The sequence below is a fragment of the Phascolarctos cinereus genome, unplaced genomic scaffold, assembly GCF_003287225.1.
Source record: "Phascolarctos cinereus isolate Bilbo 61053 unplaced genomic scaffold, phaCin_HiC Scaffold_8;HRSCAF=390, whole genome shotgun sequence".
Lineage (NCBI taxonomy): Eukaryota > Metazoa > Chordata > Mammalia > Diprotodontia > Phascolarctidae > Phascolarctos > Phascolarctos cinereus.
This window is the reverse complement of record NW_027556291.1, coordinates 72,891,904-72,963,992: the sequence shown is the minus strand read 5'-3', so window position 1 is coordinate 72,963,992 and position 72,089 is coordinate 72,891,904. Positions and strand designations below refer to the sequence as shown.

The 72,089-nt window shown below is 47.2% G+C and overlaps 1 protein-coding gene and 1 pseudogene across 1 annotated transcript; both read right to left on the bottom strand.

The window, feature by feature from the left end:
• Window positions 1-29,776: 29,776 nt before the first annotated feature.
• On the bottom strand, window positions 29,777-65,998 carry CLIC2 (chloride intracellular channel 2). The gene is made up of 6 exons (XM_020975641.2): window positions 65,728-65,998; window positions 46,388-46,497; window positions 40,034-40,159; window positions 37,043-37,149; window positions 33,187-33,368; window positions 29,777-33,021 (listed from the first exon to the last, which is right to left on the bottom strand). Exons 1-6 carry the CDS (start codon window positions 65,782-65,784, stop codon window positions 32,860-32,862), a joined length of 744 nt encoding a protein of 247 aa, XP_020831300.1. The 5' UTR covers window positions 65,785-65,998; the 3' UTR covers window positions 29,777-32,859.
• On the bottom strand, window positions 50,997-54,684 carry LOC110200353 (polyadenylate-binding protein 1 pseudogene; annotated as a pseudogene).
• Window positions 65,999-72,089: the final 6,091 nt, after the last annotated feature.

Below are 72,089 nucleotides of genomic sequence, written 5' to 3'. Positions count from 1 at the left end.
GGGACTTTAGCAGAGGCTGCCAAAATCATGCTGTCCCTTCACCTAGCAACTCAGTCACCAGACACATGTCTCTCATTGGTGCTTTGTTGGAGAAGAAGGTCGAGGAAGTGTCCCTGTGCAGAGGTTTCTACTACCAATGTCTCTGGTTCTGAGACCGTCAAATGCAGTCTTCCACACCTCAGTGTACTAGAGTCCTAGGGGAGAGTGGAGAAGGAGAAATGGGAGGAATGTAAGGAAATCTGGGGAGACAGAGGAAAGAGGAGGACAGGGAGAAAGCCAAGTCAGGTGGGTGTGCCCAGGACTCCCCATTGGGAAGAAGGTGTAGCATAAGTCTGGGGCCTGGGGTGGAGGGGGTGGGGTGGGATTCTCAACCGACAGGGAGGATGGGGGTGTGTCCACAGAAGATGGGTGGGGATTGGAGCTCATGGACTCTGAAGGGATGTGCCAGGGCCTTTTGCAGAAAGAGCAAATGGTTGTAAGTAGATGCTAATTGAGCCCTGTGCCTTGGTGAAACTTGGGCCCACAGTGTGCCTTCCTAAGGACTTATTGGCCTGGCCCCAAAGGACTTTGCTCCTGGCCTCTACAAAGGGAAATCTTGGTGGTCCTTCTGGATATTCAGGTAAAGGTCCTACAGGGGGGCTGAGCTGTCCAAGGGTGAGGAGGTGATTGGATGAGGGCACCATTGTGACCTGACTGCCAAGCAGGCTGAAATGGAGGTGCTTTGGGGACACAGGGCTGAAGGAGACTAATGCTCAGTCCAGAGGCTGCTACTGAGGCCCTTCCACAGCCCTTCCCAGGGTGAAGACAGGCAGCAGACTCAGACACCAACCTGGGGAGGGGGTGATTACACCTTCCTAACACCCTCCTCAGGCCGAGGAGTTTTTCTTCAGGGAAGGAAGGGTTCTGAACCCAGTGCCAGGTGGGTAGATTTCTGGGGGTCTGGGAACTGGGAGGGGGGAGGGTGTGAAATGACCTGGGAATTTCTGTGGCAGTGGTTGTTTCCTTTGGAGCCCCCGGAGTTTGGTTTGATGTATGAAGAAACAGGATTGTGAGATGAGGCAAGTTTGTTGGGTGTCACAAAGCAGCTTGTCTACTAGAGCGGCCCATGACCCAGAAAGGGATCAGGACCCTTCTCCCCCACCCTCTCACTTTAGGATTTCCTGGCTTGGGGGCTAAAGTTTCCCCAAGCACTTTGGCAGCCCTAGCAACCTGTACTTTTTCAAGGGTACTGTGGAATCACATTGCCAACTGTGGAAGGAGGGGGACTGGCTGTTCCCTGTGCCCATCTTTGCCACCATTTGCCACACTGTGCCTCCTTTCTGTGGGGGCTAATTGTTTTCAGGGAAGCCATTAAAAAGGGGCTTCTGGGTGGCAAATAGGTGTTAAAGTGGACAGAGCACTGGCCCTGGATTCAGGATGATCTGATTTGAAATCTGACCTCAGACATATAACATTTAATAGCTGTGTGACCCTGGGCAAGTCACTTAAATCCATTGCCTAGCCAAAAAAAAAAAAAAAAAGGAAACGTGAAAAGGGGTTCCTGGTTTCTACGTTTCCTCTCTGCCCCATTCAGGTCTCCTTTGGTTTTCACACACAAACAAACACACAAATGCACACACATGCACATAATATACAATCCAAACACACACACATACACACACCACATTCACCACACAAAAATACACATACCACACTCACACATGGATATAAACATACCACACAGGAATATACACATATACATATACATAGAACACAAAAACCACACACACCATACATACTCAGAGAAAAAGACCATATGCACCCCACACGCACACACAAATACCACGTAGAATACACAAAAATACATACCATTCACAAATACACATGCTATGCACACTTAACTTACTCACAAATACACACATAAATGTGTACACAGTACAGAAACCACAAAGATCTTGGAAATGTACAGACCACATGCACCCACCCAATACATACAAAAGACACACACATCACACAGATACACACACCACATACACTCCACACAAATGCACAATACATATTCACACAACACACTCATATATACCACATATACCACACACACACACCACATATATGACACATATACATATATACACAATACACAAACCATACCTACTGTGGGAATATGCATACACAACAGTCACACACAAATCACACTCATATTAAACATGAATACATTTATATGTACAAACCACACAGGACACTCAGGGAAACACACAAATACACACACTGGCATATACATACAACACACAAACCACACACACCAGAGAAATACACAGACACCACACTCACCCACACAAATAATGCTCACATGGCACACCAATACATTTACACATCCAACACACACACCACACTCACAAATACACACAAATACACACAGGCAGATACACATAACACAAAAACCATACACACCACACAAATATCCACACACCACACTCACACCCATAAATCACACTCACACCAAACACAAATACAAATATTCATGTACATACAAGACACACAATGCAAACGCACACACACGCAGAAACATATACATAGATATATACACAACATACTCCCATATACCACACACATATACACACAACACACAAAACACACACACCATGCACACACATAAAAGTTACACACACCACATATGCCACACACATACATATACCACACAGAATACACACACTAATGCACACACTTCATACTGACACGCACACTCTGCATATACTCCATGCAAATGCACACGCAGATATACATACAACATACAGAGAATACACTCACACACATGCATACAGATACAACACACAAACCACTAACACCATACAAAAATCTACACACCACAGTCACACTCACACATTGTGCTCACAGCACATGCAAATATGTGCATGCCTACACAACACAACAGACTCATGTATACACAAAAATATACACACCTACACATACAACACACTTACTTTCATCACACACAAATGCACACATGGAAACATACACAGCACACACAAACTGCAAACCACACACCCACTGAATAAGTACACACACACACAAATCACACTCACATTGTATACAAATACACATACCACACACACCACTCATACCATATACACACACACACACACACACACACAGAGGGACCTGGCTACCCTTGCAGGGCATTCTCTTTCCCTGATGTCTGAAGCCCCATCCGTAGGACAGGTGTCTGTGGGCATGACCCTGGCTGGTGCTGTTTCCACATACTCACACTCTTTACACACACCTGAAAACATACCTGCCCCTGACAGCTCTCAAGGGGACAAAAAGCCAACGTGGGTGAGGAAGAGAACTGGGAACGCTACTTAAGAAATGCTCAAGGTAGGAAGTGGGCCCCAGTGGCTCTGGCTCAGTACTTGGCTCTCCCCCAAACTGGGGTGTACCCTGTTAGCCTAGAACCAGCCTCCTACTGTCCCTCCCCCACAATGGAGGGGTCCCAGAAGGGCAGGGTGGGTGCCACCAGCCCATCACTCCCAAGATGGCCTAAGAAAGCGCTGGTCCTCTCCATAGTCAGGGGGGCTGTACACTGACTTCCAAGGTTCCCTTCCTGTTTAACACAGGAGGGGGCTGCGATCCACAGAGAACAAGGACTGATTGGCTCCAGGCCACCCACATAGCTCTGAAGTGTGGGAGCCCTGCTCAACTGAGCTCAGGTCTTCTGATGCCAAGTCCAGTGGGATGTTTTGTACCCCACCATGGTGCCTCTGAGGGGCACCATTACCTATTACAGATGACCCTCCATCTCTTCTTCTTCCCCACAGCAATAAAATTTTTTCTGCCCTCTCAAGTGCCCAGTCAGGATTGGCCCTGAGCTGCAGCTTCCTTACTCCTGTGACCTGGGGCAAGGCTCTCCCTCCCCTGGATGGGCTTTAGCTTCCCACTGTGTAAAATGGGGCTGCTATCCTGATAATAGGGTGCCAGGCGCTCACCTCAAGGCTTGCTCTGGTTTCCCAAAGATGCTAAGGACCAGCGGTCAGTGTGAGCTGCCTACTCTGAGTGCTGGCTGGCTGGCTGGGGGCTGGCTTCTTGGAAGGCCAGCCCATTGGGACTGTGGGCCTGCCCTGACAGTGGAGAGATGAGTCTCCTGAGCTGGCTGTCCCCTGGGCAGCAGTTTCTGGATGCTTGGCATTCAGCCCAGAGGAGCCTTCTAGGCAGGACCTCCACTCCCTGCCCAAAGGGCTCCAGAGGAGAGAGAGCCCCAACCAATCTCCTCTTCCCTTGCCTGCCTGACCTCCCCCTTTCCAGGCCTGGTTCCAGGTCCTTCTCTGTCCTTTGACATTCGCCTATAGTTTGGGAAAGTAGTTTTGGCTTGCACATCCTGGGGGGGCCTTTCCCCAGATGGAGTCGGACCAGGGAACTTTGCTTAGAATAAAGGGAAGCAAGAGAGAGTTCAGAAGAACCAACTGACCCTTCCCAGGATTCCACATTGTATGTATCACCCCTCCATGCTTGGGTTCTGTTTCTCATGGATGCAGGAGGCCCTGGATGCAGGTTTTTCTGCCCCTTCAGGGCACACAGGCTTCCTCCCCTCTCCCAGCTCTCATGCCCTCAGAGCACCTGACCACCTTCTTCAGGTCCTGCCCAGCTCCTCCTCTCCCAGGCCCCACCACTGCCTCCCCCACACCCAAGTGGTGGCTTTCTGTGTCCTGCTACCCACCTGGCTGCTTCCCTCTCCTTTCCTTGGCTCTTTTCTCAATCCTGCCTCATGGTTGAAGGGATGGAGAAAGAAGACCTCCCAAAGGCTGCCCAAAGGTGGCATTGAGAGGGGCGGCAGAAAGGGCAACCCTCTCCTTTACAGCTCGGTGCAGACATAACCAAGCCAGCCAGTTTGTTGGGCCTCATAGGGCTCTGGGGGTGGCTGTGGTATTTTCCAGTACAACATGGAGAAAGCAGCCCGGCTAGACCAGAAGATCAACCTTTCTGTGTACACACAACCTCCTGGAACCCAACATTATCCTGGGAGAGCTGAGGAGGGATACGTTTGGCCAGCTGGGAGAACTGGACAAAGCTGATCTGGTCCCAGCTCAGACCCTGGGTAAGGAGGGGCCAGGCCAGGCCTGGATGGGCAGGGCAGGGCAGGGCAAGAGAGGACAGGGCGGCCTCCTCTGGTCATCCTCCATCTACAGAAATCTGTGGGGTGAGTTCTGCCCCAAACTAGAGTGTAACACTCCAGATGTGCTGCCCACACACGGCAGCAGAGAGAGGAAGGGTGCCTAGCCCCTGCCTGCCTAGGCAGCGTGCACTCTGCCCTCTCTGGATGCAGCCCAAGGTCCCACAAGCTTCCTCAGCTGCAGCATCACCCTGCTGACCTACATATCTGAGGGTGAAGCCCACTGAAAGCCCCCAGCTCTTTTTCCAAGGGAACTCTATGCCTCCCGCTCCTTGTTCATGTAGAGTGGAATGGATTTAGTGAATGGGGGGCAGTGTGGGCATGCAGTTCCCAACCCCACTTCTTGGTAGAGCCACAGACATCCTTCAAGCTCCAGGCTTCCCTTCTCTACCCCTAAGCTTTGAGGTGTGGGGGTGGGCTGGGTGGGAGGTGTGCCAGGGCCCCAGCTCAGCACATAGCTATGGCAAGAACCCATCCCTGGCAGGAGGCAGGCCATAGTTTTGTGATGAAATTTCCCTCTCTTGAGAGGCCAACACACAGCAAATTTATCACACCCAGGTGGGAGTAGTGGCTCGGCAAGGTCACACAGGTGACTAACTACCCAGTGTCAAATTTGGCTGAAGAACCTGGCCTCTGGCAGCCTTTCCACTGCACTGTACTGTCTCTCCGCAAAGAATGCTCCCTAGAGAGTCATAAGAGGTTGGTGATGGCCCCCACATTCGCCTCTCTCCTCTCCTTGCTCATTCCTGGCTCTAAGGTCATTTGGCAATAGGCAAGGACTGGTTACAGCTGGGGAATTGGTAACAGCAGTCCCTACCTGGTGGATGAACACTCTGAGGGCTTTGGAAATGTGGCCATGCAACTTCAGGCATGGCAGATAGCAAAGGAAGCCAGGGTGGAGCCCCTGTCATAGGTTAGAATTTCCCCCATCCTCACTGAGCCCGCTGGCTGCTGCTGCTGCTTCTGCAGCTGGTGCTGTCATGCAGATGTGTCCCTGGACACTGCCACTGTCCTTGCTACAGAACCAGGGAGCTGCTTCCCTCCACGTCGCCCCACCAACCCTTCCCTCTGCCCCCCACCAACCGACTGGTGCTGTTGTCTTTCAGGTTCTCTGTGCCTCAGCTGATTGATATGCCTCACTGTGGCACGATGAACCAGGGCAAAGTGTCCCTGAAGGGACATTGGGTGTGATGAGAAGGTCCTTGCCCTCTCCAGGGGTTGGGTCACTCAGAGCAGGGAGGTAGAAGATGTCTTTTGCAATACCCTGTCAGTTCTGAGATGGACAAATTCTCAATTTGGTGAATTCTCTTACACGCCCAGAAACCTCTTGACCTCAGTCCCCTTCCTGACATCACCAGACTGCCCCCACTGGCCCCTGTCTTATACGTACTCAGAGTGCTGCCCTCACTGCCATGTCATTGGTTCCCAGGAAGGAGTACTCAGGAGAAGATGCCCACCCAGGACACAGCTGCCCACAGCTCTGCAGCCTGTCTAGGGAGGCTTCTGGGTTATCTTGACCATGGCAAGAACTTCCCAACCTCAACCCCAGACCCAATGTGAGCCACAATCCGGCCTAGGCCTGCAGCCCCACCCCATAATCCTAATCACAGAGAGGACAATAATCGTAACAAGAAGTAGCAGCACCAGCTGCTAACAGTCACCTGGCTAGCCTTTCTCTATCACTTGAAGATTCCCAAAGCAGTTTTGTACATGTGTTATCTCATTGGAGCCTAACAGCTTACCTTGGAGGCTGCTCTTATTAGGATCTCCACTGTGTAAAGGAGGAAACAGCCTTAGGTCAAGAGACTTGCCCAGGTTCACACAGCTTGTTAACATCTGTTGTTGTTTCTCCTTCATTGTGAAAGAGGACCATGATATCAGGGAGGAGATTACATGACATGCAAGTGAATTGGATTTAAGTGAGGGTGGGCTGTGCAAAGTGACCAGCCTCACTTTCTCCTCAGGAGCCATCTGGGTCCAGTGTCTAGATATTGATCAGGACAACTCGAGATGGCCCAGGATGCAGTGGGAGGCCTTGGCCTTTTTAAGCTAAGGTCTTTCCCAGGTGACAGTTTGACTGAGGCAATGCTCTTTCAGTGATTAAGGCTACATAAGAGATGAGGCAAAGAATGTCATCTTTTACCTAGTCAAAAAAAAATCCATCTGGGAGAGGAAGACCTTCAGGGTTTCTGGCCAAAACAGAAACAGTTGCTGTTTATATTCACTTTGAGCCAATCAGGGCCCCAATAATGACCAGATGGGGCTTAGCCTGGGACCTCTTGTTGGCCAATCAATGAGAGGCAGAGTGATTTGAGTTTAAGGCATGGACCTTAAAAAAGAAATCTAGCCCCTAAACCCCAAGGTATCTTTCGAGGTTTGAGTGATCAAAATTTACATTCCTTTGGGCAGAGAAGAAAGGAAGGGAGGAAGGAAGGAAGGAAGGAAGGAAGGAAGGAAGGAAGGAAGGAAGGAAGGAAGGAAGGAAGGAAGGAAGGAAGGAAGGAAGGAAGGAAGGAAGGAGGAAGAGGAGAGGGAAGGAAGGAAGGAAGGAAGGAAGGAGGAAGAAGGAAGGAAGGAAGGAAGGAAGGAGGGAAGGAAGGAAGGAAGGAAGGAAGGGAGGGAGGAAGGGAGAGGGAAGGAAGGAAGGGAGGAAGGGGGAAGGAAGGAATGAAGGAAGGAAGGAAGGAAGAAAGGGAGGTAGGAAGGGAGGAAAGAAGGGAGGAAGGAAGGGAGGAGGGAAGGGAGGAAGGAAGGAAGGAAGGAAGGAGGCAAGGAAGGAAGGAATGGAAGGAGGGAGGGAGGAAGGGAGGGAGGGAGGTTGGGAGGGAGGGGGGACAGCTGGCTGGCTGTATTCCAATACTCACAGAGGTGGGGGTTTGTCTTTCATTCTGAAAGAGGGCAGTGAGGTGATGCCATGACATGCAAGGGACTTGGATTTTGGCAGCTAGGTGGTGAACTGCACAGAGTGCCGGGCCTGGAGTCAGGAGGACTTGAGTTTAAATCCGGCCTCAGACACTTACTAGCTGTGTGACTGTGGACAAGTCCCTAATTCTGTGTTTTTCAGGATCATGCAGTAGCAGAGAGAGACAGACAGACAAGTGGCCCCCTGAGCTCCAAGCTAGCCAGCCCAAGGGGCAGCTCTGCAGGGGGCATCTGATCTTTGCCTGCTTTTCTACTTGAAACACAAAACACTCTGGTATCATCAGACACCAAGTTTTTATTTTATTTTTGCCTAGGCCTGCTAAGCATCTGAGGCAGTATCTGAACTTGGCTCTTCATGGCTGCCAGCCCCAGTGCTCTGCCCATAATGCCATCGAGTCCTCGGTGGCAGCTGGCTCACTCTTGGTCCCAGGTGAATCACAGAATCTCAGAGTCCAGAAAGGAGCCTCAGAGAGCAGCTCATTTCACCTGGCCTGGATCCGAATCTCCTGTCTTCCCCACTCTCCCCCCTGCCCCTGCCCAGCCCTTACACAATACACCCAACAAGTGGCCTGGATCCAGCCCTAGCTTGAAGCCAGAGCTGTGAGTGGAAAACACACCGGGTCCCCTAGGCAGGCCTTGGCACTTTGAGGCAGGTCTCAGTGCTGGGCAAATATTCCCAGCATCAAGTATTTACTAGCTGGGTGGCCTTGGCTGAATCCCTTCAATATCCTGCACCTGTAGGTGCCCTGTCAGATGCTTCCAGAGATGCCCAGTCAAGTGTCTGGGATCCAAAGTGTCCCCTCAGCCCCTCTGCAGTTTCCATTCCCCGGGCCTGGCTCTCCCCCCAGGCTGGCTCCACCCCAAACAAGTCTAGTGTCTCCATCCCATGCCAGCCTTGCAGATACTGGAGCACCCCTCTCAGTTCTCCAGCCTCAGCCCTTTCTTCCCCAGGGGGCTCAGCTCAGCCCAGAGGCCATTGTGGTCTCCAGTCCTCTGCCTGCCCTTGTCACACTCTTCTGGATGGCCCTCTACATCCCTCCTCTAGTGCCATGAGCTCCTAGCCTCTCCACAGTCTCATGGTCCAGGCTCTCCTATGTAACACAGACCAAGTTATACCCAGGAATTTCCAAAGGCACAGCTCAGGGCACACACATCTTGGAAATATACACACCACGTAGAAGACATTTGTACATACACCACACACAATACACACAGAAATACACACACCACATACACACCACACAAATACACAGATACATAGACACCCAACATACACACATAACACATACACTACCTACATGCATATACATACAACACACAAACCACACACAGCGTAGAAATACACAGATACCACACTCACCCACAGAAATCATACTCACACCGCACAATACATATATACGTACAATACACATACCACACTCACACATACACACAAATACACAGAGGCACATACACAGAACACAAAAACCATACATACCACACAAATATCCACACACCACAGTCACACACGTAAATCACACTCACACCAAACACAAATACAAATATTCATGTACATACAAGACACACAATGTACACTCACATACACGCAGAAATACATACATAGATATATATACACAACACACCCCCATATGCCACACACATATACACACAACACACAAAACACACAAACCATGCACACACATATGCATCACACACACACCACATATGCCACCCAAGCAACATACCACACAGAATATGCACACTAATGCACACACTTCATACTAACACGCGCATACCACATACACTCCATGCAAATGCACATGTACATATACATACAACATACACAGAATATACTCACACACATGCATACAGATACAACACACAAACCACAAACACCATACAAAAATCTACACACCACAGTCACGCTCACACATCGTGCTCATAGCATGTGCAAATATGCGTATACCTATACAACACAGCAGACTCATATATACACAAAAATACACACACTTACACATATAACACATTCACATTCACCACACACAAATGCACACACGGGAACATACACAGGACACACAAACCGCAAACAACACATCCACTGAATAAGTACACACACACAAATCACACTCATACTGTACACAAATATACATACCAGACACACCACACATAACACACACACACACACACACACACACACACACACAGCGCCCTGGCTTCCCCTGGCAGGGCATGCTCTTTCCCTGATGTCTGAAGCCCCATCACTAGGACACGTGTCTGTGGGCATGACCCTGGCTGGTGCTGTTCCCACACACTCACTCTCTTTACACATACCTGAAAACCTCCCTGCTCCCTGACAGCTCTCAAGGGGACAAAAGGCCAACATGGGTGAGGAAGAGAACTGGGAACCCTACTTACAAAGAAATGCTAAAGGTAGGAAGTGGGCCCCGGTGGTTCTGGCTCAGTACTTGGCTCTGCCCCAGACTGGGGTGCAGCCCTGTTAGCCTGGAGCCAGCCTCCCACTTCCCCCCACCAAGAGAGGCATCCCAGATGGGCAGGGCAGGTGCCACCAGCCAGTCACTCCCAAGGCAGCTTTAGAAAGCACTGGTGATCTCCACAATCAGGTGGGCTCTGCACTGACTGCCAGGGTTCCCTTCCTGTTTAAGAGAGGAGGGGCTGAGATCCAGAGAGAACAAGGACAGATTGGCTCCAGGCCACCCACATAGCTCTGAAGTGTGGGAGCCCTGCTCAACTGTACACAGGTCTTCTAATACCAAGTCCAGTGGGGGGTTTTGCACCACACCATGGTGCCTCTGAGGGGCACAATAACCTATTACAGATGACCCTCCATCTCTTCTTCCCTCTATGAGTGAAATTTCCTCTGCCTTCTCAACTGCCCAGTCAGGACTGGCCCTGAGCTGCAGCTTCCTTACTCCTGCGTGAGCTGGGGTAAGGCTCTCCCTGCCCACGATGAGCTTCACCTTCCCCCTCTGTAAAATGGGGCTGCTATCCTGATAATAGGGTGCCAGGCGCTCACCTCCAAGGCTGGCTGTGGTTTCCCAAAGATGCTAAGGACCAGCTGTCAGTGTGAGCTGCCTGTTCTGAGTGCTGGCTGGCTGGCTGGCTGGGGGCTGGCTTCTTGGAAGGCCAGTCGTTTGGAACTGTGGACCTGCCCTGACAGTAGGGAGATGAGCCTCCTGAGCTGGCTGTCCCCTGGGCAGCAGTTTCTGGATACTTGGCATCCAGCCCAGAGGAGCCTTCTGGGCAGCACCTCCACTCCCTGCCTAAAGGGCTCCAGAGGAGGGAAAGCCCCAACCAATCCCCTCATTTCCCTGGGCTGCCTGAGCTTCCGCTTTCCAGGCCTGGGTCCAGCTCCTTCTCTGTCCTTTGTCATTGGTCTATAGTTTGGGGCAGCAGCTTTGGCTTGCATATCCTGAAGGGCCTTTCCCCAGCTGGAGCCTGGCCAGGGAACTTTGCCTTAGAACAAAGGGAAGCAAGAGAGAGTTCAGAAGGACTAACTGACCCTTCCCACGATTCCACAGTGCATGTACCACCCCTCCATGCTTGGGTTCTGTTTCTCCTGGATGCAAAAGTCCCTGGGTACAAGTTTTCCTGCCCAATCAGGGCACACAGGCTTTCTCCCCTCTCCCAGATCTCATGCCCTCAGAGCACCTCAGAGCACTGTCTTCAGGTCCTGCCCAGCTCCTCCTCTCTCACGCTCCACCACTGCCTCCCCCACTCCCAGGCGGTGGCCTTCTGTGTCCTGCCACCCACATGGCTGCTTCCTTCTCCTTCCCTTGGCTCTTTTCTCAATACTGCCTTGTACTTGAAGGGATGGAGAAAGAAGACCTCCCAAAGGCTGCCCAAAGGTGGCATTGAGAGGGGCGCCAGAAAGGGCAACTCTGTTCTTTGGGGGCTTGGGGCAGACATGCACAAGCCAGCCAGTGTGTTGGGCCTCATGAGGCCCTGGGGGGTGGCTGTGGTGTTTTCCAGTACAACATGAAGCATCCATCCTACACAGAAGGTGACCCTTTCTGTGTGGCACACAACCTTCTGGGATCCAACATCATCCTGGGAGAGCTGCAGAGGGATACATTTGGCCAACTGGGACAACAGGACAAAGCTGATCTGGTCCCAGCTCAGACCCTGGGTAAGGAGGGGCCAGGCCAGGCCTGGATGGGCAGGGCAGGGCAGGGCAGGAGAGGACAGGGCAGCCTCCTCTGGTCATCCTCCATCTACAAACTACTGTGGGCTGTGTTCTGCCCCAAACTAGAATGTAACACTCCAGATGTGCTGCCCACCCAGGGCAGCAGACAGACGAAAGGTGCCTAGCCCCTGCCTACCTAGGCAGCCTGCACTCTGGGCCTCTCTGGACGCAGCCCAAGCTGAGCTTCCTCGGCTGCAGTGTCACCATGTTAACCCACATATGTGGGGGTGAAGCCCATTGAAAGCCCTCTCCCCAGCTCTTTTTACAGGGGAATTCTACACCTCCTCTCCCTTGTTTGTGTGGACTGGAATGGGTTCAATTAATGGGGGGCAGTGTGGGCATGCAGTTCCTAACCCCACTTCTCGGTAGAGCCACAGCCATCCTTCAAGAAGCAGGCTTCCCTTCTCTGTCCCCCGAGCTTGCAGGTATGGCGGTGGCTTGGATGGGAGGTTTCCCAGGGCCCCAGCTCAGCCCCTAGCTGTATGGCAAGAACCCATCCCTGGCAGGAGGCAGACCATGGCCTTGTGATGCCATTTCCCTCTCTTGAGAGGCCAAGACACAGGGAATTTATCACACCCAGGTGGGAGTAGTGGCTCGGCAAGGTCACACAGGTGACTAATTACCCATTGTCAAACTTGGCCGAAGAACCTGGCCTCTGGCAGCCTTTCCACTGCACTGTACTGCCTCTCTGCAAAGAATGCTCCCTAGAGAGCCATGACAGGTGGGTGATGACCCCCACATTCACCTCTGTCCTCTCCTTGCTCCTTCCTGGCTCTAAGGTCCCTTGGCAATATCTAAGGACTGCTTGCAGCTGGGAATTGGCAACAGCAGCCCCCACCTGCTGGGTGAACTCTCTGAGGGCTTTGGAAATGTGGCCATGTAACTTCAGGCATGGGAGATGGCAAAGGAAGCCAGGGTGGAGCCCCTGTCATAGGTTAGAAGTTCCCCCATCCTCACTGAGCCCGCTGGCTGCTGCTGCTGCTTCTGCAGCTGGTGCTGTCATGCAGATGTGTCCCTGGACACTGCCACTGTCCTTGCTACAGAACCAGGGAGCTGCTTCCCTCCACGTCGCCCCACCAACCCTTCCCTCTGCCCCCCACCAACCGACTGGTGCTGTTGTCTTTCAGGTTCTCTGTGCCTCAGCTGATTGATGTGCCTCACTGTGGCACGATGAAAGTGAGGCTTAGACAGGTGAAGTGACTGGCCCAGGGTCACACAATTGTAAATATCTATTGTTTTTTCTCCTTCATTCTGGAAGAGGATCATGACATCCAGTTGGGGATTACATGACATGCAAGTGAATTGGATTTAAGTGAGGGTGGGCTGTGCAAAGTGACCAGCCTCACTTTCTCCTCAGGATCCATCTGGGTCCAGTGGCTAGATATTGATTAGGACAAGTGGAGATGGCCCAGAATGCAGTGGGAGGCCTTGGCCTTTTTAAGCTAAGGTCTTTCCCAGGTCACAGTTTGACTGAGGCAATGCTCTTTCAGTGATTAAGGCTAGATAAGAGATGAGGGGAAAAATAGCCTCTTTTACCCAGTCAAAAAAAAATCCATCTGGGAGGGGAAGACCCTCAGCTTTTCTGGCCAAAACTCAAACAATTGCTGTTTATATTCACTTTGATCCAATCAGGGCCCCAACAATGACCAGATGGGGCTTCGCCTGGGAACTCTTGTTGTCCTATGAATGAGGGGCAGAGTGATTTGGGTTTAAGGCATGGTCCTTACAAAAGAAACCTAGCAGGTAAATCCCAAGACATCTTTTGAGATTTCAGTGATCAAAAGTTACATTCCTTTGGGCTGAGAAAAAAAGGAAGGGAGGAAGGAATGAAGGAAGGGTTGAAGGAAAGGAGGGAGGAAGGAGGAAGTAAGGGAGGGAGGGAGGAAGGAAGGGAGGGAGAGAGGGAGGAAGGAAGGCCGGCTGGCTGGCTATGCTACCCATCAGGCCAGTTCCAGTACTCACAGAGGTGGTTTTTGTTTATCTTTCGTTCTAAAAGAGGCCAGTGAGATGATGCTATGACATGCAAGTGAATTGGATTTAGGCAGCTAGGTGGGAAAGTGGATAGAGTGCCAGGCCAGGAGTCAAGAAGACCTGAGTTCAAATCCAGCCTCAGACACTTACTAGTTGTGTGACTGCGGACAAGTCCCTAATTCTGTTTGCTTCAGGGTCATGGAGTAACAGAGAGAGACAGACAAATGGCCCCCTGAGCCCTAAGCTAGGCAGCCCAAGGAGCAGCTCTGCAGGGGGCATCTGATCTTTGCCTGCTTTTCTACTTCAAACACAAAACACTCTGGTATCATCAGATACCAATTTCTAATTTTATTTTTGCCTAGATCTGCTAAGCATCTGAGGCAGTATCTGAACTTGGATGGTCCTGACTGCCAGCCCCAGTGCTCTGCCCATAATGCCATCTAGTCCTCAGTGGTAGCTGGCTCACTCTTGGTCCCAGGTGAATCACAGAATCTCAGAGTCCAGAAAGGAGCCTCAGAGAGCAGCTCATTTCACCTGGCCTGGATCCGAATCTCCTGTCTTCCCCACTCTTCCCCCTGCCCCTGCCCAGCCCTTACACAATACACCCAGCAAGTGGCCTGGATCCAGCCCTAGCTTGAAGCCAGAGCTGTGAGTGGAAAACACACCGGGTCCCCTAGGCAGGCCTTGGCACTTTGAGGCAGGTCTCAGTGCTGGGCAAATATTCCCAGCATCAAGTATTTACTAGCTGGGTGGCCTTGGATGAATCCCTTCAACATCCTGCACCTCTAGGTGCCCTGTGAGATGCTTCCAGAGATGCCCAGTCAAGTGTCTGGGATCCAAAGTGTCCCCTTGGCCCCTCTGCAGCTTCCAGTCCCCGGGCCTGGCTCTCCCCCCTGGCTGGCTCCACCCCAAACAAGTCTAGTGTCTCCATCCCACGCCAGCCTTGCAGATACTGGAGGACCCCTCTCGGGTCTCCAGCCTCAGCCTTTTCTTCCCCAGGTGGCTCAGTGTAGCCCACAGGCCACTGTGGTCTCCAGTCCTCTGCCTGCCCTGGCCACACTCCTCCGGACAGCCCTCTACATCCCTCCTCTAATGACATGAGCTCCTAGCCTCTCCACAGTCTCATGGTCCAGGCTCTCCTATGTAACACAGACCAAGTTATACCCAGGAATTTCCAAAGGCACAGCTCAGGGCACACACATCTTGGAAGTATACACACCACATACATGACACACGTACATATACCACACACAATACACACACAAATACACACACATCACACTTATATCCACACACCACATATACCATACAGAAATACATATGCACACATCCCACTCATACACATAACACATACACCACATGCATGCATATACATGCAATACACAAACCACACACACCATAAGAAAACACACACACTGTAGTCATGCTCATAAATCCTGCTCACAACACACACAAATAATGTATCCATACACAACACACAGCACAGTCATGCATACACAGAAATACACACCCATATACATACAACACACACACCACATACAAATACACACACAAGCATATACATACAACACAAACCAGATATATTGTATAATTACACACACACAAATCACACTCACACTGTACACAAATATACATAACGCACACACATGAAGACACTTATGCCATAAAAACAACACACTTACCCATTCACAGGCACACACCTCATAGAAATACACACATACCACATACCCCACATCCCCCACCACACAAAGAACACGCTCACCCTTACTCACACGTAGCACACAAATACACATACCTCACACACCACGTAGCACACACATACACACACCCACACACCCACACAGAGTGACCTGGCTCCCCCTTGCAGGACATGCTCTTTCCCTGATGTCTGAAGCCCCATCAGTAGGGCAGGTGTCTGTGTGCATGACCCTGCCTGTTGCTGTTCCCACACACTCACACTCTTTACACACACCTGAAAACCTACCTGACTCCTGACAGCTCTGAAGGGGACAAAAGGCCAACGTGGGTGAGGAAGAGAACTGTGAACCCTACTTACAAAGAAATGCTAAAGGTAGGAAGTGGGCCCCAGTGGATACAGCTCAGTACTTGGCTCTCCCCCATACTGGGGTCCAGCTCTGTTACCCTGGAGCCAGCCTCCCACTGTTCCCCCCCCTTAAAGGAGGAGTCCCAGAAGGGCAGGGTGGGTGCCAGCAGCCAGTCATTCCCAAGATGGCCTTAGAAAGCGCTGGTCCTCTCCATAGTCAGGTAGGCTGTGCACTGACTGCCAGGGTTCCCTTCCTGTTTAACAGAGGAGGGGGCTGAAATCCAGAGAGAACAAGGACTGATTGCCTCCAGGCCACCCACACAGCTCTGAAGTGTGGGAGCCCTGCTCAACTGTACACAGGTCTTCTGATGCCAAGTCCAGTGTAGGGTTTTCCACCACATCATTGTGTCTCTGAGGGGCACCATAACCTATTACAGATGACCCTCCATCTCTTTTTCTTCCCCATAGCAATGAAATTTCCTCTGCCCTCTCAACTGCCCAGTCAGGATTGGCCCTGAGCTGCAGCTTCCTTACTGCTGGGTGACCTGGGGCAAGGCTCTCCCTGCCCACGATGGGCTTCAGCTTTCCCCTCTGTAAAATGGGGCTGCTATCCTGATAATAGAGCGCCAGGCACTCACCTCCAAGGCTGGCTGTGGTTTCCCAAAGATGCTAATGACCACCTGTCACTGTGAGCTGCCTGCTCTGAGTGCTGGCTGGCTGGCTGGGGGCTGGCTTGCTTTGAAGGCCAGCCCATTGGCAGTGTGGGCCTGCCCTGACAGTAGGGAGATGAGCCTCCTGGGCTGGCTGTCCCCTGGGCAGCAGCCTCTGGATTCTTGGCATCCAGCCTAGAGTAGCCTTCTGTTCATCATCTCCACTCCCTGCCCCAAAGGGCTCCAGAGGAGGGAGAGCCCCAACCAATCCCCTCTTCCCTGGGCTGCCTGAGCTCCTCCTTTCCAGGCCTGAGTCCACCTCCTTCTCTGTCCTTTGACATTGGTCTATAGTTGGGGGCAGCAGCTTTGGCTTGTACATCCTGGGGGACCCTTCCCCAGCTGGAACCTGGCCAGGGAACTTTGCCTTAGAAGAAAGGGAAGCAAGAGAGAGTTCAGAAGGACAAACTGACCCTTCCTAGGATTCCATAGCCCATGCATCGCCCCTCCATGCTTGGGTTCTGTTTCTCCTGGATGCAGGAGTCCCTGGATATAGGTTTTCCTGCCCGTTTAGGGCACACAGGCTTGCTTCCCTCTCCTGGTCCTCATGGTCTCAGAGCACCCAACCACCTTCTTCAGGTCCTCTCTAGCTCCTCCTCTCACAGACCCAACCGCTGCCTCCCCCACTCCCAGGTGGTGGCCTTCTGTGTCCTGCCACGACTTGGCTGCTTACCTCTCCTTGCCTTGGCTCTTTTCTCAGTTCTGCCTTGTGGTTGAAGGGATGGAGAAAGAAGACCTCTGAAAGTCTGCCCAAGGTGGCATTGAGAGGGGGTGCAGAAAGGGCAAGCCTGTTTTTTGAGGCTCGGGGCAGACATGCACAAGCCAGGCAGTGTGTTGGCCCTCATGGGCCCTGGGGGTGGCTGTGGTGTTTTCTAGTACAAGATGGAGAAAGCAGCCACGCTAGACAGAAGGTGAACCTTTCTGTGTGGCGCACAACCTCCTGGGACCCAACATCTTCCTGAGAGATCTGGAGAGGGATATATTTAGCCAGCTGGGACAACAGGACAAAGCTGATCTTGTTCCAGCTCAGACCCTGGGTAAGGAGGGGCCAGGCCAGGCCTGGACGTGCAAGGCAGGGCAGGACAGGGCAGGAGAGGACAGGGCAGCCTCCTCAGGTCATCCTCCATCTGCAAACAACTGTGGGGTGTTTTCTGCCCCAAACTAGAGTATAACACTCCAGATGTACTGCCCAGCTAGGGCAACAGACAGAGGAAGGGTGCCTAGCCCCTACCTGCATAGGCAGCCTGCGCTCTGGGCCTCTCTGGAAGCAGCCCGAGGTCCCACGAGCTTCCTCAGCTGCAGCGTCACCCTGCTGACCCACATATCTGAGGGTGAAGCACGCTGAAAGCCCCCAGCTCTTTTTCCAGGGGAACTCTAAACCTCCCTTCCTTTGTGTGTAGGAAGTGGAAAGGACTTAGTGAATGGGGGGCAGTGTGGGCATGCAGTTCCCAACCCCATTTCTTGGTAGAGCCAGAGCCATCCTTCAAGCTGCAGGCTTCCCTTCTCTGTCCCCCAAGCTTGGAGGTGTGGGGTTGGGCTTGGTGGGAGGTGTGGAGGGCCCCAGCTCAGCCCCTAGCTTTATGGCAAGAACCCATCCCTAGGAGGAGTCAGTCCATGGCCTTGTGATGCCATTTCCCTCTCTTGAGAGGCCAAGACACATGACCAGATGGGGGTAGTGACTTGGAAAGGTCACACAGGTGACTGACTATCCAGTGTCAGACTTAGCCCAATAACCTGGCCTCTGTCAGGCTTTCCACTGCACTGTACTGCCTCTCTGTAAAGAATGCTCCCCGAAGAGCCATGAGAGGTGGGAGATGTCCCCCACATTCGCCTCTGTCCTCTCCTTGCTCCTTCCTGGCTCTAAGGTCCCTTGGCAATAGCCAAGGACTGGTTGGAGCTGGGGAATTGGCATCAGCAGCCCCCACCTGGTGGGTGAACTCTCTGAGGGCTTTGGAAATGTGGCTGTGTAACTTCAAGCATGGGAGATGGTAAGGGAAGCCAAGGTGGAGCCCCCATCATGGGTTAGAAGTTCCCCCATCCTGCCTGAGCCCGCAGGCTGCTGCTGCGGCTTCTGTAGCTGGTGTTGTCATGCAGATGTGTTCCTGGACACTGCCACTGTCAGGGTTCCAGAACCAGGGAGCTGCTTCCCTCCACGGCACCCAGCAACCCTTCCCTCTGCCCCCCACCAACCGACTGGTGCTGTTGTCTTTCAGGTTCTCTGTGCCTCACCTGATGTGTGTGCCTCACGGTGGCATGATGAATCAGGACAATATGTCCCTGAAGGAACATTGGGTGTCATGAGAGGGTCCTTGTCCTCTCCAGGGGTTGGGTCACTCAGAGCAGGGAGCTAGATGATGTCTTTTGCAAGACCCTGTCAGTTCTGCAATGGACAAATTCTCAATTTGGAAATTCTCTTTAATGCCTAGAAACCTCTTAACCTCTGTCCCCTTCCTGACATCACTAGATTTCCCCCAGTGGTCCCTGTCTTGTAGGTCCTCAGAGTGGTGCCCTCACTGCCATGTCAATGATTCCCAGGAAGTACTGCTTAGGAGAAGATGCCCAGGACAGAGCTTCCCGCAGCTCTGCAGCCTGTCTCAGAAGAAGACTGTGTTATCCTGACCATGGCAAGGGCTTCCCAACCTCAACCCCAGACCTACAACACTAATCACAATGAGGACAATAATGGTAACAAGAAGTAGCAGCACCAGCTGCTAACAGTCACCTGGCTAGCCTTTCTCTATCACTTGAAGATTCCCAAAGCAGTTTTGTACATGTGTTATCCCATTTGAGCCAACTGCCTGCCTTGGAGGCTGGTGTTACTAGTATCTCTATTGTGCCAGAGTCACACAGCTTGTAAACATCTGTTGTTGTTTCTCCTTCATTCTGGAAGAGGACCATGACATCAGGGAGGTGATTACATGACATGCAAGGGAATTGGATTTAAGTGAGGGTGGGCTGTGCAAAGTGAGCAGCCTCACTTTATTCTCTGAAGCTGTCTGGGTCCAGTGGCCAGATATAGATCAGGACAACTGGAGGTGGCCCAGGATGCAGTGGGAGGCCTTGGCCTTTTAAAGCTCTTTCCCTGGTTACAGTTTGAGGCAATGTTCTTTCAGTGATTAAGGCTAGAGAAGAAGTGAGGCAAAGAATGGCCTCTTTTACCTAGTCAAAAAATCAATTTGGGAGGGGAAGACCTTCACGGTTTCTAGGCAAAATACAAACGTTGCTGTTTATATTCACTTTGAGCCAATCAGGGCCCCAACAATGACCAGATGGGGCTTAGCCTGGGACCTCTTGTTGTCTCATCAATGATAGCCAAAGTGATTTGGGTTTAAGCCATGGTCCTTAAAAAAAAAAATCTAGCCCATAAACCCCAAGATATTATTCGATGTTTAAGTGATCAAAATTCACATTCCTTTGGGCAGAGAAGAAAGGAAGGCAGGAAGGCAGGAGGGAAGGAAGGAAGGCAGGAGGGCAGGAAGGAAGGAAGGAAGGAAGGAAGGAAGGAAGGAAGGAAGGAAGGAAGGAAAGAAGGAAGGAAGGAAGGAAGGAAGGAAGGAAGGAAGGAAGGAAGGAAGGAAGGAAGGAAGGAAGGAAGAAAGGAAGAAGGAAGGAAGGAAGGAAGGAAGGAAGGAGGGAAGGAAGGAGGGAAGGAAGGAGGGAGAAAGAGAGCGAGGGAGGGAGGAAGGAAGACAATGAAGGGAGAAAAGGAAGGAAGGGAGGGAGGAAAGGAAGAGAGGGAGGGAGGAAGGAAGGAAGGAAGGAAGGAAGGAAGGAAGGAAGGAAGGAAGAAAGAAAGAAAGAAAGAAAGAAAGAAAGAAAGAAAGAAAGAAAGAAAGAAAGAAAAAGAAAGAAAGAAAGAAAGAAAAAGAAAGAAAGACAAAGAAAGGCTGGCTTGCTGTGTTACCCACCAGGCCCGTTCTAGTACTCACAGAGGTGCTTGTCTTTCATTCTGAAAAAGGCCAGTGAGGTGATGCTATGACATGCAAGTGAATTGGATTTAGGCAGCTAGACAGCTAAGTGGATAGAGTGCCGGGCCTGGAGTCAGGAAGATCTGAGTTCAAATCCGGCCTCAGACACTTACTAGCTGTGTGACTCTGGATACTTCCCTAATTCTGTTTGCTTCAGGGTCATGGAGTAGCAGAGAGAGACAAACAGACAAATGGCCCCCTGAGCTCCAAGCTAGCCAGCCCAAGGGGCAGCTCTGCAGGGGGCATCTGATCTTTGCCTGCTTTTCTACTTCAAACACAAAACACACTGGTAGTTTTATTTTATTTTTGCCTAGACCTGCTAAGCATCTGAGGCAGTATCTGAACTTGGATGGTCCTGACTGCCAGCCCCAGTGCTCTGCCCATAATGCCATCTAGTCCTCGGTGGCAGCTGGCTCACTCCTGGTCCCAGGTGAATCACAGAATCTCAGAGTCCAGAAAGGAGCCTCAGAGAGCAGCTCATTTCACCTGGCCTGGATCTGAATCTCCTGTCTTCCCCACTCTTCCCCCTGCCCCTGCCCAGCCCTTACAACACACCCAGCAAGTGGCCTGGATCCAGCCCTAGCTTGAAGCCAGAGCTGTGAGTGGAAAACACACTGGGTCCCCTAGGCAGCCCTTGGCACTTTGGGGCAGCTCTCAGTGCTGGGCAAATATTCCCAGCATCAAGTATTTACTAGCTGGGTGGCCTTGGGTGAATCCCTTCCACATCCTGCACCTCTAGGTGCCCTGTGAATTGCTTCCAGAGATGCCCAGTCAAGTATCTGGGACCCAAAGTGTCCCCTTGGCCCCTCTGCAGCTTCCAGTTCCCGGGCCTGGCTCTCCCCCCAGGCTGGCTCCAGCCCAAACAAGTCTAGTGTCTCCTTCCCCTGACAGCCTTGCAGATACTGGAGGACTCCTCTCAGTTCTCCAGCCTCAGGCCTTTCTCCCTCAGGGGGCTCGGTGCAGCCCACAGGCCATTGTGGTCTCCAGTCCTCTGCCTGCCCTGGCCACACTCTTCTGGATGGCCCTCTACATCCCACCTCTAATGACATGAGCTCCTAGCCTCTCCACAGTCTCATGGTCCAGGCTCTCCTATGTAACACAGACCAAGTTATACCCAGGAATTTCCAAAGGCACAGCTCAGGGCACACACATCTTGGAAATATATACACCACATACATGACACATGTACATACACCACACACAATACACACAAAACACACTCCCCCTACACACATACATATACATACACCATACACACACACCACATACACCACCTGCATGCATATACACACAACACAGAAAGCACACACGTCATAGAAATACAGACACCACATTCACCCACGCAAATCATGCTCACACTACACACCAATACATTTATACATACAATACACATGCACACACATACACAGAGGTATATACACAGAACACACAAACCATATATACCACACGAATATCCACACACCACACTCACACACAAATTATGCTCACACCAATGCATATATACATAGGATACACACACCACAGTCAAGAATACACACAAATACAGAGAGGCATATACACACAGTACATAAACCACACAAACCATATAAATACACAGATACCACACTGACACACAAATCACACTCACACCACACACAAATACAAATATTCATATACATAGAAGATACACAATGCACACTCACATACACATGGAAATATACACAGATATACACACAGCACACTCCCATAAACCACATACATTTACACATATACACATGGCACATACACCAGGCACAAATACACCCACTTGCATATACACACAATACATGAACCACATGCACCATGCACCCATATACACATCATACACATACTACATAAGCCACACACATACACATGTCACAGAGAATACTCACACTAATACACACACATCACACTCATGCACACATACCACATATACTCCATACAAATACACACATACATATATACACAACACACACACATACCACATACACCACATGCATGCATATGCATACAGCATACAAACTACACACCATATAAATACACACAAATTGTACTCACACAGCAACCAATACATATATACATACAATACACACACCACAGTTAGACATACATACAAATACCCAGAAGCATATACACACAACACACAAACCACATACATCATGCACCCACATACACATCATACACACATCACATAGGCTACACAGATACATACCACATAGAATACACACACTAAAACACACACTTCCCATTCACGCACACACCACATATACTCCATGCAAATACACACATACACATACACATACATATACACACAACATGCACATAACACACTCACAGACATGCATATAGACAAAACACATAAACCACACACACCATAGTCACTCTCATGAATCATGCTGACAACACACAAAAATGCATATCTGCATACACAACACCCACCACACTCATGCACACACACAAATACACACCCATATACCTACAACACACATACACCACACACAAATACACACATAGGTATATACACACAACACACAAACGACATACACTGTATGCGAACACACATACCACACACACCACACAGCAGACACACACACACACACACACACACATACGCAGACCTGGCTTCCCCTTGCAGGGCATGCTCTTTCCCTGATGTCTGAAGCCCCATCACTAGGACAGGTGTCTCTGGGCATGACCCTGGCTGGTGCTGTTCCCACACACTCACTCTCTTTACAGACACCTGAAAACATACTAGCTCCCTGTTAGCTCTCAGGGGGACAAAAGGCCAACATGGGTAAGGAAGAGAACTGGGAACCCTATTTACAAGGAAATGCTAAAGGTAGGAAGTGGGCCCCGGTGGTTCTGGCTCAGTACTTGGCTCTGCCCCAGACTGGGGTGCAGCCCTGTTAGCCTGGAGTCAGCCTCCCACTGCCCCCCCCCCACCAAGAGAGGCATCCCAGATGTGCAGGGCGGGTGCTACCAGCCAGTCACTCCCAAGGCAGCTTTAGAAAGCACTGGTGATCTCCATAATCAGGTGGGCTCTGCATTAACTGCCAGGGTTCCCTTCCTGTTTAAGAGAGGAGGGGGCTGAGATCCAGAGAGAACAAGGACAGATTGGCTCCAGGTCACCCACATAGCTCTGAAGTGTGGGAGCCCTGCTCAACTGAGCTCAGGTCTTCTGATGCCAAGTCCAGTGGGGGGTTTTCCACCACACCATGGTGTCTCTGAGGGGCACCATAAACTATTACAGATAACCTTCCATCTCTTCTTTCCCCTATGAGTGAAATTTCCTCTGTCTTCTCAACTGCCCAGTCAGGATTGGCCCTGAGCTACAGCTTCCTTACTCCTGGTGACCTGGGGCAAGTCTCTCCCTCTGCTGGATGGGCTTCAGCTTCCCCCTCTGTAAAATAGGGCTGCTATCCTGATAATAGGGTGCCAGGCACTCTCCTCCAAGGCTGGCTGTGGTTTCCCAAAAATGCTAAGGACCAGTTGTCAGTGTGAGCTGCCTGTTCTGAGTGCTGGCTGGCTGGCTAGGGGCTGGCTTGCTTGGAAGGCCAGTCGTTTGGCACTGTGGGCCTGCCCTGACAGTAGGGAGATGAGCTTCCTGGGCTGGCTGTCCCCTGGGCAGCAGCCTCTGGATGCTTGGCATCCAGCCCAGAGGAGCCTTCTGGGCAGCACCTCCACTCCCTGCCCAAAGGGCTCCAGAGGAGGGAGAGCCCCAACCAATCCCCTCATTTCCCTGGGTTGCCTGAGCTCCCCCTTTGCAGGCCTGGGTCCAGCTCCTTCTCTGTCCTTTGTCATTGGTCTATAGTTTGGGGCAGCAGCTTTGGCTTGCACATCCTGGGGGGCCTTTCCCCAGCTGGAACCTGGCCAAGGAATTTTGCCTTAGAACAAAGGGAAGCAAGAGAGAGTTCAGAAGGACTAACTGACCCTTCCCACGATTCCACAGAGCATGCACTGCCCCTCTCTGCTTGGGTTCTGTTTCTTCTGGATGCAGGAGTACCTGGATACAGGTTTTCCTGCCCCTTCAGGGCACACAGACTTGTTCCCCTCTCCTGGTCCTCATGCCCTCAGAGCACCCGACCACCTTCTTTAAGTCCTGTGTAGTACAGTTTTGCTATCTATTTCTTCCTGTATCTCCCTTAACTTCTTTAAGAATCTGGATGCTGTACCACTTGGTGCATATATGTTTAGTAATGATATTACTTCATTGTCTATGGTACCTTTTAGAAGGATGTAGTTTCCTTCCTTATCTCTTTTAATTAAATCTATTTTTGCTTTTGCTTTGTCTGAGATCAGGATTGCTACCTCTGCTTTTTTTTTTTTACTTCAGCTGAAGCATAATATATTTTGCTCCAGCCTTTTACCTTTACTCTGTGTGTATCTCTCTGCTTCAAATCCTACATATTGTAGGATTATGGTTCTTACACCAGTCTGCTGTTTCTGTTTTATGGGGAATTCATCCCATTCACATTTGCAGTCATAATTACTATCTACATCTTCCTCTCCCTCCTGTTCCCCCCATCACCCGTTTATGCTTTTCTCTCTCCTTTCTCCCTTTCCCTCCTCAGTAGAATTTTGCTTTAGACCACCAACTCCCTCAGTCTTCTTTCCCTTCTCTTAGCCCTTTCCCTTTTCTTCCCCTTTACCCTTTCTACTTTTTCCCTCCCTTCTAGTTACCCTCTCCCTTTTCTTTTCCCTTTCCCCTCCTACTTCCTTTGGGTAAGTTAGATTTCTATACCTGATTATGTTATTCCCTCTTTGAACCAAATCTGATAAGAGTAAGGTTCAAACAATGCTCATCTCCCTCCCTTCTTTCCCTCTGTTGTATTAGGTTTTTGTATGTTTTCATGTGATGTAATTTACCCTTATCTTCCTCCTCCTTCCTGTTCTCCCTTTTTACCACTTAATTAGATTTTTTACCATCACATCAAAGTCAACTTATACCCACACCCTCTGTCTAGGTATACTCCTTTTAAATGTCATAATAACATTACAATTCTCAAGAGTTACAAGTGTCATTTTCTCTTGTAGGGATGTTTGACCTTATTAATAACTTGTGGTTTTTTTCTGTCCTGTTTACCTTTTTATGCCTCTCTTGTGTCTTGTATTTGAAGATCAAATTTTCTACTCTGGTCTTTTCATCAGAAAGGTTTGGAATTCCCCTGTTTCTTTGAATGTCCATCTCCTCCCTTGAAAGATTATGCTCATTTTCACTGGGTAGTTGATCCTTGGTTATAATCCAAGCTCCTTTGCTTTACAGAATATAGTATTCCATGCCCTCTGATCTTTTAATGTAGAAGCTGCAAGGTCCTGCATAATCCTTACTGTGGTTTCATGATATTTAAATTGTTTCTTCCTGGCTGCTTGCAGTATTTTCTCTTTGATCTGGTAATTTTGGAATTTGGCTACATTATTCCTCAGCATTTTCAATTTGGGATCTCTTTCAATTTGGGATTGGTGGATTCTTTCAATGACTATTTTGCCCTCTGGTTCTAGGACCTCAGGGCAGTTTTCTTTGATGATTTCCTGAAGGATGTTGTCCAGGGTCTTTTTTTTTCATCATGGTTTTCAGGTAGATCAATAATTTTTAAATTGTGTCTCCTGGATCTATTTTCCTGGTCAGTTGTTTTGCCAATGAGGTATTTTACATTTTCTTCTATTTTTTCATTCTTTTGTTTCTGTTTGATTGACTCTTGATCTTTCAGAGTCATTAGCTTCAACTTACCCCATTCTAATTTTTAACAAGTTGTTTTCTTCTATCAGATTTTGTACCTCCTTTTCCATTTGGCCCATTCTACTTTTTAAGGACTTGCTTTCTACAACTAATTTTTGTCCTTCCTTTTCCAAGTCATTGAGTCTTACATACCTCTCATCTCTTTCCCAATTTTTCTTCTACCTCTCTTATTTGACTTTTTTTACTTTTTTCTTTTAAGGCAATTGGAGTTAAGTGACTTGCCTAGGGTCACACAGCTAGTGTCAAGTGTTTGGTCTGAGGCTGGATTTGAACTCAGGTCCTCCTGACTTCAGGGCTGGTGCTCTATCCACTGCACCACCTAGCTGCTGGTTATTTTGTTATTTGACTTTTAAAATCCTTCTTGAGCTCTTCCAAGAAGGCTTTTTGGGCTTGAGACCAGTTCATATGCCTCTCTGAGGTTTCAGATGTGGGTATATTGACAATGTTGTCCTCTTCCGAATTTGTGCCTTGACTTTCCCTTTCCCAATAATAAGATTCTATGGTCTGTTTCTGCTTTTTGTGCATGGTGTTTGCCTATTTCTTGACTTAAAAAAAAAAAGTTGAGCTCTCCTGCTGGAGTGAAGGGAACACTTACCCAAGCTTCTTTTCCTGCTCACCCTGGGCCTTGCACAGAGATATTTTGCTGCTGGTGGGTGCCTGTCAGCCTGGAGTTTTGCCTCCTGGAGTTGTGCTTTCCAGAGTTGTGTTGGGGCACCAGCTGATTTGGCTGCTGGAGAACATTGTCACCTGTGGTGGTGTTTTGAGTTAGTGTCTACCAGTTCCCCTGCCTGTATTGAGGCTCTCAGGGAGTCCCGGTGTTGGCACTTGCCTGCTCCACCAATCAGATCTCCTCTGATATGCTGAGGTGGGCCTTGCCGCTGGCTTTCTGGGATGCCTCCCATCCTGTACTGCAAGAGGAGCCTTTTCCTTTAATTCCCCAAGCTTCCTGGGTTACAAGACTGTAGTGCCCTGTCTTTTTGCTGGCTCAGTGCTCTTCCTGGGTCAATATTTTCTGGGCTTTCAGAGGTCAATAAGGGAGAATGAGAGCGACTTACTTCTTACTCTGCTGTTTTGGTTCTGGAAGCAGAACCATGAAATACTTTTCTTAAGCTTTCTGATTAGAACAGAAGGTTAGGAAATATATTTATCTCTTGTGTTTCACCCTGCTGCCTCAATTAACACAGGAAGCCCAGAACTAACCGTAAGGTGAAATTAATTTAATGGTGGTCACACATTTTGTAAACAAGATTCCCCTAGATCCCTGAATCCCTTGATGAGGTGTAAAACCTCTTTGATTATGTCAAGAATTCATGACTAACTATTCAGGGAGCCTGGGCAAGCCTCTAAGACCTTGAAATAGCTGGAGGAATTTCAGCATTTTCCCAATTTGAGACTTAGAGTTGGAAATGGAAGAAGAACTAGGTTCCTGAGAAGGAATGGTTCTTTTGGAGTGGGAAGGGCTCAGGAAAGAGTCCTAAGAGTAACTGGACCTGTAGGAAACAATGCATCCAGCCTGAAGCAGAGAGACACACTGAGCTCAGGCAAGGATGTAGAAAGACAGTCATGTGAGAGCATACAGCTTTTAAGAGTGTGACACCTCAGTGTGGAGAGAAGTGCAAGCTATGAACTCAACAGACAGACCCTAGGAGTGTTTCCCTTGGCCATTCACCCAGCTGAGTGGCCAAGAGAAGCTACATAAAAACAAAGAGAGAGAGGACTTTTCGTACTAGGAGTTGTGAGTTACCCTTTGCTGCATGCTACACGTGTGCCTCACCATAACTGTATTCAAGTCTGAGCCCCCTCTTCCCATGGACACGAGGTATATTTGTGAAAGAGAGTGTTCCAGGCTTTTGAGGGAAATAGTTGGTACCAATTCTTCTAAACCAATCAATTCAGTGCCTAATGTAATAGGTGCTCAATAAATGCTTGTTAATTGACTGATTCAATTTCCTGTTGCTTTATTACTAACAGTGGGGGAAAGTTTGCCATCTACCCAGAACAGGGGCTTTAGGAAAATAACAGCTTATGGCACTTGATAGACATCCATTGCCTATGGGTAATCTAAGAGATTCTGTGCTCAGATTCCAGAGAGGATAAAGCAAAATAGTTTGCTATGTTGTGGAACTACAGAGGGAGACATTTTGATCCTGAAAATGAGAAAGGGGAAGGGAAAGAGTTCTGGAGAACTGGCCAGAAAGTACATTAGGAGCTAAGAAAGAGAGCTTTGCTTGCCTGGAAATAGAGGCCAAAAGTTAAATCTGGAATCTATAACTCTATTGAGTGTCTGTGATTTATACCTGGAGGTTACTTACACATTGTGGTAAATGGGTCTGTGCTCTTAAAATGACTATGTCAAAGTTTGAGTCAGTGTTAAACCTAATTCCAAGGTGATCTGGTTGACTCTAGTCTGGGGTTCTTAACCATTTTTGTTTCCGGGACCCCTTTTGTAATCTGGTGAAGACTGTAGATCCCTTCTCAGAATAATGCTTTTAAATACCTAGAATAGGAAGGAAATAAATTATATTGAAATAAAGTTATCAATTTTTTTTTAAAAAGACAAGGTTCTGAACCCCAGGTTAAGAAACTCTGGCCTAGACACTAAAGTTTTCTTCAAGCTCTAGCAGGTCCTACCAACCTGGAAAGGCCCGACGAGAGTCATCCAAGTCCCAGCCTAAGTTCAGAGAGATTCATTGGCAGAAGTTGAGATAAGTGATGATTTGAGAATGGGGCAAAGGCATGGGAACTTATGACGACTATCTATTGTATAAGGTTGGATGGAAAGGTTGGGATCCACATTGATGGAGTCTCCTCACTGACCAAATGACAGCTCTTTTGAAGTAGTGGGGTGTGCATAGGGGTGGGGAGGAAGATGGTGGTAAATATTAGTCCCAAGGTCTGGAATGACCAGAGGCAATTGAAGGAAGCCTTCTGATTGAGGGAGTCCTTGCCATTTTCTCTGGTCATCCAAAATAGGATCAGGAAGGCTGGGCAAGCCCCTACAGGGGTCCCCAGGGACCTCGGCACAAGGTACAGGCTAGGTAACCCTAATTTAACCGTACAGCTGCCTCTCTCAATAGGTGCTAGAAACAAGCTTCTGAGAGTAGAAAATACAAAATTGCTTTTTATTCATGATGTTATAAAACAGGAAAAGTGACCAATAATAATATAAGAAGGAGAATACATGTTTTAGTACAAAAAAATCTCAGGAGTCAGGATTTGTCTCAGGACGCGTTGATTTGTCTGTGAGGACCACATGCTGGTGTTTGACTTAAAGCATGGACCTGAGGTGATTTCACTGGCTTAAGAAACTCTAAAGAGAGGAAAGCACACCAATTTGGTATCTTCTCTGCAATTTATAGAGTTACCAACGTTACAAATTGAAGTAAATCCCTAGAGTCATACAATGAGTATGTGTCACAGGCTGGACTTGAACCCAGGTCTTTTGACTCTAAAGCCAGCTCTCTGTCCACTAGGCCAATGCTACCTCTCAGTGATATTTTATTCTTGAAAAAATAACTGACATTTATATAGCACTTTAAGATTCGCATCATATGTTGACATGTGTGTACAGCATTGATGGTTTATTTGGATGATCATTTAAGTCCTGTTTTTTCTAACTGTGCAGGATCTCTTGAATACACTCCCTTCTCTCCTCTGACACAGCCCCCAACCTGGTGTTGGCCTTTATTGCCTCACACCTAGACTATTGCAATAGCTGCTGGGGGGGGGGTCTAACTGCCTCAAGTCTCTCCCCATTCCAGTCCACCTTCCATTCAGCCACCAAAGGGATCTTCCTAAATCACAAGTCAGACCATGTCATTTCCCTATTCAGTCAACTCCAGTGGCTCCCTGTCACCTCCAGGATGAAATACAAAACCCTCTGTTTGGCATCAAAGCCCTTCATAACCCAGGCCCCTCCTCCCTTTCTGTTCTTCTCACACCTTCCTTTAAGGGGCCCCCCCACCCCAATCTGCTCCTTGATCCAATGTAACACTAAAGCCGTTTTGCTATTCTTCAAACAAGATCCTCTCTGAACTATCTCCCAACTCTGAATGTCTTTATCGGCTGTCCCTCATGCCTGGAATATTTTCGCTCCTCATCTCCACTGCTGGACTCCCCTGGCTTCCTTTGAGTCTCAGCTGAAGCTCCACCTTCTGCAAGATGTCTTTCCTGCTCTCCCTTAATTCCAGTACCTTTCCTCTGCTGCTAATCTCCATAAATGGTGGACTCCTTGAAAGCAGAAACTGTATTTTTTGCTGTATTCCCAGCACTTAGCACAGTGTCTGGTACAGAGCAGGTGCTTAATATATGCTTGTTGCTTTGACTTGACTAGTTTTCCTCAAATACATGAATAGAGAAATACCATACTTGATACATACACACAGAGCAATTTAGCCCTATGCCTCCTGGTGTATTTTTTAAATGTGGGAATTTTGTCCCTCTTTAAGGGAAATTCAAAGTCACATAGGGTCTAGAGGTTCCCCCCCACTCCATTCCATCCTTCTTGAGTATAGGTACTTCTGTAGGCAAAGGTAAATTGCAGGGGAGCGGGGGTGGGGGGTATCATAAGCTATTCTACTAAAAGCAAGAAAACTAATTAGTAACTATATTGTATTGGGAATAGAAATTTTCAAGTTAGTGACTTCAATCAATGAGTACATTTTATAACAGAATATGCCTGCATCTCAGGTTTTTATAACTTTGCTTTGGTTTATCTATCATTGAAAGATGGTTAATAAATCCTTAATGGTTTGGTAGCAGTTTAATATAGTGACAGGTATCATAGTCTAATCATCTGGAATCACGAGGAGTATTAATGTTCCCAGGCACGGAGGGATGCTCCAGAGTGGGTTGGCCTTCATTATTTTACTGGCCATCTTTGGAAAATCTGTTTTTGTATCTCAAAAATGCTCATTCCCTCATTTAATTGGTAAAATAAAAAATAATCTCTCTCTCTCTCTCTCTCTCCCTCTCCTCTCCCTCTCTGTATATATATATATATATATATATATATATATATATACATATATATATATATACATATACATATATATATATATATACATATATATATATATACATATATATATATATACATATATATATATATATGTCAAAAAGAGGCAGTAACAACAAAAGCATTGATTGACTCCATAATTAACACTTTCTTCAATCTAAGGCCAGAGATCATGTCTTTCACTATAAAGGATTCATAAAATAGTAGTAATTACCTTACATGCTTTCCTAGGCCCTGGAATTTGTAACCCACATAACCCTGCCACCAAACCCTCTTGCCTGACTATACATTACCGATTTGTTACTCCTAGACGAGGCTGGGGCAATGCTCTGAGGAACTGATGTCATGCTGCTTTCAGGTGGTGATAATTTGAGGCAATGTCCTTAGGGAACACGCCAATAGTGTTACTGACTTTTGAGGTAGCTCACTAGTGTTACCAACCATTGAGACAGCCAGGTGGTGCCACAGTGCACAGAGCCCTGGGCCTGGAATCGGGAAGACCTGAATTCAAACCCAGCCTCAGAAACTTCAAAGCTGGGTGCCTCTGGGCAAGTCATTTCAACCTCTGCCTCAGTATCCTCAACTGTAAAATAGGGATCATAACTTCACCCACCTCCCAGGGTTGTTGTGGGTATCAAATGAGATAATTGTGAATTGCCTAGCACAGTTCCTGGCACATAGTAGGTGCCACATAAATGCTTATTGCCTTCCTCTGACTAAAGTAGTATGAACTGTTAGATTCGGGGCAGGAATACAGTGGTTTTTTTTTCAGGTTCAGAATCTGGGCCTTGCTTGTAGAAAATTGAACTCTTGACAAAGTCCCACTTAAACGGTTTCATCCAGTATCTTGGGCTGAAGCTGTTAAAGGCTGGGGTACCAAGTTCAACAGACAATTTACACTCCAGTTCTACTGAGATTTACATTAAGGCATTTTAGGGATTCAGGAATCAAATGGGTTTGTCATCAGGATGCTGGAAGCTTGAAGCTTGTGAAAGCCTGAAGGCCAGATAGAATATGCAAGTGCACTATGGGTATTGCTGGGTAGATAGAAAGCAGAGTTCTCTTTCAAACTACATGTTTTGCCAACATTTCTAGCAGAAGTAGGGATGTGATGCAAAAGGTAGCTTGTATGGGCATTGGTCACTTTGGAACATGCACCCTTATTTTTTAACTCATTTTTTTAGCCACAGATGCATAAGTGCTTTCAATCTCCTTATCTGCAGGGCATGTGTGGCTGAATTCCTCTCGGGCGTAGGCATTTTGCAGATAGCGCCAGACTCCTGAGAATTCAGCAGGGATGTCAAAGTCCCGGTATTTCTTGGCAACCACCTAGAGGACCAAGTAAAAGAAAGGGAAGAGTTGTTGATATCTGAAGCCACATACATGTCAGTGGTAGTAAAAAGTGACCATAATGGGCATTTTTCAGTAGATATGGCCTCCTAAACCATGGCGCGCTATACTTCGGTGCCGTTATTATTATTTTTACTTTCTCACCTTGATAATGTGCAATTTAGGGAGCAGGTTGCAGTCTGCCAGGGTCAGCTGATCTCCATCCAGGAACATCCTTCTGGAGACCACTACTTCTTCTGTACTGTTCTGATCAATTTCCTCCGGAAGGGGGGTTGTCAGATAGATGTCTAGACGCTTAAATTCCCTCAGCAAAGCTTTCTCCAGATCTGAATCATTCAATGAAGTCACAGGTTTATTTTTAGATGCCTGACTGTCATTGTCAAATGTCTCTCAGCATGCTTATTCTCCCATGTTTTTCCCTACATATCCCGTATGCTAGACCTTGTTGATGGCTCCAAAGTCCACGCAGTCATTCTACTTTGGAATCAATTGTGAGACATAGAAGACACTGGCAGAGGACTGCCCAAGCATGGCATGCCCACATCAAAGAAGGTGCTGTGCTCTGAGCAAAGCAGAATTGCAAAGCAGCACAAAGGAAATGTATGGTGTGCAAATTTAGAGCCATCTCCACTCCAAATGTTCATGTGGACTATTTATGCCTGACCTGTGGTAGAGCCTTCCGAGCTCATGTTGGTCTGATCAACCACCGTTGGACACACTGGAACTTGACCCCAACATCGTGATGTCATTTTGGCCCTCTTCAAGATCCAAGGACAACCACCAACCAACTGATTTCCTTTATTCACTTAACCAACAGATTTATTTAGTACCTGCCTGCTATGGGCTAGGCCTTGTACTTGATGCTGGGTAAGCTAGAAGGGTAGGTAGGGGTAGGATGGATAGAACTCCAGGCTTGGAGTCAGTTAGCAAATCTGAGTTCCAGTTCAGCCTCAGACTCTTACTAGCTGTGTGTCCCTGGGTAAGTCACTTCATCTCTGCCTGCCTCAGTTTCCTCAACTTTAAAGTGAGTATAATAACAGCACCTATCCTGCAGGGTTGTTGTGAGGATCAAATGAGACTGTAATTGTATAGCACTTAGCACAGTGTAAGTGCTATACAAATGTTAGCTATTATTATTATTGTTAGAGAGTGGAATACCATAGGCTGCCATATTAGTTTGCCTCCTCCCACTGGACTGGATTGGACTGGATTAATTAATTGATTGGTTCATACTTTCTCTTTTCCTTGTTGTATGGGTAAGATGAAAATTTGGGGAGGACAGGAAGGATTAAAGGAGAATCTAAGTAAAGAGTACACAGGCCACCACAAACCAAATCTGTTTTTAACCAAGAGGACAGGGTTAGGAAGGCTCTTTGCCCTATGAAGATTTTCTTTCCATTCTTCAGGATGGGTTGGCACATGGAAGGGAGGTGATGAGAGAAAGAAAATAAGGGCACTGCTTATCGAGGGTGAGTTAATAAATGTAGGGGCTGGGTAGTGGACAAGAAGATGAATGTGTTTCACTTTCCTTTCTAGATGGCTGACCTAATTAACACTGCTTACAATTGCTCAGCAGCATTACCCCCTCTTCTCTCCTTCCTTCCCGACAACCCCCCCATCTCTCTCTGTCTCTGACTCTCTGTCTCTGTCTTTGTCTCTGTCTGTCTCTTTCCTTCCTTCTTGCCCCAGAATGCTAGGTAGTGATTCTTTGTCCTTTCTAAGGTTCATCCTTAGTAACCTATAACCGTGATAAGTTCTTTCTCACTTCCTTTAGGACACTGCCCTTGGACCTCTCTTCCTCTCTTTCTATTCTGTCCTTTGGAAATCTCGACTATGTCCATGGCTTCAACTAGCACTCCTATGCCGTTGATTTCCAGGTCAATATCTAAAGTCCTGACCTTGCCTCTGAGCTGCAGAGTCATATTTTCAATTGCCCATTAGGACCTCTCCACTTAGCTTTCTTGCCAGCAAGTTATTGTCCTTAGACTTGCCACTTTTGACTTCATTATTTGTGGTGCCACCATTCACCTAGTCTCCCATTCTCTAAACCTTAGGGTTATCCATGGCTTTTCCCTTCCTCTCATCTCTCAAATACAATTAATTACCAAGTCCTGTTGATTCCACCTTTACAGTAGCTCTCTTCCTCTTCTTCCTCCTCCTCCCCCTCCCCCTCCCACTGCTCCTCCTCCAATTGCTCCTCTTCCTCTTCTTCCTTCTCCCACTGCTCCCCCTTCTCTTCCTCTTCCTCCTCCTCCACTGCTCCTCTTCTTCCTCCTCCTCCTCCCCTTCCTCCTCCTCTTCCTCCTCCCCAACTGTTCCTCCTCTTATTCCTCCTCCTTGCCCTTCTCCTACTCTTCCCCCTCCACCTCCTCCCACTGCTCCTGCTCTTCTTCCTCATCCTCCTCCTTCCTCTCATCCTACTCTTTCTCCTCCCCCTCCTTCTGTTGCTCTTCTTCTTCCTCCTGCTCCTCCTCCTCTTCCTTTTCTCCCCCCTCTTCTTCCCCTCCATTCTAATCTTAGTACAGTACAGGCCTTCATCACCACCTTGTCTGGACTATCACTATCACAGTAACCACCTTAAAATCTTCATGTCTCCCTTCTCTACTCTCTCCAATTCATTTTTTCATATACCTGCCAACTAATCTTCCTTCTGGGTAGGTCTAGTTATGTCTCTCCTCTGTTAAACACCTTTACTGTCTCCCTATCACCTACCCAGTAAAGTTCCAACTCCTCTGCCTGGTGTTCCAGATGTTTTCTAATCTGCCATCTCTCTCTACCTTACCATTCTTATTGTATAGTAAGTACTCTTATCCATGGACCCTGAGCTCAAGTAAAATTGGAGTATTCTTGTCTTGAACTTGCTCTCTGCTTTCCTGATTCTATGCCTTTGCTCATAACATTTTCTATGCCTAGAGTGTCCTCTCTTCCCTCACCTCCATCCTTTGCCTGTTGAATCCCTACTGCTCCCATAAAGCTCATCTGAAATGTCCATTCTTTGAGGAAGCCTTCTCAAATCTGCTGGGCCCCTAGTCTTCCCGTAGCATTTTGTTTGGGCCTCTCCAATGCCATGTATGATTGTGCAGTATAGTTGCCCGTGTTAGGAACATATCTCCTCACTGACTCCATGGGAATGTCTTATTGACAATTGCTGTCTCCCTCCCAGTAAGGGCTTGAGTGACCTCTGCTGCTATTGGTACTGCAGGTCTGGTGTTAATAAGTCAAATGGGATGAGCGGGTGGATGAGGGCAAGAAAAACAGTTTTCCTTCAGGTTCAGAAGTTGGGTCCACCAATGTCCTTAGCTTGAAAAAAAAATGAACTCTTGACAGAAATTCAGTTATAAAACTATGAGTATCAATGAGCAATGTCAGAGAGAGGGGAGATAAAAGGCTAAGCTCCATTGTAAACCATGTCCAAAGAAACACGTCCAATGGGATTATGACTATAGTAGGTAAGTGTTAACTTCTCTGGGCCTTGGTTCCATCTCCTGTAAAATGAAGCTGGATTGGGTAACCTCTAATGTTCCTTCCAGCTTGAAATACATCATTCTATTTTTGTTATTTGAACTGAGATGTGGGGGAATAATTATCACAGAAGAACAATTCCATTCTACATATATGCTATAGTGATTAGTACCCTGGAATCTAAGAGGCAGCTAGGCAGCACAGTGGATAGAGCACTGGGATCAGAGTCAGGAAGACCTGAGTTCAAGTCCCGCTTTAGACACTGAATAGCTGTGTGACCCTGGGCAAGTCACTTAACCCTATTACCTCAGACACTTAATAGCTGTGTGATCTTGAGTAAGTCACTTAACCCTATTTGCCTCAGTTTCTTATCTGTAAAATGAGCTGGAGAAGGATATAGCAAACCACTCTGGTATCTTTGCCAAAAAAAAAACCAAAACCCAAATTGGGTCATGAAGAGTCGGACATGACTGAAAAAACAACTAAACAACAACAAATCCCCTAGAATCTAACAGGGCAGATAGAAAATGTATCTTACGTTTATTGGTATCCTTTTGTGTGTTCTTAATGTATGCAGAAAACTTGGCAAAGATGTCGCACCCCACATCAAAGGACTCCATATACTTGGGACTCAAATGTGGATACCTTAGGAGAAAAAAGATATGCCCCCAAATAGACTTTAGTCAAATCATCAACTTTCTCCGCCTGGGTTTTAGAGGAACACTGAAGCAAAACAACCAATATATCTCTTGGTTGTTAATCACAACTCCTAGAGTCCATGTCCTACTGGGACAGAAGAAGGAATCACCAAGGAATGTGTTCTATTTCTTGGGCCAGTATGCAAATGGACTTTGTAAATCTGTATCTTCAGGTAGGGCCTGCTACAACCCCTTTGATTCCAGTTCAGTCTGGTTCTCCAGACCTGAAGAAGGCATTTCCCTCATAGAATTGATGTCATATGTTAAGTCCACAAGCCAGCCCACCTCATTCTCTGAAATGAGAAAGGAGGAAGAGAGGATAGATCAAGATAGAGAGGTCTCGAGGTATACAGGAATGGGAATGAGAGAGTTCATATTGGATGGCCATTATCTCAGCAGAGTAAATGGGGACATAATCTAAAAGAGATAGATAGAATCAGGACTGAAAGAAGAGAAAGTTTGGAGTAGCCAGTTGGGAGACAGTGTGATAGGGAATGAATCCAAGATGAATAAAAGGATCAGTCAGCAATCATGAGGTCTCAGCTGAGGTTAGATGGCACATATACGTAGTGAACAATTTCCTGATTTTCTCCAGCATACTCAAAAACTCCAAAGGCACAGAGAAAGTATTCAGTATTCAGAAAGTACTCAGATCCAGAGTTGTAGCTTTCCAGCATGGGAACCCACAGTGAAAGGACATGGGAGAGGAGGACACCTTGTTGAAATGGCAGATTTACAAGGGCCAAACTGGGCTGGGAAGGCAGTGAAGTCACAGAAGGGTGATGGACTGGGAAAAGAAATTCAAGATGGAGGGACCTGGGTTGCCACGAAGGCCAGGGGCAGGAGTGAGGAGGTGGGACAGGATCAGAGATGGGCATCTAAGCATTCAGGATCTTCAAGGTGAAGCTGTTTCAGGTGGTGACTCAGGTCTTGAGTGTGATCTACGCTGTAGGTAGTTAAGGTAGGGTAGGGCTTTTTTTTTTTTTACTTAAAGACCATTTAAAAAAATTTTTTTAGTTGTTTTTTAAAATTTATTTATTTTTAGTTTTCAACATTTACTTCCACAAGATACTGAGTTCCAAATTTTCACCCTATCTCGCCCTTCCCCCCACCCCAAGATGGCATGCATTCTGAATATCCCTTCCCCTAGTCTGCCCTCCCTTTTATCTCTCCCCACCCCTTCTCTTATCCCCTTCCCCTTCTACTTTCCTGTAGGGCAGGATAGATTTCTGAACCCCATTTCCTGTATTTCTTGTTTCCCAGTTGCATGTGAAAACTTTTTTTAAACATGTGTTTTTAAAACTTTGGGTTCCAATTTTTCTCCCTCCCTCCCTCCCCACCCACCCTCATTGAAAAGGCAAGTAACTCAATATAGGTTATACATGTGCAGTTATGCAAAACACTTCCATAGTAGTCATGTTGTGAAAAACTAACTCTATTTCCCTTACTCCTATCTCACACCCCCCCATTTATTCTATTCTTTCTTTTGACCCTGTCCCTTCTCAGAAGTGTTTGCTTCTGATTACCCCCTCTCCCAATCTGCCCTCCCCTCTATCATCCCCCTACTCTCTTGTCCCCTTCCCCCCCCATTTTCCTGTAGGGTAAGATAGATTTCCATACCCATTTGAGTGTGTATGCTATGCCCTCCTTAAGCCAAATCTGATGAGAATAAGATTCACTCACTCCCTCTCACCTTCCTCTGTTACCCCTCCACTGTAAGAGCCTTTTCTTGTCTGTTTCATGTGAGATAATTTACCCCATTCTACCTCTCCCTTTCTCCTTCTCCCAGTATAATCCTCTCTCACCCCTTAATTTTATTCTCCAGATATGATAGGGTAGGGCTTCTTAACCTAGGGTCTATGAAATTGGTTTTTTATACATATTTTGATAATTGTATTTTGCTATAATTGGTTTCCCTTATAATCCCAATTATTTTATTTATTTTATTCATTATTTTAATTTTAAATTTTTTGTTTTATTTATTATTTTGTTTTAATTTATTTATTTAAAAATAGAGAAGGTGTCCATAGGCTTCCCAGACTGCCTGCCAAAGTGGTATATGACACAGAAAAAGTTATGAACCATTGAACTGGAGGAACTGAACACATTCAGGAAATGGGAGGTGAGGGTGTTAGAAGGTTGGGGAAGAGAGGTAGGCCATAAACCAGGTGCTAAGGTCAACCAGAATGAAAGGAGAATATCTCAGAGGTGAGGGGAACTAGAACTCAAAGCCAGTTTGGGTGTTCACCTGCAAGGGAGGGAATCTGAGGCAGTCCATTTCGAAGGTAACGGTAACAGGAAGATAATCCTTCAACGGAGACAGCCTAAAGCTATGAATGTGGGTGTGGAAAGATGAGTGAGCAATCGGGAGGGCCCCATGTGGAAAGGACGCCTGCCCACGTGGTGTGTTCAGGGCAAAGCCAAGTTTGATAGAAGGGTCTGGCTGTATAGAAAGGTTTATCACAGGAAGAATATCCCTGCCTTGTGTTATAAAAACATAAGACGTTCAGATTAAAGTAGGTCTGCCCCATCTCACTGTGACCACTGCGCTCATTATAAATATCCTATGTCATCCCGCTTTTACTTCCAAGATCAAGTATAAAATCTCCAGATAAGACAAATCAGCACAATTAGTATCATTTCCCACTCTTTGGGAAAATGAGCAAGTGGCTATTTGCAAGAATCTCCTCAAGAGAATAAAAGAGACGTGTCTGGCTCCCAAACTCCATAGCCCTAGAAGTGAGTGAGTCAGAGGTTTTGAGGGTGAACAAAAGGAAGAGCAAATTCAATCGATCCACTTATGGTAGGGAAGGACAGGAAAAATTCTATACCTTGGAGGAGCCAGGACCTGCTCTAGAAACTCCTCGATTTTAATGAAGTCTGTCTTCAGTTCCTTGTTAAACAACAAGAAAGGAGGACTGGTTCCTGGGGCTAGTTCTTTCAGCTCTATAGGTTTCCTAGAGGGATTGGAAAGAAAGGGTTATTTGCCAAAGGGGTCAGACTCACCCAGGTGCATGCAGCAGCAAAATTCCTCCTGCAGTGGGAACCAGATGAAAATGTACTTGGGAAATGTTTCACAAAATAAATAAAAATGCAATAAAACACTGTTGTTGTTTAGTTGTGTTCGACTCTCCGTGACCCCATTTGGGGTTTTCTTGGCAAAGATATCAGAGTGGTTTGCCATTTCCTTCTCCAGCTCATTTTACATATTTACAGTTTACAGAGGAAACTGAGGCAAAGAGGGTTAAGTGATTTGCCCAGGGTCGCAACAGCTACTAAGTGTCTGAGGCCACATTTGAACTCAGGTCTTCCTAACTCCAGGCCCGGCACTCTATCCACTGCACCAGCAATAGATCATATAAATTTGTGATTTTCTAAGTCAGTATGAGACCTGCAGGGATCTATTTCTATTTGAGTTTGATACCACTGATTTAGACACTTACTAGAGAAGCCACCTACACGTTACCTAAGGAGATTACAGAATAAGCCATGAGAGCAACAAATGAGAAGGTCTACCTATTCAGGGCTAATAGAAGGTCAAGGACTTCTATCAAATAAAGAACACTGATGATCACTTTATACTTTTTGAGAGTTGTTCACAAATTATTCTGTCCTTTTACCTCTCCTTTTGGTCAATTTTACTCTTTGTGGACATCTGTCGGAAGGCAGATAATCAGCCAGTTGATCAATGAGTACCTATTAAGCATTTACTATGTACCAGTGCTGGAGCTACAAAGCAAGTCAGAACCAGTCCCTGCCCCCAAGGAGCTCACAGTCTAATTGGGGAGACAACATGCAAACATATACAAACAAGCTAGATACCGGATTAATTGGAAATAATCAAGATGGAAGGCACTAGAATGAAGAGCAATTGGGAAAGGCTTCCTGCAAAAGGTGGAACTTGAAGGAAGCCAGGGGAGTTGAGAGGCAGAGATGAGGAGGGAGAATTCTAGTTTGGGGGACAGAGAGGGAAAGTGCCCAGAGTCAGGAGATGGAGTGTTTGAAGAACAAGGACAGCATTGCTAGATCATAGAGTGCCTGCAAAGGAGTATAGTTTAAGAAGACTGGCAAAGTAGGAAAAGGCCAAGGTGTAAAGGGCTTTAAAAGCTAAAGGGAAGATTTTAATAGCAGAGTAACACAGTCAGACCTGAGCTGTAAGAACATCACTTTGGTGACCAAGGAGAGAATAGATGGGATTGGGGAGAAACTTAAGGCAAGGAGATTAAGCAGCCGGCTCAGACCTGAGGCAATAGGAGCCTGTAACCAGGATTGGTGGCTGTGTGAATAGAGAGAAAGGGATATATACCAGAGTTGTTGTGAAGGTAGAAAGGGGAAGACTTGGCAACAGATTGGCTACTTCACTCACCTAGGGTGAATACAAGTGAAGAGTCAAGGATGACATTGAGCCTGGATGATTGAGAGGATGGTGGTGCCTTTGATAGCAATCTGCTAGTTGGGAAGAGAGGAGGCTTTGGGGGGAAAGATAATGAGTTCTTTTTTGGACATAAGGAGTATGAGATGCCTTTGGGACATTTAGGCAAATGACGATGCAAGCCCAGGTATCAGGAAATAAGTTATGGCTGGATAAAAAAGACCTAGAAATCATCAGCACAGAAATGATAATTGAATCCATGGGAGCTGATGAGATCACTGAATGATAGAGTATAGAGGGAGAAGAGAAGAGGGCCTAGAACAGAGGCTCAGAGTTAGTGGGCATGATCTGCATGAAAATTCAGTAAAGGAATCTGACAAGGAGTGGTCAGCAAAGTAGATGGAAAACCAGAAGAGAGTTAGTGTCCTGAAAACCTAGAGAGGAGGAAGTATGTAGAAGGAGAATGTGACCCACAGTATCCAAGGCTGCAAAGAGGTCAAAGAGAATGAGGATGGAGAAAGGGCGATTGGTTTGATAACTTTGGAAAGATGATGGTGGCCTCATCATTCATCATCTTAAGTGAATGATGAGGCCTGACTACAGAGGGTTTAGAAAAGAGTGAGAGAAGTGGAGGCACCAAATGTGGAAAGCTTTGTCAAAGAAACATAGGACAATAGCTAGCAGAAATGGTTGAATCAAATGAGAATTTTTTTTTAAGGCAGCGTGGAAGCAACCAACAGGTAGGGAGAAGTTGAAGATAAAACATTGGGGATGATAAGAAGGGCAGTCTTCTGGAAAAGATAGGAGGAGGTGGGATCATAGCTGCACTTAGAAGGTCTGGCCTGGGCAAGAAGGGCCAGAGACCAGACACCAGAATGGAGGAGATAATGGAAGAAGACATATGAGTTATAGGAGATGATGAAGAGGAGAAAACGGGAAACCCATTGACTGGCCTCAATTCTTTTTTGGTGGAGTACAATTCTAGGTCTTCAGGTGAGAGAACAGTGCAATGGGAGGCTTGAGGAATGGCAAGAAGGTTTGGAATAGCTGCTGTGGGTGTCCTGGCAAACACAGGCTCCCCAAGATTTCCTGTGAGGGCTGAAGGGTAGTCATCCTGTCATGTGTGCAGGGTCATCATCAAGTGATCAAATCAAGTGATTCGAGAGGATTGCCTTGCTGCAATGAATGCCCAGTTAAGATTAGATAACACAAATTTGCAGTGGACCTTAGTCAGTAAATGGAATTTGGGAGGTGATCCATCTTCTTTTCTCTGGGATTTAATTGAATTCAAAAGATATTTCTTGAGTGCCTATTATGTACTAGGCATGGGAGAAAGCAAGATGAAAAACAATTATTTTCAAATTCCTCAAGGAATGTATAATCTGTAAGGGGAATATGACATACACATGAATAACCAGAATGCAAATGAGAAAGTGCATGGGAGAAGTCAAACCATGAGGGATGTGGATGGAGTCAAGGAGGTATTACTTAATATCTAGCCAAATAACCCAATACTGTGGCTATCAGGAAGAGCTGACTCCAAATGCTGACCCAGACACCTGGATGGGTTGGGTCACCCTGGGCAAAGGGTTAGTCTTTCTTTGAACCTCAGTTGTCTCATCTATAAAATGAGGGTAATGAGAGTGCCTTTTCCACACGGTGGCTGTGATTACCAAATGAGATAATGCATGTGTAATCTGTGCTACCTTTTTATTTTTTCTTTATTTAATATTTTATTTTCCCCCCAATTACTGGCCTACCTTTTTAAATGACTATTTTCCTCTTGGCTTGGGCCAAAGTAGATTTGAAGAGAGAACCTGCCAAAACAATATGTGATGATACCGGCATACCTTCCCCCTCAAAAGGGGTCTTGGGGAGCCTTGAGGAAGCAATGCATAGAAATGGATAAAATGATAGGCCAGAGGACTATGAGGCCTGTACTCTGGTATAGGAGGTGAAAAGCCCTAAGTTCCTGCCCTGGGCACACAAGGTGAATTTGTACTTAAAAGGTATTCTAACTGTCCTTGGAAAGTAAATGTGGATGCTAGTGGCCATGTGACAAGGAGGGCCTCCCTGAACAGAGACCTTAGAGTGGGGGCTACTAGCCACTTGCTACAGAGGGGGTTCGTGGTCAGAGATGGCCACTGGATCCTTCCCAATTCTGTAATTCTGGGGGAGAATTTAGAGGACAGAAGCTAACTGGCCTCCAGATTATAAGGAGAATAATGAATAATGACAAGAATTGCAATTCAGACAGCAAAATGCTTTACATGCATGATTTCATTTCATCCTCATAACAGCCCTATAAATGGCACACTAATAGGTGTGTAATCATCTCTCTTTCCAGATCAATTAAGCAATTGGTCAACACCTACTATGAGCAGGCACTGGACTAAGTAAGCACTAGGGATAGAAGCACAATTCCTACTCACAAGGCGCTTACAGGCCAAGGAAGAGACAAGGACATACACAAATGGATATAGCACAAATAGAAAGTAAACCAATATGTTACATACAGACAACGGAATGCCTTCAGTAGGGAGAGGGGATGGATGACCGTGGCCTCTAGTTCCACAAAGCTACGCGTAGGCTCTCCTAGCCAGCCATTTTCATGCATATGTAGAGTATGTGTGTGTTACCCACGTAGGTTATGTGTGTACACATGGGTTGGTCTAGATGTGGCTCAAAGGGAGTCATTAATAGATATTTCTGGAGTCTCCAAGGGAGTTTTGCTACCTGTGAAGCAGGGAGCAAGAGATTGGGCCCATGAAGTTGACCACTTCCCTCAGAGAGGGAAGGCCAGGCTAAAATGAAATCTATCACCTAGTCCCTTTATATTGCTAGTCTAAGGGAAATAATTTTTTAGGTTCGAAGTGTGCTCCTGGCCGTTATCCCTTAATAAGGAGTGCCCTAAACCAGAAGTGTCAAACACAAGGTTCATGGGCTAAATGTAGCCCTCAACACTCCCCAGTACAGTCTGGACCAGATTAAAATGGAATTGGGAAATATTTTTTAAAAAACAAAAATACAATAAAATGTAGATAACATTATTAAGTACAAGGTGGTTTGGGAGGGAGGGCACTAACTTTAAGTTGGGGGAATCGAGAAAAGCTTCTTGCAGAAAATAGTGCCCAAGATCCATCTTAAAGGAATAAAGGGACTCTCTGGGGCAGTGGTAAGGAGACAGGGGAGTCTAAGCATGGGGAATAGCCAGTACCAAGGTAGAGAGCTTGGAGGTGGGGTGTCATGCATGAGTGAGAAACAAAGTGTCTCAATGGCAGATCATGGGAAAGGAAGGCTGGGAAAATGGGCTGGGGTCAGGATGCAGAGGGTTTTAAATGTTAAACAGAGGTGATTCTATTTGATCCTAGAGGCAACAGGGAACCACTGGAGTTGGTTAAATAGAAAAGTCACATGGTCAGATTTACATTTAAGGAAAATAACTTTGGCAGCAGGATGTAGGAGAGACTGGGATGGTGAGAGACTTGAGGTAAGGAGAACTATTAGGAAGCTGTTGTGATGATTGAGGTGAGAGGTAATGAGGATCTAAACTAAGGTTGTAGCTGTGTGAGTGGGGAGAAGGCTCTGGATGCAAGGGATATGTTGTGATGGTAGACGTGTCAAGGCTTGGCAACCGATCAGATGTGGGTGGTGAGGGAGAATCAGAAGCTGAGGAGAATGCCAACTATAAGAACCTGAGGCACTGGAAAGATTGGCAGAGATTAGGCAGTAATTAGGCAAAGAGGAGGTTTAGGGGGAAAGATAATGAGTTCAGTTTTAGACCTGTTGAGTTGTCCTCAGATAAGGAAACTGAGACAGACTTTAGGTGACATGCTCAGAGTCACACAGCTAGGAAGTTTCTGAGGCTGGATTTGAACCCAGGTCTTCCTGACTACCAGTCCAGTTCTTTGTTTCCAACGCTACACTGCCTGTGGAGGCTGATGGAGTCTTCACAGATGTTGTTTCCCAAGTTTAAGCTTAACTGCAACTGGGAAAGACCAGTGACATCGGCTTGGGGTAGGATGGATACTTCAATAACTGAACGTGTTTTTTCATATGCCTCATGTTGTGCACTAGTGTCTAATGTAGGGGGTGAGGGCCAGCCTGTGATTTTATTGGTGTAGAGATTTTCCTAAGTGCATACTCCTTTAACATAGCGCTGGGCACAGCATAAGTACATAATAGATGCAGCTTGTTATATAGAGAGTTCCCTGGGACACTGAGGGCTTAAGTGATTAACCCAGGGTCCTTGTGTCAGAGGTAAGATTTGAATCCAGGTATTCCTGGCTTTAGGCAGCTGGGTGATGAAGTGGCTAGAGTGCTGGGCTTGGAGTCAAGAAGACCTAGGTTCAAATCCAGCCTCAGAAACTTCCTAGCTATGGTAACTTGGACAAGTCACTTAACCTCTGTTTGCCACTGGAGAAGGAAATGGCAAACCACTCCAGTATCTTTGCCAAGAAAACCCTATGGACATAGGTCCACGGGGTCTTGAAGCATCAGACACAACTGAAAAACTGGCTCTAAGTCCTCTATCCCACACTCAATGCTCCCTTTCAACATCTATATATTGTAGTATATCTTTGTTTTTTAAATGACCTAATGTGAAGTGACGCTCTAGGTTCTACCAAAAGCGAAGGTCACATAACATGCTAGATTATCACTGGTTGAACCTGAAAGGTCCTATGGTGGCATGATATGATGCCATTCTCCCAGTCTTGTCATAACTGGGCCAAGCACAGGGTCAAGGCAGTCCTTCACTTCTGTCTCGGTCAATCCTGGGTCCCATTAACAAACAGGTCCTGCTTTCTCTCACCTGGTCATGTCAACAGTCGTCACATTGAACTTGACTCCTTTCAACCAAAGGACCATGAAGAGGCGCTGGCAAAAGGGACAATTTCCAATGCTCTCCCCATCAAAACCAGCCTGTCAAGGGATGAAAAAGGAAACATAAGACATCTTTAGCTGAAAGTAGAGAAAAAAGCAACTCCACAATCTTGTTTTCATATTTAAAATAGAGAATGTAGCAAGTTAATCCCAAATGTTTAGCTAAATCAATGAGTACTTATTAAGTGGTTTACCGTGTACCCAGCCTGTGCTAATCACTGGGGATCCAAAGAAGGGCAAAAACGGCTCCCAACTTGGAGGAGATCACATTCTAATCAGGGAGACAACATGCAGACACATACATACAAATAAGATGGAGACAGGGTAAATGAAAGGTAATCTGGGAGGCAAACGGAAGGGACAACAGCAGAGGGAAGAGGAGATCTGAGCTGAGTGGAAGCCAGGGAAGCCAGGAGGTGGAGGTGAGGAGGGGAAGCATGGCAGGAATGGGGGATAGTCAGTGAAGGGCAACAGAGACAGAGAGTATCACGTGTGAGTGGAGTGTGACGTAGGACAGGGCTGAGTTATGAAGAGATTTCAAAGCCAAACAGAGGATTGCATATTTGGTCCTAGAGGTAAGAGAGAAGCACTGGAGTTTATTGAGGAGTGCAGCCTGCTCAGACCAACACTTTGGCAGCTGAGGAAGATGGCCTGGAGGAGAAAAAGGCTTGAGGCAGGGAAGCCCAGCAGCAGCAGCAGTTTGGGCAGAAGGTGACAAGGGCATGAATCAGAGTGGTGGCACCTAGATGAGAGGTAGTACAAAGGTAGACATGCCAGGCATTGCCAAGCGATTGGCTATGTGGGATGAGTGCAAGTGAGGAACAGAGGATGTTAGCAAGGTCGTCAGCCTGGGGGACTGGGAGATTGGTGGTAGTCTTGGCAGTAATAGAAAGGTTCAGAAGAGTGGAAGGTTTGGGGGGAAAGTTAAAATTCTGTTCTAGACATGTTGGGTTTAAGATGACTACAGGACATTCTGTTTGAGATGTTTGAAAGGCATTTGGAGATGTGAGATTGGAGGTCAGGAAAGATGGTACAGCTTATAAAGGAAGGAAGTCATTTTCATAGAGATGATGGGAGCCGAGGAGATCACCAAGTAAGGTAATCTAGAGGAAGAGGGCCAGGCCAGACCTTTGGGAGATACTTACGGTTACTGGACACAACCTAGCTGAAGATCCAGTAAAGGAGACAGAGAAGGAGCGGTCAGACAGGTAGGAGGAGAACCAGGAGAGAGAGAGAGAGAGAGAGAGAGAGAGAGAGAGAGAGAGAGAGCGAGCAGTGTCAGAGAGAATCTTGAGAGTATCCAGGAGAAGAGAGTGATCGATAGTGTCAAAGGCTGCAGAGAAGTCAAGAGGGAGAACTGAGAAAAGGTCATTAGCTTTAGCAATTGACATGATTAGTAACCCTGAAGAGAGCAGTTTTGGTTGAATGACCTCAGATGCCAGATGCATTAGTGGTTTAGGCCACTTTTTATCTTGCCTAGCTTCCTGGGCAGCCTTATTACCCAGTCATTTGTCAGCTAGACTTGATTGGTGGGGTTACAATACAAATACTTGGTAGGCACTACTGGGACTGTCCTTTTAGAAAAGAATTCATGCTTGTGTATATATTCTGCTGCATTTCTGTATGTTGTAGAGGAGCGGAATGCCTTCAGTAGAGAGAGGGGATGGATGACCATGGCCTCTAGTTCCACAAACCTACACGTAGGCTCTCCTAGCCAGCCATTTTCATGCATACGTACAGTATGTGTGTGTTACCCACGTAGGTTATGTGTGTACACATGGGTTGGTCTAGATGTGGCTCAAAGGGAGTCATTAATAGATATTTCTGGAGTCTCCAAGGGAGTTTTGCTATCTGTGAAGCAGAGAGCAAGAGATTGGGCCCATGAAGTTGACCACTTCCCTCAGAGAGGGAAGGCCAGGCTAAAATGAAATCTATCACCTAGTCCCTTTATATTGCTAGTCTAAGGGAAATAATTTTTTAGGTTCGAAGTGTGCTCCTGGTCGTTATCCCTTAATGAGGAGTGCCCTAAACCAGAGGTGTCAAACACAGGGTTTATGGGCTGAATGTAGCCCGCAACACTCCCCAGTACAGTCTGGACCAGATTAAAATGGAATTGGGAAATATTTTTAAAAAACAAAAATACAATAAAATGTAGATAACATTACATTTTAAAACTAAGTTGATATGTGGCCCACAGGGATCTTTTTCTTTTAACCAATTAGTGGCCCCCATTTCTATCTGAGTTTGACACCATTGCCCTAAGCCATATCTGAAGGCTTGACCCTCTTTCCACCAATGCTAGCCACACAAAGACTATTATATAGAGTGAATAGCAAATAAACACATTTCTCCAACCTCATAGCAAAAAGAGAAGTTATACTAATTCGAATATACCAGACAATACCCAGAATGAGTTCTCCCACTGGGAATGAGATAGCTCATCCAGGGGGAAATTCCCCCATCACTAATGTACCCCATTGTGCTAGGGATAGGCACATGATCGAGGTGCCAGCTAGGTGCCTCTATGGTCTTTCTCTCCCTCTCCTTTCAGAGATCTTGGAAGCGCATATGACCCATCTTGAAGCTGGAAGCCAGAAGAACAAGAATTTCCTCTCTCCCAAGCTCACTCTCAATAACTCTACAATAGGCTTGAGCCCTGGGTTATGCTCATGTTGTCTTCCCTGACAAAGTGCTTGCTATATATATACTAGGTTTTTCACAAATGCTTGTTGATTGACTGGTTCATACTGATGAGTGAGCACCCAGCTTTTCCTTGCATATCATAGCATTTAGGGCTGGAGAGATCTGAGAAGTCATCTAGTCCTAGCCCCTTATTCTGTGGGTGAGGAAACTGAGGCCAAGAGAGGTTAAGTGACTTGCCAGAGGGGGCAGCAGAGCTTGGATTTGAATCCAGGTCCTCCTGTTACAAAAGCCAGGTTTTTTCTTTTGTATCAAGCTACCTCCCAATATGTACCTATATCTTTCAATAAATAGCATTAGGATATGTGACTTGGTATGGTTCTCTTGTCATTTCCCTCATGTGACTACGGACAGACCATATAACCATTCACTCAGAAATCATTTGCTATGAAAGGAAGCAAACAGGGGAGACTAATTACCTCTCCCAAGTCTGAAAATTAACACCTTGAACCCAGGACATTGTTCCCAGGTTCTTCTCCTAAGGTGATTCTCTATACTTCCATGAATTTATACATACTCTTCCCTCAATCCCTGGCCCACCCCTCCATATACCAAAATGTCTTCATTCCTCCTCCCCCCAAATGCCACACTTGCTTGAAAACATAGCACAGAGCTGGCTTCCTCCTTAAAGCCTTTCCAGTCTGCTGGCCAACTTTCATTTGGTCTTTGCCATTGTTGGCTAGGCCTTTTGAAATTTCTCATTGACTGCCTGGCACACCATCCAATCGTGGCGACTGGTCCATCGCCAAACTTCTCTGTGGAATCGCCTAATCGCTTCCCCATCTCCATTGATGTCTGCCAGACTGGAGCTTTACTGACAGATTCTCAGGGACCTTAAGCTCACACACTCCCCAGGGCCTATCGTGTCTTTAGTCTCTCCCTCTCTTTTCACATCCTTATTCTCTTCTGCCTACATTCGGAGGAACCTTTTCTTAAAAACAACAACAACAGCAACAACAGCAATAACATACCAAACCCTGCACTTAACGCTGCTTCCCTCTCTTGTTACTGTTCTATCCTTTCTCCTTATGAAAATGACACCCCCTTTCTTGGTCTGTAAGGAGAGAAAATCGACTCTAACCTCATTTCCCAGAGCTCAGCACCCTACTATTAAGAGAATGGCAGATTTGGGGCTATGAAAGGAAGGACCAGCAGATGGGAAGTGATCAGATACAAAGGACGTGAAAGCAGTTGGTGCCACCAAAGGCATATAGCCACGAAAACGCTACAGGGTGATTCTGGGTACTTGGGCCAAGGTAGGCCTCTCCAGCTGCTATGGAACTGATTCTACCCCAGCCCAAGATGGCAGCAAATAAATGAAAGATGTGTGCAATGTGTTTGGTGCATTCAAAGGAAAACACCTGCCCCATATTGCTTCTCTGGAGAGTAGAGGTATCAGTAAGCCTCTGGAGCTTGGAGGTATCACCTTTTTTTTTTTAATCTCTGAAAAGAGATAGAAAAAAAGCCAAATAACATCTTTGTGGTGTCTGACCATCTTACCAGGTATTCAGAGGCAGACCTAACCGGCAACCAGGACTTTTCTACATTGACCAAAGCGTGGGAGAAGAATTTTGCCGTATGTCACTTCCCGACCAGGATCCATTCTAATGAAGGTCAAGATTTTGGAGGCAGTTGCTCAGGGAAGTGGAGTTTCCAAAGATACCACACCATCCACAAGGAGACCGCGCCCCCTGCCCCCATTGAGACTTGAGTAGGCTAGAACCCTCCTAACCATGTTGGGTGCCCTGAGGCCTAAGCAGAAGACTCAGCCCGGGGTACCGCTTATGTGGGCATTAGTCTATGCTCTAGAACTGCGATCAAAATAAATTTACTCAGTGTTATTAAAAGGAAACAATTTAATAAAAACACACACTATTATTTGCCAGGGCAGCAATGCTTGGTCAGGAGGAAATCCTGCAGAGCAGTGGGAACAATGCCAAATCTCAGGAACACCAACCTCATACGTGCTGGGCTTTTTCCTGCCTCAGGAGATGAAGAAGCCTCAGGACCAACCCCTTCTGTAAGATGACCTGGTCCCTTTAAGGAGAAAGCAGCCCAGGCCCCAGAAGCATTGGATATATCTCCCATACCTGCTGATGCTCGGGCTAAACCCACGTTTGTCAATTACTTGGTGTTTTGGAGTCTCATAGTATAGAGGACAGTTCCCCACTATGAAATATCATGAAATATCTTTGTTTTGAGTTTATGTCTTCCCAAGCAACACCCCCACCCCCACCCCCCCAGTTTGTTATGGTAGAAAAGAAGCATTGGCTAGGGCCTCCCAAACCACACATTTCAACAGACACAGAGTTGAGGTACACCTCAAGCCTCAGTCTCACTCTCAGGGGCCCACATTTGAAGGGAGCCTGGGCTATACTTGCTTTAGGCCTGGTTCACCAGCCACCTTCTCCAGGACTCCTTTCCAAACCATGGTCCCTTGTCACTACTTGCCAATTCTTCTTTTAATCTCTCATTGATTGCCTGGCACACTACCCTATAGTGGTTACTGGATGGCTGCCAACCTTCTCTTCTCCAAGTTCCTAATCTCTCCACCCTCTCATCCTTCCTCTGCCATCTAGACTTGGGCTTTACTGACAGGTTCTCAGGAACTCTGATCTCACACATTTCTATCCCTCCTGTCTTCAGCTTGCCTCTTTCTTTTTCTACCTTATTCCCTTCCACCTACAAACATTCAGATCTCTCCTCACCTGGAAAAAAAAACAGGACAAAACAAAACAAAAAAAACCAAACAGACCAAAAAAAGCACCAACCCACAACAAACCCTGCACTCGATGCTCTATCCCCCTCCTTACTATGGAATTATAATTGGGATGGGGTGAGGGGGACTAATTGGCACTTGTTTTATCACTGTTAAAGGAATTTTTATTACAGCAAGAATTTTATAATTCAAATTATGTTTCCTTGCTCAGCTATCAATTCTGTTATCTAAAACAGTGGTGATATTCTGAGCTTTTCTACAATAAAGAATTACAAAGTTAAAGACAGGAATGCTTCAGTTCCTCATCTGTCAAATGAGCTGGAGAAGGAAACGACAAACCACTCCAGTACCTTTGCCAAGAAAACCCCAAATGGGGTCACAAAGAGTCGGACACAACTGAAACGACGGAACAACAACAACAACTGTGCTGAAAATTCCCCACCCCCACCCCCACCCCCATCTATTAAACATTAATTTGTTTTTAAATTTTACTATTTTTTGGGGTTTCTTTTCTTTTTTTTCGTTTTTTTTCTTTTAAATCAATAAGTAATCTAGGACTAGCATTAAGTTTGCTAGACCTGGCATCTGCTTGGTACATCAAGTTCAAAGTTTCCTTCCCATTTTTTCTTTAGTTTGCAATGTTTTTTTTTTTCCCCCACAATAGACATTGTTCTTCTGACGAAGCTGGGGTTCCATTTCTCATCCCTCATCTTTTCTTTTAAACACTGGGCACGTCGGAAGCACTGTTCACCGCTTTCTGGGCAGCCTCTTTCGCCTGGTGAGCTTGCAGCACAGCTACGGCTTCATCGACCTTAGAGCGCAGAGACTCAGGAGACTCCAGCATGTGAAGAAGCTCCGAGTTGTCGATTTCTAGCAACATGCCAGTGATTTTCCCGGCCAGAGTAGGGTGCATGGCCTGAATGAGTGGAAACAGGCGTTCACCCAGCATCTGCTTCTGCTCTTGTGGAGGGGCAGATGCCAACATAGAAGCAGTTAAAGGTTCCTGACCTTGCACGTGAACGGCAGGCTGCTGCACGGTGACCTGCGGTTGAGCATTAAGATGCTGTTGAGGATTGCGAACACCGGCAGCGTACTTATACTGTGGAACAGAGCGGACAGCAGGTGTACCTGCAGCAGCCGCCCCCGCTGGACGTGGACCCAAGGTCTGAGATGACGTGTTTGCCACACGTGTGGACACCACTCTTGGCACCTGTGAAGAAGCTGGTCTCATGGTACTGAATGGCGGCCTGGGAGCCGCTGGGCGGATAGCACCGGGCATGTTCTGGAATGGATGAGGTCTGGCTCCCTGAGCGGTCCAGCGAGGACTCGGTCTGAGAGGAGCGATTTGGCTAGCAGGATAGTAGGCAGCACGGTTCTGAGTCTGAGGAATAGCTGCCATGAAGTAACCTGAAGGAGGCTGATAAGGGTTGATCACAGGGTTGGGCACAGCTCTGACACTGGCCATTCTCTGCATGTACTGGTTTGTGAGGTGAGCCTGCCTCTCCTCTTTGCGCTGGGCTAAAGCTATATACAAGGGCTTGGTGGCTACGATCCTGCCATTCATTTCAGTGACAGCTTTGGTGGCTTCCTCCGGCGAAGAGAAACACACGAAGCCAAAGCCTTTGCTGCGGCCCCCTTCCATCATCACCTTTGCGCTGGTGATTGTACCAAATGGGGAGAACTCCTTCCGCAGACGCTCGTCATCGATCCCATCATCGAGATTTTTCACATATAGGTTCACCCCCTGGTACCTGGTGATCCTGTCCTGCTTCATCTGTTCAAATTTGCGCTTGAGTTCAGTCTGGCGCTCCACTTTCTTCTGAGCCCGGCCCACATAGATTTTTTTCCCATTCAGTTCTTTCCCATTCATTTCATCTACAGCCTTTTGGGCATCTTCATGCCTCTCAAAGTTCACAAAGCCAAACCCTTTGGACGTGCCACTTTCATCAGTCATTACCTTGACACTCAAAGCAGGTCCAAACTTACCAAAGAGCCTCTTAAGTCTCAGATCGTCCATGTCCTCGCCAAAATTCTTGATGTAAACGTTGGTGAACTCTTTGGCTCTGGCCCCGAGCTCCGCCTCTCTCTCTTTGCGGGATTTAAAGCGCCCCACGAAGACCTTGCGGTCATTGAGCAGCATCCCATTCATTTTGTCAATGGCCCTCTCAGCAGCCTCTCGGGTCTCAAAGTGTACAAATCCATAGCCCTTGGACCCATTTTCATCACATACCACCTTGCAGGAGAGGATGTTGCCGAAGGCAGAGAAGGTATCGAACAAAGCCTTGTTGTCGATGGACTTGTCCAGGTTTTTGATGAAGATGTTGCCCACGCCGCTTTTGCGGAGGGAGGGGTCCCTTTGGGACCACATGATGCGCACCGGCTTGCCCTTGATGACATCGAAATTCATGGTTTCCAGGGCTCGCTCGGCGTCGGCCGGCTGCTGGAAGTTGACATAGGCGTAGCCCAGGGAGCGCCGGGTGATCATGTCCCTGCAAACGCGGATGGAGAGGATGGGCCCGGCCGGGCTGAACTTCTCGTACAGCATAGCCTCGCTCACCTCGGGGTGCAGGTCCCCCACGTATAGCGAGGCCGTGGGATAGCTGGGGGCGCTGGGATGCATCTCGCCGCCGCCGCCGCCTCCCGACGAGGAGGAAGGAGGAGGAAGAAGAGGAGGAGGAGGAGGAGGAGGAAGAAGAAGAGGAGAAGGAAGAGAAGGGCCACAGGCTGCTGCCGCCGCCGCCGCCGCCTCCGCCTCCGCGAGCTTTCCGGCAAGAGGAAAGAAACGGGTGGGGGGGCCGCAGTCTGGAGCCGGGGTGGGGGCTGGGCGGGGGGAGGGGAGGGGAGAGAGGGCGAGCGCGGAGGGACAAAAATCTACCGGACTCGGAATCGAAAACGGCTCCACGGCGGCGCAGCAGAGGGGGCGGCGGCAGGGGCGGTGACAGGGCCAGGGGCGGCTCGCTCGCTCCTCCGCTAGCTCCCTCCGCTGGGGGCGGGGGCGCTGCGGCGGCCTCGGGAGCTGGGAGGTGGCCGTGGTCCTGGCCGGGGCCCGGGGCCCCCAGGGTCGGGGGCCGGGCGGGCGCGGGCTGGGGGCTCGCCCTCGGTGGTGGATTCCTAGGGGAGGGAGGACCACAGTCAAGATGCTCGGGGGCGGGGGGGGGGGGAAGGCCTCGGGTTTTGACGAAGATGCTCTGTCATTTTTGGTCAATGGTAAACGTGGGCTTGGATCCGAGCACACAGCCGCACTCCCAGCACTCGCCGCCGGGTTTATCTAGCGGCCTGATGGGTGCCCAGTGAATGGCTGCTGACTCTGATCAATTCCCAAACGGATTTTTTTTTACCTTTACTTTACATTAAATTTTTTTTAAAAAAAAATTACCGTGATGCAGTGTACTAAGCCCTGGGCCTGGAGTCAGGAAGACCCGAGGTCAAATCCAGCCTCAGACTAATTGTGTGACCCTGGGGAAGTCACTTCACCTGTCTGCCTCATTTTCCTCAATAGTGAAATAGGGATAATAATAGTACCCACCTCCCAGGATCAAATGGGAAAATATTTGTAAAGTGCTCAGTGCTTGGCACATAGCAGGTGCCGTATAAATGTTTATTTCCTTCCTTCCTTCCTTCCTTCCTTTCCTCCCTCCCTCCTTCCCTTCCTTTCCCTTCCTTTCCCTTCCTTCCTTCCTTCCTTCCTTCCTTCCTTCCTTCCTTCCTTCCTTCCTTCCTTCCTTCCTTCCTTCCTTCCTTCCTTCTTTCCTTCCTTCCTTCCAGCTACGTAACCCTGGGCAAGTCACTTGACCTCTGTTTGCTCATCTGTAAAATGGGGAAAATGATAGCACCTGCCTCATAAGATTTTTGTGAATAACAAATGGCATGACCTATGTACAGCACTTTGCAAACCTTAAAGCACCACATAAACATTGTTGTTTTTCAGTCATATCCAACCCTCTGTGACCCATTTGTGGTTTTCTTGGCAAAGATACTGGAGCGGTTTGCCATTTCCTTCTCCTCCTCATTTTACAGATGAGGAAACTGAGGCAAACAGGGGGAAGTGACTTGCCCAGGGTCACACAGCTAATAAGTGTCCGAGGCTAGATTTGAACTCATGAAGATGAATCTTCATGACTCCAGGCCCAACACTCTATCCATTGCAGCACCACCTAGCTGTCCATATAAACACTAATCATGGTTGTCAGTGTCATCATCATCATCATCATCATCATCATCACCATCATTCTTCTAAAGCAGGATCAGATTTTCGAGTTTGTGACCCCAAGCATATGTGACCATAAAATACCTGCTTTAGGCTGTAAATTTATGGAGCAAACTCAATTATTCAGAATGCCAGTGTTCCAAGGTTACCATAGGAGAGCGAGGCCACAACTGATCATCCTCCAGGGTCTGTAGTCTGAAAACCATCCTACAGGCATAACTGTGAAGTCTCCAGAGGGGAAAGGAAGAAAGGATAGGTGTGCTGCCCTTGTCCATCATGCTTTAGAGGTGTCATGAGGTCCTCAGATATGGCATCTGCCCGGAAGAGGACTGGCTAGACTGCCACTACCACCTGTTGCCCATCCTAGGGGTCCTCAGGTCCAACTAGATGATGTCCATGGAACGCTAGGTAGTGGAGGGGATGGAGGGGTCTGAGTGATGCCTCCCCCAGTTGTCTATGCAAGGGGGCCTCCAGGCCTCCTGAATCTCTTTTTTATGGATCTGGGTGGTGAAGGGGATGATGTGGCTGAGGCCATGCCACCCCCTATGGTCTATCCCAGGTGGCCTCAGGGCTTCCCTGAGGGTCTTCGCAATGCTTTGGTTGGTGCAGGAGATGGAAGAGATAGAATAGCTACACATTTTTTTTTCTTTTTAGTGAGGCAATTGGGGTTAAGTGACTTGCCCAGGGTCACACAGCTAGTAAGTGTCAAGTGTCTGAGGCTGGATTTGAACTCAGGTCCTTCTGACTCCAAGGCCAGAGCTCTATCTACTGCACCACCTACCTGCCCCTAATAGTTACACATTTAAGGAGATCTCAGATACTCCCTGATAATCTTCATGGACCTTTGCTTGGTGCATGGACCTGAATTTTTTGCCCATCCAAGGTGATCTCAAGGCCTCTGTGGTGGTCTCCAGGGAGATCAACCAATAAGCCATCCATGAAGGCCTCAGACCATTCCTGAGAATCTGCTGGCAGCTTTAATTGAGGTTACAGAAGGAAGATCTGGTGCAATGACCCACCCCAGGAGGTCTCACATCCTCCCTGAGAACCTCCTGGCAGTTTTGGGTAGGGAAGGAGAAGAGAGAGCTACCCTGCTGTTGCAAGCAAGGCTTATCTCAGGGCATCCCTGATGGCCTTGGCAGATGGAGGGGTTTGAGAAGATCAGTCCTCCTATGTGCCCTCAGAGTCACTGTGACTGGGGCCATGGAGACCCCCTGCCCTTACCCCCTAACTCTTTAGTAGGTGGCCTCAAAGTTCACTCCAACAGCCTCAAGTGGAGAGCCCAGCAGGGAAGGGGCTGGAGGTCACCCTTTCAAATGGGGAGAGCATAGTTCATTGACTTGAATGTTACATGTTAAATGTTGAAAGAATAAAAATGTTCTGCCCCATCAAAAAAGGGGGGGGCAGCTAGGTGGCACAGTGGATAGAGCACCAGCCCTGGATTCAGGAGGACCTGAGTTCAAATCTGGCCTCAGACTAAATACTTGACACTTACTAGCTGTGTGACCCTGGGCAAGTCACTTAACCCCATTGCCCAACCAAAAAAGAAAAAGAAAAAAAGGGGGGAAGGCTTGTCAGATTTTTATTAGTCTTTCTACACTGCAAAGTCTTCCTGCGGCATCCTCCAAATCCCTGCACCCTGCTTCTCCCCCTGCTACCTCCTCTTCCCTTCCCACCTGCTCCTAGTCTCTGCCCCCCTGATCCTCACCAGGCTGCAGGGGACACAGCCCCCTGGGCTACAGAACTTGGGGATTTGGCTGCTCCAAGGGCTAATTTGGGGTGGGAAACTCTGGCCCCCTGGTCTCGATTCACTGCCTCTATCTTCCTCCTTCACCAAGCCCTCCTTTCTTTCTGGCTCCCACCATACTCCAGATGGGCAGGGACCAGGGCAGGGCGAGAGTGCCTGCCTACCGAGGACTAAAGGAAGCACTGAGGCAACTATTGGGGACCTGGGGACTCTCTGGTGCAGCAACCACCTGACCCAGGTTTGACTGCAGGCCCAGAGTCAGGTACAGAGAGGCCATCTTGGCTGCATGTATTGGGGAAGGAGACTTCCATGAGGGGAGGTCAAGATCTGGGTACCCTAGAAGTAACTAATTGGTTGTCTGGGGAAACTTCTCAGACCGGAACAAACCAGCTGGTTATCCTGACAATGAATCAGGAACAGGGGAGGTGGGAGCAGGGTGGTCTGGGAAGGCTGGCAGGACCAGGACATCCAAAGGGCCCTATCATTTCAGATGGGAGGCCATGTACTTATCTGTATTTACAGACTCTAAAATGAGAGAATTCCTCTGCTCCTTTGATGGGAGCTTTCCCCAAAACCAGGCAAAAAGAAAAGAGCAGAAGCACAACACTGCAGGTTTAAACATCAAAACATCAAACAACACATAAAGTGGGCAGCATGGCCAGCCACCAGGTGCCGCTTCCATCCAGCAGCAGCTCCAGCTCCCACTGGTCACATGGCTAAGACCTTTCACCGCTCCCGCCTCTGAATAGAAAAATGAGTGGTAAACCTCCAGCAAATTTTAACTAAGTAAAGAATTTTACAACCAAAAAGAACTAAGGGACCCAAAAGCCCAATTAAGGCATCAGTAGATAGGCTCTCTAATTGGGTAATAAATATATTGAAAGAGGGAAAGAAGGACCAATTCCTGCTTTCTTAAAATTGGAGCTCAATTCTTAGTCATATTTTTTAGTGGGTTTTACACTATCAACTCAGATTGCACATTCTAAATGAAATCCCTAATCTTCTCACTTCCCCTGTGCTGACCTGATGAGGTTTGGGGAGAGATGAGAGCCACCCCCCCACCAGGCTGCAGCCTTCTGGGGTATAGAACTTGGGTATTTGACTGCTCAAAGGTCTAGTTTGGGGTGGATATATAAACTGGCACCCCAGTTTATATATCCAGACTCGGGATGCCTCTGCTCACCTCTTCTCCTACACTCCCACACATCAAGTTAGGTGTTTTTGCTGAGGCAGCAGTCAGACCTAGAGTCAGTGACATTGCCCCCCACTCCCTTCCCCCACCCACTCCAGGAAGGTTCCTTCTTACAGGGCAGCTCAACTCAGAGGCTGAGGTTCGGATGAGGACTAGAGGGGAACACAGAGTGAATAAAGAGCTGGGTAAAAGGCTATAGAATTCTGACAAATTCCAGGCCCCAAATCAAGAGAATTCCCATGTTGGCCCAGGGCTGTGAGAGAGAACTGGGTGGCCTCCTGTCAAGCACTGCCAGTCTTCTCCTGCTTTCTCAGATGTGGCCAGTTTCCCATCCTTCTAGAGGCAGCCCTAGAAAATGTGCTGCCTCCTCTCTGACACAAACCTCTACCAACAGCTGGTCCTCAGGCCTGCCAACCTTCTAATTTCTGTAATAATCTCCTAAGAAACTGCCAGCCTCCATTTTCTTGCCCATTGAATCATCACACCCAGTTCTTCTCTGCTCCAAAGCATTCAAGGCTGCCTCAAGCTTTCCCTCAAACTACTCCCACTCTGCTTGCTTTCTGTGGGGAGACTTGGTTCCTGACATTCCCCTTGCTGGAAAATGCCTCCTCCATCTTTTCAGGTCTTTCACCTCTTTCCAATTTGGTTGGTTGCAAGGTGATGAAGTATTAGGCCACAGCAGCTCTTGAAGAATGCTTGCTAAGTCATGGAAGGGCTTTGCTCTACAAGTTGGTCAATTCACACCTCAGTGAGTTGTGGAATAAACACTGAGACCTTGTGAGAGCCCAGAAGCTCCCTGAAGACAAAGAGAACTTTGACCTCGGGCAAGTCACCATTATGGGCGTCAATATCCTTACAGGTAGATAAGCTTTACTAACATACAGAATGTTCAAACTAAGAGAGGACTGAGAGATCATCCACTCCACCCTTTTCATTTTATGGATAGAAAACTGGGATAACTGAACCCCTGGAATTGGTGAGATCTGAGAACTTATCTGTTCCTCTCCAGCAGACTTCCCTCTATCATCTCCACTCTTTTATTACTCTTTTTTTTTTTTAATTTGCTTTTCGGTGAGGCGATTGGGGTTAAGTGACTTGCCCAGGGTCACACAGTCTTTTATTAGTCTTCAACAACTCCCTATCTACTACCACCCTCCCTGCTGCCTACAACCCCATCCAAATCTCCCAGCCTTAAAAATCCCCACTACTTATCATTCACCGTCTCCCCTCCTTTTCATCTCCTTTAGAAAGCCATCTACACTTGCTGCCTTCACTTCTTCTCACTCCAGCTTCTGACCTCATCATTCAACTGGAGCTGCTCTCTCCAAAGTTACTACTGATTTCTTAACTGCCAAATCCAATGACCTTTTCTCAATCCTCATCCTTCTTGACCTCTCCACAGCCTCTGACACTGTCCATTCACTTTTCTCCTGGATTCTCCCTCTTCTCTAGTTTTTGTGACACTGCTTTCTCCTGGTTCTCCTCCTACCTGTCTAACTAATCGATCCCCAATCTCTTTCACTGCATTTTCCTCCAGGTAACACCCACTAACCCTAGGTGTCTCCCAAGGGTCTGTCCTGGGAGTTTTTTCTCTATATATATTATATCACTTGGTCATCTCATCACCAAGGGACAGCTAGGTGGCCAAGTGGATAGAGCATGGGCTTGAAATCAGAAAGACTCATCTTCATGAGTTCAAAGCTGGCTTCAGATATTTACTAGCTTTGTGATCCCGGGCAACTCACTTCACCCTGTTTGCTTGAGTTAGAGAATGCCCAGAGCCAAGAGGACAAGGAGGTCAATGTTACTGGATCAGAGAGTACATGCTGGAGAATAAGGTGTAAGAAGACTGGAAAGGGAGGAGGGAGCTGCTTTATAAAGGTCTTTGAATACCACACAGAGTATTTTCTTTTTGGATCCTGGAGGCAATAGGGACTCACTGGAGGCCTTTCCATAGAAAGCCTTTCTTGATCCCCTCCCCTCCCCAACCCAATGCCTTGCCCTAAAATGATCTGCAATTATTCCTGTCTATAGGTTGTTTATACATATTTGCTTGTTGTCTCCCCCATAAACTGTGAGCCCCTCAAGAATTGGGATTGTTTTTTGCCTTTCTTTGTACCCCCAGCATTTAGCACAGTGCCTGACACATGCCTAATAAATGCATGTTGACTGACTGGTCCAGATCCTTCATTTGACAGAGGAGGACACTGATCAGAGAGGATTTAGAGGTGGAAGCTAGTCCATTTGACAGCAAAGGCCTAGAGAGGGAAAGTGACTTACCTAAGGTCACACAGGGAGTGACAGAGCAGGGGTTCCAATTGAGCTTCTCTGTCTCCCCCAGATCCAGGGCCACTTTCACCTTTCCAGCTTTCACCTGTTCTATGATTCTAAATCAGCCCAGTCTTGAGATTCTAAATAGCCTCTCAGACGCCCAGACCTCTCAGCTCCATTTCTGTGGAAGAGGACAGACTAGCCCTTTGTCCTTTAGCTCTCTCTCAACCAGAATACACAGCATTGCAAATGCTCTGGAACTCCTGGATTTCTTGTAAGATTTTGCTTCACGTCTCTTTCTCCCTGATGGGACAGAGCAGTGTCCCCTCAGCTTTGGTTGCCGTTTTTCTGTGTGTGGGGTGGGGGGAGGAAGGGAGTGAACCTCATCAGTCTTTGGCAGCAGGCTTTCTTTTGTGATGCCTGTATAGGGAAGTCAGAGTACACAGTAGATCCATCTTGAACTGGAGGGAGTGAACAGAGCCCTAACATGGGAAGTGGGGGAGGGAATGGAATTTGACAGCAGACATAACAGGAAGGGAGGGCACCCTTTGGGCACAAGAGAATATTCATGGGGGGGGCAGTGTGAGGAGGAGGGAGAACATAGCCAAGTTTTCTGGGAAAACCCAATTTTGTTTTTTTTTTTCTTTGATGTGTTGATTTAAAGGGCCATGACACAAATTCCCAACCTGATTGGTGAAACATCTCCCAAGTGTTCCCTGGAAAATTGGCCAGAGGGGAAGAAGAGAAAAGGAATTGGAGGCAGTTTTTATTCTGTGTGCCTGAAAAAATGGTCCCCTCTACCTTACCAGATCTAGACCCTGGACCCTGAAATCCAGGAATCTGTGACTGGTCTTCTTTTCAGATGATGTTGCTACAAAAACCCTCAGATGACTCAAAATAGAAAAAAAAAGAAATGTGGAGACAGGAGAGGCTCCCAGCCCTGCAACACACTTGATGGGTAGCTAAAACAGATTCATTTTGAAAAACCTTTATGAAATACCTACTATGAGCTAGTTGCTGGGGTTGGATGCCCAGTCATGGCAGCTGTCCTGAACTATTTCCCCAATCATGCTACTCCTCAGAGCCCCAAGAGGCCAGATCAAGGCATCACACACTGCCAGGGCATAGAGGAGGCTGCCCCTCTGTTCACAAAATCATCAATGGTAGTGTGTAAACAGCCAAATCTTAGTCTTTGGGTGTCTGGGAGTTACAGACAACTGATAAAGTCCAAAGAAGAACATGGGCGGGAAAAGCTGACTAGAGAACATAGAAAGGTTTTGAAACCTTTGGTTCTCCAGACTCAGAGTGGGGCTGCCTCAGACAAATCACTTTACCTGCCAGCCTTGAAAGTGGAGATGATCTTATAAGCTCCAGCTTCTGCAGGTTGGTGCAAGGGGCAAATAAGATCTTGTTGGGAAAGCATACTGCTGCCTGTGCTCCAGAAATGGCAACTCTTAGCTGCCCATTTTACAGAGGAAGTTATGTGATGCACAATTTGAAGGTCAAGGGAAGGATTTTTTTTTAAATGGCTAAAGGCAAGGGGGTGCTGGTTAATATTGAACAAAATAGGACCAATACAGAAGCTTCATCTGCATTAAGAACATTTTCTCTATCACTTTCTAAAGTCTAGATAATCACCACACCAAGAACTCAAACCACGAAAATCAGACAATGGCTATTGGGAACCTGTGTAAGCAGGCTCTAGCAAGCCCCTGATAGGAGAGCTGAGTGTTTGCAGGTAGAAGGGAATGAGCCAGTGGAAAGGGAGAAGTTGAAGATGAAAGACAGAACAGGAATAAATGTCCAGTTGGAGGCAGGAAGACATGAATCATGATGGAGCAAAAAGAGCCCTAGCCAGGTCATCTGCTGGAGCCAAGGAGGGAAAGCTGGGAGGGAGCTCATGAAGAAACTAAGACTGTTGAGCCTGAAGAAATGTCAGGGGGTGATGGGAGAGTTGCCTTGTTTTGGTTGGCCCTACAGGAAAGTACCAATAGGTGGACGGTAGTACTAAGATGTACCCTGACACAGCTAGGTGGTGCTGCAGTGGATAGGGCCCTGGGCCTGGAGTCAGGAAAACCTGAGTTCAAATTTGGCCTCAGACACTTACTAGCTGCGTGACCCTGGGCAATTCACTTAACCCTGTTTACCTCAGTTTTCTCATCTGTAAAATGAGCTGGAGAAGGAAATGGCAAACTACTCCAGTATCTTTGCCAAGAAAATCCCAGTGGGGTCATGGAGAGTCAGAAAAATGACCGAGCAATACCACCACCAAGATGTAGTTAAAGGGAAGCAGATTTCAGTTCAACTTAACGGAGAGCTACTTGGCAACTAGAGCTTTCTAACAATGGAATGGGATGGTCTGCCTCTGTGAGGTAGTGAACTCTTCCTGATTGAAAGTGTCTCAGCAGTTTCCTTGCACCAGCTGTTTTCAACAAGCAAATCACTATTCCTTCCAAAGACAAATATGTTAGGCTTTTGGGCCAGGAGGAAATCTGTTAGCCTGCCTCTACTTAGAACACAGTATAGAATGTGACAAGTTCTGAGGATGGCTTAAACCTATCAATCAGCAATCTTTGATCAAGCGCTTGGTGCCAGGCACTGAGCTTTATGGTTGGGACACAGTGACTCTTGGGCTATCTCAGCTATCACCAAAACCAAGAGGAAGCTTCCAGGCAGTCAGGCAGCCCATCTGTTTAATTGTTTTGACCATCTTAGAAGCTGTGTTGCTATGGCATCCTCTCTGCCTTTTAGGTTGAGAAGTACTTGGGTGTTGGCTTCAAGTGTTCTTCACGTAGCTAACTGGACAACACCTTGAGGTTTACCTGTATCTGGCCCCTCTCATCTAACCTTATGGCATAGAGCTACTTTTGCTAAACAATGGTGTGGGTTAATAGCACCAGAAAGGAGTGTACAGGTCAGGCTTTTGTTATTAAGTCTGAGGACCCTAGAATTGTTGCTGTTGTTAATTGGAATACTTTCCTTCAAGACAGAGAGGTGTGGAGCATGGTATTATTAGGTCCAGGCAATGTGGTATGGGGATAGGATGCTGGACTAGGGGTTTGAATCCTGCTGAATTTAGATCCATTCTTGCTGTGTGACCCTGGATAGGTCACTTCACCTCTGAGTCTTTTTTTTTTTCTTCTATAATATGGGGATAATAGCACCTATTCCAACAGGCTTGTCAAGTGGGTCAGATTAGCTAATGTATGTAAACCTTAAGGCACTAGTTCAACATCAACTATTATTAGTATCCCCCGTATTCTAGAGGAAGAAACCAAGGGCTGGAGAATGAAAGGGACTTGCCAGGATCCCCCAGCTAGTAAGTGGCAGAGGTGGGACTTTTGCTCATTCTACCAATGGCCGATTCTTTTATGACACAGATAGAAAGTGTCAGAGTCATTTAGGACTTCAGCTGAGCCAAGTAGAATGCTGGAAATAAGCAAGAGAAGAGAGAGAAGGCTTGACTTGTTTTCTTCCTTGTTCAGTGCCTGGCATGTCACCGGGACTGGAGGGGCTTTCCAAAGGAAACTCCGAGATCGAGCCCAAAGTGGAAGTAGCCTCTCCCTAAGCTGGCCTGAGCTTGTCTCAGCCATCTCCTCCACCCTCAGCCCAGCTGGCTCCAGCCCCTCTGCTCATCCTTATGATCTGCCTGGCTGCTTGGTTCTAGAATCAGTGCTCTTCCCCTGCCTATGGCAGACAACTCGGGCTCATCTCACTTGATAATAACAATAACTGAGAGATCTAGAGCAACAGAAAGTTTACAAGTTGTGATTATCCCATCCCACAACCACCCCCAAGGAAGGTATCCACTATAGGCATTTTAATCCCTATTTATCCCTAGTATCCCAGTGAGGCATCTGCAGGTGCCACAGTGCACAGAGTGCTGAGCCTGGAGTCAGAAGACCTGAGTTCAGCTGTGGCTTCAGACACTGACTAGCTGTGTGACCCTAGGCAAGTCAGTTCACCATTGCCTGCCTCAGTTTTCCCATCTGTAAAACTGGCATTATCATAGCTCCTACCTCCCAAGGTTGTTGCGAGGACCAAGTGCTTAGCACAGGGCCTGGCACATAGTAGGTGCTGTATAAATGCATATTTCTCTCCTTCCTTCCTACTTTATAGAAGAAGAAATAGAAAATCAGAGGGGAAGTAACTTGCCTAGAGTCACACAGATAATGATCACAGGAGGTGGAATTTGAACCTAGGTCTTCCTCATTGGCAGCCCAACATTTGTTCATTCTTGCTACCTTGGAGTGAAGACAAATTACCCAGATTGTTTTCTGGAACTCCAAAGAGTAATGCTTTGAGAACTGTCCATCTTCCCAGCAAAAAAAATGGCCTCCTGATGCCCCCTGCTAAAACGTCTTCTTCCTGCTACCTTCCCCCAGCACCCCACCCCACCCTCCCTCAGAAAATTGGTCACCAGGCAAACTCACCTTGACAAAGAGCTCAATCTCAGGCTCCTGTTTGTCGCTGGGCCCCCAGCCTGCCATCTTAGCTTGCCTTCTGAACTGTCAGCTGTGTGCAGCCTACCCCCACCAAAGCACAGAACCCCAGTCTGATGCCCAGGAAGCAGTCAACCTTCTCTCAGTAGGCGCTGGCTGGGAAGGGCTAGAACTAGGGGCAGACCCTTATATCAAGATATGGAGTGACTAAACTTGAAACACTTAGGGGAAGTTCTTGAATTCATATTCCTTCTTCCTGTTGACTTTAAACTTTTGAATCAAGGAGGGGCCAAAGGGGGCGTGTATGGTGGAAGGGAGTGGTTGTTCCTAACCAGAGAGGTCTCAGAGCCATGACTCAGCATCAGAGAGAAAACACACACAACACACACACACACATACACACACACACACACACGAACAGATTCAGCACACCCCTACAGCCCTGCTTTTATCTGTCAAGTGGGCCAAATGCTATCCTGAAACCTCCCTCTGAGGCCTGGGCTCCAAGCCCAGAAAAGGACCTCTCCTTTCTGTTCCTATAACCTGACATCACCCAAAAGCCCTTACAGGAAACAGGCCACCGGAGTCCTGGATTTTCTCAGTCAGGAAGGAAGGTCATTTACGGAATTGTTGTGTCCTGAAGAGGAAAAAAAAATATATATCCTTTCTCCAATCTCCCTGTCCCTTTCCCCACCCCACATTTCAACACATACCACACATATAACAGTCTGTCCTTGTGGAGCCCCATTGTTGGCAGACAGGGAAAAGAAGTGGGGCAGGGAGCAGAATGGGAAAGGGTCACTTCCCAGCCTGCTTGCAAATTTCACTTCTCTCCTAATGCTTGCCAACCAACTGAGCTGGTCAGATTTTAACTAATTAGGGGAGTGGTGGGGGAGGTGTGATAGTCAACACTGATCCAGAAGAAGCTCCCAGGCTTAACTGAGCTAAAAACTAGAGATGGAAAAGCAGAGATTCTAATAAGGGCAAGAGAGATCAAGAAAAGTAATCAGAGATTAATTTCCCCCAGCTTGGAGTCAGAGAATCTGATTTCAAATCCTATTTCTGGCACTCAATAGCTCTTTGACTTTGTGCACATCATTGAACCATATCTGTAGAATGGGTACCCAGCAGTTAGAGTGCTTGACTTGAAATCAGGAAGACCTGAATTGAAATCCTGCCTTCGACACTTACTAGTTCTGTATCCCTAAGCAAATCACTTCACCTCTGTCTGTCATCCATAAAATGGGGATAATAATATTCTCCCTACCTCCCAGAGCTACTGAGAGGATTAAGTCAGGATAAATAGGTCAAACACTTGGCAAACCTTAAAGCACCATGAAAATACTGGTTATTAGCTAATATTTATATACCAGCTACTATGTGCCAAGCACTATACTAAACGCTTTACAAATATTATCTCATTTGTTTCCCACAACAACCCTGGGAGGTGCACGCTGTTACGATTCCTGTTTGATAGATGAGAAACTGAGGCAGACAGAGGTGAAGTGGCCTGCCCAAGGTCACACAGCTAGCAAGTATCTGAGGCTGGATTTGAGCTCAGGTCTTTCTGACTGCAGACCCAGCACTCTTATTTTTATTCAGTTCAGTTAGTGTTTGTTATGTGCTGGGAAAGAAATTTTTCCTGTTCTCAAGAAGCCTGGGTGGGGTAGTAGTGGGGAGTAAAAGTATGTAAAATAATGGATCTCTCTCTCTCTCTCTCTCTCTCTCTCTCTCTCTCTCTCTCTCTCTCTCTCTCTCTCTCTCTCTCTCTCTCTCTCTCTCTCTCTCTCTCTCTCTCTCTCTCTCTCTCTCCACACACACACACACACACACACACACACACACACACACACACACATACTTAAGGTTTACCAAATGCTTAGACTAGAGAATCGTTTTTGGCTCTAAGGCTATGAATGATACCATGACCACCTTCTCTAGGAGGCCCCCTTTTCTCTGCAGTATGAAGCCAAAGCATCAGTGTCAGAAATCCTTGCATGTTAAAAACAATCAGCAGCTGGTCTGATATGTACCCATTGTCTTCCTTTATTTTTTTCCCATATATATGTAGGTATGTATGCATATATATGAAATCAACAAAAATCATCCTCTCTCTCCCCAACCTTCCCATCCCAATTGAAAATGTTGTTTTGTTTTGTTTTTTGGCTAGGCAATGGAGTTAAGTGACTTGCCCAGGGTCACACAGCTAGTAAGTATTATGTGTCTGGGGCTGGATTTGAACTCAGGTACTCCTGACTCCAGGGCCAGTGCTCTATCCACTGCACCATCTAGCTGCCCCGTATTCCATAACTTGTTCAGCCATTCCCCAGTTGATAGATACCTCCTCAAATTCCTGTTCTTTGCCACTACAAAAGGAACTGCTATAAATATTTTTGTATACCCTTGGAGTTTGTTTTGCTTAGAAATAAGCCTCCAGTAATGTACCTAAAAATACTGGGGTGTATGGGTGTTCAGGTCTGGTGTGAGGGCTGCCAAGCCCTTTTTGGGGCTGCTTTCTACCTTTGGTGTCCATCTGCCATGTAACTGTCACCTGTGACTCCAAGAAGCTGTAGAATGTGCAGCAGCCACACCCTGGCAAAACCTTCTTGGCAGACGGGCTAAACCCAGCTGAGAGCAACCTAGGGACCTCAAAACTTTCAGTGAGTTGGGGGGGTGTCTACCTTAAGCAGGCTTCCTCAAGTGGAGTAGGCAAATTTGTTCCAACAGGCCATGAAGGTGGTAGAAGCAGGTGCTATGGAGAGCTTAGAGCTTGGTTAAACATCAAAGACACCAAGGTCGTCCACTGCGCCCTGGACCATCACCAGTCATCTTGACTTTTGTCCTGCCACTGGACTTTGATGACTCTGGAAGAGAGGGTGGGGTCAATGATTTCGGGCAACTCTGCTTCACTTAAATCCAATTTATGCTCGAATCAAAAGCCATCACCCATACCATTTTGCCATTTTTATGTACTTCAAAGTCCTGTGGCAACAAACAAGTGACAAGACAGCAAGTGTGGGTACACTGGGAACGCAGGCAGCCCACGCCATAGGGTCGTCTTCTCACTGGATGGACCGAAGCAGCAGTGACATTCGGCAGCCCCCCGGGAGTCTGAGCAGCCTTTTTAAGGACCGCACTGCTCAACCCCTGGTGTGAGGAAGGGGCTAGAAAAGGTGCCCTAAAAATTGTCTGCTTATCCAACCCTGGCCTGCTTACCGTGATAGTCAGTGATTCTACCTTGAGATCAAAACACAAAAAATGTACAAAACTTTTGTGAAGATTCAGTAGACCTGAAAGACAATGAGATATCACATCCAAATGGCAGCCGTGTGTGAAACAAGGTTGGTAAATGAAGGCCGGCTTGCCAAAGTCAGAGCTGGACACACATTTTTCTGGAGTGGCCACAGCAAAGGGGAACACTGTGAAGCTGGCGTAGGTTTCACAATCAAAACTAATCTAGTCAACAAGCTTGCATGCCTCCCATAACAATGCATAACAATGAGATTGCCACTTACAGGAAAACACCATGCCACCAGCATCACTGTGTATGCTCCCACCATGACTAACCCTGATGAAGTCAAAGAAAAATTTTATGAAGACCTGGAGACTCTCAACATCAATGTGCTGAAAGAAGATAAGCTTATAATTCTGGGTGACTTTAATGCTAGAGGAGGCACATACTACCAGACATAGCAGAGAGTCAGAAACAGCAACAGCAATAGTCACTTACTACTGAAGACTTGTGCATCTTGTGACCTTCTCATCACCAGCACTGTCTTCCATTGACCTAAATGCAATAAAACTTCGTGGATGCACCTTTGCAGCAAACAACCAACCAACCCAGGTTTTTCTGGAACCATCCCCTTCGTCATTTCTTACAGCACAATAGTATTCCATCACCTTCATATACCATAACTGGGGGGCAGCTAGGTGGCACAGTGAATAGAGCACTAGCCCTGGAGTCAGGAGGACCTGAATTCAAATCTGGTCTCAGACACTTAACACTCACTAGCTGTGTGACTCTGGGCAAGTCACTTAACCCCAATTTGCCCAGCAAAATGCAAAAAACCAAAAACATATGCCATAACTTGTTCAGCCATTCCCCAGTTGATAGGTACCCCCTCAGATTCCTGTTCTTTGCCACTACAAAAAGAGGGGCTATACATATTTTTCTATATCCTTGGAGTTTGTTTTGATTAGAAATAAGTCCTCATTCTAATTCCCCACTTTTCTTTATTTCCCTCCCACCATTCCTCTGTGGAGTGAAATGTATTTCTGTACCCAGCTCTGTGTGGTATATGTGTGTCTGTGTGTCTGTGTGCATTCTTTGACTGGTTCAGATGAAAGTGAGGTTCAAGAGTCAGCCACTCCACCCCCATACCTTCCACCTTATTTGTGTGCATGCCAATTTGTGCACCCCAATCACATGGGATAATTTTCACTAACCTTCCTTTCACTCTCTTCCCCCAGTGTATTACTCTTCCCTTCTCTTTCCATTCTTCTCTTAAGTTCAAGACATAGCAGAATCACTCTCAGGCCTTGTGTAATTAAACTCCCAAATAACATCTCTCCATATTTGAATGTGACCAGTTTATCCTTGTTTGGTCTTTTATCATTGTTCATTCATGTTTCCCTTTTCATGCTTCTCTTCACTCCTGTGTTTGAATTTCAAAGTTTCTACACAGCTCTGAGCTTTTCATCAGGAATGCTTGGAAGTCTTCTGTTTCATTAAAGATCTATTTTTTCCCCTCTAGGATTATACTTAGCTTTGCTGGGTAAGTTATTTTTGGCTGTAAGCTCATATCCTTTGCCTTCTCCACTTCATTATAGTGGCAGCTGCCAAGTCATGGGTGACCCTCACTGCAGATCCTCTGTACTTTATGGATGCTTGCAGTATTTTTTTTTTCTGGAATTGGATTGTGGTGTTCGTGGTAGTTTTCATTTGGGGGTTTCTTTCAGGAGGTGATCAGTAGATTCAGTTACTACTTTGTTCTCTGGTTCTAAGAGATCTGAGTACTTTTCTTTTAAAATTTCTTGAAATATGATGTCTAGTCTCTTTTTCTAGTCATAGCTTTTATAATTTCTAAATTAAAAAAAATTTTAAAACTTTAAATTTAAAAAAATTCTTAAATGTCTTTTTCCTCAATCTGTTTTCAAGGTCATTTGATTTTTTTTACTATAGATACCTTAGATATTCTAGTTTTTTCAGTCTTTTGCCTTTGCTTTAATATTTCTTGTTATCTCGTGGGCTTCTATATGGTCCATTCTAATTTTCAGGGAGTTTGTTGACTGGACAGGGTTTTTATACCTATTGCGCCAAGCTGTCAATTCCCTTTCCAATTCTTTCTTCCATAGATCCCATTTCTTTTCCCATTTTTCTTCTAATGTTCTCATTCCACTGACAATATTTTTAAATTAATTTTTAAATTCTTGCATCAGCTCTTCTAGGAATTCTAGTTGAGTTTGTGTCCATGCTGTGTTTTTCTCCAGGGCTTTGCTTGTAGATGTTTTGGATTCGTTCTCTTCTTCTGAGTCTGTGTCTTGAGCATCCCTGCCACCATAACAGTCTTTTATGGTCAGGTTATTTTTTTGTTTGCCCATTCTTCCAGCCTACTTCCTGACTTTGGGCTTGACATTAAAGCTGGTCTCTTTGGCACTTCCTGGAGGGAAGATCTAGGCTGGTCCTATTGCTGCTTTCTTGGGGGTATTGAGTGTTACATCATTCCAGGATCTGAAAACCAGCTCAGACTTGGGACCTGTAAGCTTTTAGTGCACCCAAAGGGGTGTGATTCAGAGCAAAGTCAGCCCCCTGCCCTGGTCTGGGCTCTGCAAGCTCCTGACCTGAGTGTGAATGACAGTAAAGTGATGCTGGACTTCACCCCTGTAAAGAAACTGGGAAGCTCTGCTAGTTCAATGTCATAACCATAGACTCCCTTTTGGTCTGATATTCCTGCCCTGGTTATTCCTCTGCAGGCTGAAAATTGGGCTAGAACTGGAATTGAGACTCTGTTCTGCTCCTGAGATCTGAGCCACACTGCTGCTATTGGCTGCTCAGCTTCTTACTCTCTTGGTACACAGCCTAGTGTCTGCTGCAAACCTTATCTTGGACCACCACTGTGGGGTGCAAGCCCCATATTCAATCAGCTCTGGATCTGTGACACAGAACTGGATAGTGAGCAACAAAGCTATCAATTAACACTTACTCCCTGCTGAGGCATGGGTCTGGGGGTGACCCAGCAATGAGTCTGGTGCACCACCTCCCCATGCATGCTGGGGTGCTCTGCTGGTGTACTCTTGGCCAGACTCCATGCCCAGTGTTTGCAGAAATCAATCTAGAGCTAGAGAGGAAAGCT

Bases quoted from the DNA above. Each gene is read 5' to 3' on its own strand.
- CLIC2 (XM_020975641.2), bottom strand. From the start codon at position 65,784: ATGGCAGGCTGGGGGCCCAGCGACAAACAGGAGCCTGAGATTGAGCTC. The intron at 37,150-40,033 runs GTATAGAATTTT...TTTTCTCCTAAG, and splicing joins CAGGTCCTGGCTCCTCCAAG to GTATCCACATTTGAGTCCCA. The intron at 33,369-37,042 runs GTAAGATACATT...TGAATGATTCAG, and splicing joins ACAAAAGGATACCAATAAAC to ATCTGGAGAAAGCTTTGCTG.